Raw genomic sequence first — 67779 nt, 5'->3', positions numbered from 1 at the left:
TGCTCAGTGCACCAAAGCAACAAAAGCAGACATTCAAGGAGGTTCAAGGCTGCTGAGGAGGCTGCAGTGACCTTCCTTTGCCTTCCTAGGATGGCATCCCAACCCAGCCACTTACCAGCTGTGCAGCTTTGAGCAAGTGACCAAGCACTTCTGGGCCTCAGTTTCTCCATCTGTAAAATGGGAGTATTATTAGGGACTATGGTGCAGGGTGAGGATTAAGGAGTAGTTTACTGTAGCTTTTAAAAAAGAATTTATTTTTCAATTACAGTTGATAGTCAATATTTTGTATTAGTTTCAGATATACAGCATAGTGGTTAGATAATCATATACTTTACAAAGTGCTCCCTCAATAAGTCTAGTACCCCCCTGGCACCATGCCTATAATACTGGAGAGGTGAGTCCCTATTGGGGACTCCTGAGCCAAAAGGGCTCTTGGCTTCACGCAAGAAAGAATTCAAGACTGAGCCTTGGAGTGAAGTGGAAAAGCAGGTTTTATAGAGCAGAGAGGACAAGCAAGAAAAGCCACTCTATAATCAGTAAACAACTAAAGTGACACAACTATGAATTGATGTTTCTCCTCTCTCTCTCTCTCTCTCTCTCTCTCTCTCTCTCTCTCTCATACATGAAAAAAAGAAAGAACTGGAAAATATATGAAGTGATGGAGGAGTGGACTCTCCTAACAAGAGAAGGAGGAGAGATCTCAAACATCTCTAGAGGCTGAGCTTATATCTGTTTGTAGTTTCTATGGAAAATTACTGGTATGGGGAACTAGAAAGTGGGGGAAAATTGGAATTAACTTTAACCTTTACAAGGTATATTTTGTGGTCTGTTTTTCTTTCATGGTATGAGTAAACACTTGTGGTATGGGCAAGCTATTAATAGTAAGCTTATCTCATGACTGATTAGCCAAGTTTCCTACCTGGTGGGATATAGCCAGCTCTGAGTCTAGCATGGCTTCAGTTTGGTCTATTTGTTTCATTCTCGTGCTCCTTTCCTATATTACATAATTATTACAATATAGTAATCAGAGGTGGAATAAGGTCGGTTGAGGCCCCAGGCACATAAGAAAATATTGGGCCCCTTAAAGAAAAGAGAGAAAATAAAAATACATATTAACTATATTTTTAAATAAATAAAAATATTATATACTATTAATGTTAAAATTGCACATATGAAAACAAACGGTGTCATTAGAAAAAAGTATAAAGTTGGGGTTTTGCAGGGCCCTTCAGAAGTTGGGGCCCAGGGCACATGCCTGGCGTGCCTGCTCTTAAATCCACCTCTGACTATAACTGACTATATTCCCCATGCTGTCCTTTACATCCCTGTGACTATTCTGTAATTACCAATCCATACTGCTTAATCCTTTCACCTTTTTTGACCCAGCCCTCCAAAACCCCCTCCCCTCTGGCAATCATAGGTCTGTTCTCCGTATCTAAGAGTCGGTTTCCACTTTGTTCATTTGTTTATTTTGTTCTTTAGATTCTCCATATAAGTAAAATCATATGATATTTATCTTTCACTCAGTATAGCATAATACATACCCTCTAGGTCCATTCATGTTGTCATGAATGGTAAGATTTCATTCTGTCTAATGGCTGATTTCCCAGCTTTGTTGAAATAGAACTGACATTTAACATCATGTAGGTTTAAGCTGTACAATGTGATGATGTGGTACACTTATATATTGTGAAAGGATTACCACGTAAGTTTAGTTAACACATTCATCACCTCACATATTTACCAGTTCTTTCTTTTTTCTTGTGTGAGAGAGAGAGATCAAGAGCATCAACTCACAGTTGCATCACTTTAGTTAACTGTTCATTGATTGCTCTTATATGTGCCTTGACCAGGGGGACTCTCTCTCTAGATACCAATAAGTAAATAAAATAGTTTTAAGTTGCTAACAGTAGATTTTAAAAGTTCTCACTACACATTTGGGCCCTAGCCGGTTGCTCAATGGTAGAGCATCAACCTGGTGTGCAGGAGTCCCGGTTCGATTCCCGGCCAGGGCACACAGGAGAAGCGCCCATCTGCTTCTCCACTCTTCCCCCTCTCCTTCCTCTCTGTCTCTCTCTTCCCCTCCTGCAGCCAAGGCTCCATTGGAGCAAAGTTGGCCCGGGCGCTGAGGATGGCTCTGTGGCCTCTGCCTCAGGCACTAGAATGACTCTGGCTGCAGCAGAGCAACGGCCCAGATGGGCAAAGCATCGCCCCCTGGTGGGCATGCCAGGTGGATCCCAGTTGGGCGCATGCGGGAGTTTGTCTGCCTCCCTGTTTCCAACTTCAGAAAAATACCAAAAGAAAAAAAAAATCAGGAAAAAAAAAGGTAACTAAGAGGTGGCAAGATGACGATGGAGTATGTGGACGTACCAACTTCCACTTCCCAGAACCAAAGTGGATTACAATTTAATTTTAAGAACCATCATCTGGAATAAGTGCTGGCGAGGATGTGGAGAAAAGGGGACCCTCCTGCACTGCTGGTGGGAATGCAGACTGGTGCAGCCACTGTGGAAAACAGTATGGAGATTCCTCAAAAAACTGAAAATCGAACCGCCTTTTGACCCAGCTATCCCACTTTTAGGAATATACCCCAAGGACACCATAGAACGGCTCGAAAAGGAGAAATGCACCCGCATGTTTGTGGCAGCATTGTTCACAATAGCGAAGATCTGGAAACAGCCCAAGTGTCCGTCAGAGGACGAGTGGATTAAAAAACTTTGGTACATATATACCATGGAATACTACTCAGCCATAAGAAATGATGACATCGGATCATTTACAATAACATGGATGGACCTTGATAACATTATACGGAGTGAAATAAGTAAATCAGAAAAAAAACTGAGATGAATCCATACATAGAAGGGACATAAAAAAGAGACTCAGAGACATGAACAAGAATGTGATGGCAACAGGGGCGGGGGGGGGTTGGGGGAGGGGGGAGGGGGTGAAGAAGGAGAGAGGGGTTAGGGGAGGGGTGGGGCACAAAGAAAACCAGATAGAAGGTTACAGAAGACAATTTAACTTTGTGGGAGGGGTATACAGCACAATCAAATGTCAAAATAATCTAGAGATATTTTCTCTCAACATATGTACCCTGATTTATCAATGTCACTGCATTAAATTTAATAAAAAAATATTAATATTAAAAAAAGAAAGAACCATCATCTGGAAAAACCAATTTGAGACTGGTAGAAAAAGCAGAAACGCGGAGAGGGCTGCCCAGCTCCCTGGAGTGAACTGCAGCCCATCACAACCACTTACCCAGGGCTCCGAGGGACAGGGAGAGAGGAGAGTACCGGAGTGGCAAGAGAGTGTAATCTAGGAGGCACAGGGAGAAACACTTTGAGGGACAGCCACCCTAACCCCTGGGACGAGTCACTCCCCAAATCTGAAGTGAATATTTCCCCTGGAAACAGCAATACCAACAAAGGAAAATAGGACACCAGCCAAATAAGCTCTCCTGCAGCACTCAGAGCAGAGCGGCTTAGAAAGAGGAAGCTTTTGGAACTACAGTACCGAGTGTTAGGGTCTGAACAGCAGCGTCCTCAACCACACAGCTGAGGGCTTGCTGGAGGGCGGAAGGCGGTGGGACAAGGAAGTGCAGTTCCATCAGCAGAGGGCGGAAGCCCACTAGCCATGACTGAAGCCCCAGTGTGAGCTCAGTCTTACCCGGCAGGGATGGAGAAGACCCACGAAAGTGGTCAGACCCAGTTGCGGGTCAGCCTGCAACCCCGCCTGCGGAGGAAGGGTGGGAGCCTGGGAAGAGACAGAGACCTGCCTCTGAGCAAGGGCGTTCAGGTGCACAGCCTCCCCCAGCCCGCAGAACCCAGGCTTGCAGCAGGATATGCGAGCCAGCTCCTCCTGCAGGGATGGGGAGAAAGCCGAGAACAAACAGAGTCCCAAGACTGAGCACAAGCAGACCTGCCCTGGCCCACAGAGCTGAGGCTTGGCCTACCCCAGCAGGCTCCTCCAATTGGGGGCAGGGCGAAAGCCCAGAACAGGCAGAGAACCATGATTGATCGCGGGTGCGCAGCACCACCTGGCCTGCAAACAGAGGCTTGCAGCCAACCCACCAGCAGGCTCCTCCTGGGGGGGAGCCGGAAACAGGCTGAGACCCACATCTAAGCAGAGGTCTCACTCCTGCTTGCTGTGCCAAGGGTTGGGGCAGGGGCATGGCACATAACCCCACCCGCTGGAGCAAGGGGGGGGAGAAGGCCGAGGCCACTGAGGCTTGTAGACCTGGGCACATGATCACAACCCCTCCTGTAGAGGAGAGGCAGAAGCCTCAGCGACAAACCCAGCAGGATAGCACCATATCGGAGCACCCTAGGCAGAGGGGATGGTGGGCCTGCACACAGACCATGCCTAGGGAACACAGAGGCCACACCCATTGGACTCCAGTGGCCAAAACCTTCTTATACACAGACAAAATGTGAAGGCAGAGAAATGTAACACAAATGAATGAAGATAAATCTGCAGAAAAGGACCTGAATGAGTCAGATATAACCAAATTACCAGATGCAGAGTCTAAAATAACGATTTTTAGGATGTTCAAAGATCTTAGAACAACAATAGATGGTCATTAGGAACACCTAAATAAAGACATAGCAAATATAAAAAGGGACATTGAAATAATAAAAAAGAATAAGTGAGAAATGACAAATACAATATCAGAAATGAAGGCCACAATGGAAGGAATTAAAAGCAGCATGGATGAAGCTGAGGATCGAATCAGCAAGTTAGAGAACAAGATAAATGAAGGCACGAAAGTAGAGCAGAAAAAAGAAAAGCGACTGGGAAAGTCTGAGGAAACAGACACAGAGAGCTCTGTGACAACATGAAGAGAAATAACATCTGCATCGTAGGGGTTCCTGAAGAAGAGAAAGAACATGGGATAGAGACTCTGTTCAATTATATCATAGCTGAAAACTTCCCTAAATTAATGCAGGAAAAAGACTCACAAGTTCAAGAAGCAGAGAGAACTCCATTAAAGAGAAACCCAAAGAAATCTATACCTTGCCTGACCTGTGGTGGCGCAGTGGATAAAGCGTCAACCTGGAAACGCTGAGGTCGCCGGTTCAAAAACCCTGGGTTTGCCTGGTCAAGGCACATATGGGAGTTGATGCTTCCTGCTCCTCCCCCTTCTCTCTCTCTCTCTCTCTCTCTCTCTCCTCTCTATAATGAATAAATAAAATCTTTAAGAAAAAAAATATTTAAAAAAAATAAAATAAAATAAAATAAAGAAATCTATACCAAGACACACATAATTAAAATGCCAAAGTTAAGTGATAAAGAGAAAATATGAAAAGCTGCTAGAGAAAAAAAGGCTATCGTCTACAAAGGATGCCCCCATAAGGATGACATCTGACTTCTCAACAGAAACACTTGAGGCCAGAAGGGAATGGCAAGAAATACTCAAAGTAATGCAGAACAAGAGCCTACACCAAGAATACTTTATCCAGCAAGGCTATCATTTAAAATTGATAGAGAAATAAAAAGCTTCCAGACAAAAAACAAACAAAGAAAAAAAACCTCAAGGAATTCACTACCACCAAACCAATGCTGTAAGAAATGCTAAGGGGCTTGCTGTAAACTGATTAAAAGGGAAAAAGAGGAATACAGCTTTAAAGAATAAAATGGCAATAAACAACTACATATCAATAATAACCTTAAATGTAAATGGATTAAATGATCCGATCAAAAGACATAGGGTAGCTGCATGGATAAGAAAACAGGACCCATACATATGCTGTCTACAACAGGCACACCTTAAAACAAAAGGTGCACATAGACTGAAGGTAAAAGGATGAAAAAAACATTTTATGCAAATGGAAATGCAAAAAAAAGCTGGGGTAGCAATACTTATATCAGACAAAATGGACTTTAAAACAAAGGCTATGGTGGCCCTGGCCAGTTGGCTCAGTGGTAGAGTGTCGGTGTGATGTGCGGGGGACCCGGGTTCGATTCCTGGCCAGGGCACATAGGAGAGGCGCCCAATTGCTTCTCCACCCCCCCTCCTTCCTCTCTGTCTCTCTCTTCCCCTCCCGCAGCCAAGGCTCCATTGGAGCAAAGATGGCCTGGGCGCTGGGGATGGCTCCTTGGCCTCTGCCCCAGGCACTAGAGTGGCTCTGGTCACGGTAGAGCGATGCCCCGGAGGGGCAGAGCATCGCCCTCTGGTGAGCAGAGCGTCACCCCTGCTGGGCGTGCCGGGTGGATCCCGGTCGGGCGCATGCGGGAGTCTGTCTGACTGTCTCTCCACATTTCCAGCTTCAGAAAAATACAAAAAACAAAAACAAAAAACAAAACAAAAAAAAAACAAAGGCTATGGTAAGAGATAAAAAAGGTCACTGGGTAATATAAAGCAGACTTTGATGGATATAAAGGACGAGATCAACAGCAATACTATAATAGTAGGGGATTTCATACCCCACTAACATCAATAGATAGATCCTCAAGAAAGAAAATTATCAAAGAAACAACAGACCTAAAGGACACACTAGATCAACTGGATTTAATAGATATCTTCATAACCTTTTATGGTAAAACAGCAGAATATACATTCTTTTCAAGTGTTCATGGTACATTCTCTAGGATAGACCACATGTTACAGCATAAAAGCAGTCTCAACAAATTTAAGAAGATTGAAATCATATCAAGCATTTTCTCTGATCACAATGGCATGACACTAGAAATCAACCACAACAGAAAAACTGAAAACTACTCAAACACTTGGAAACTAAATAGCTTGTTATTAAATAACAAATGGGTTAACAATGAGATCAAAGAAGAAATAAAAAAAATTCCTAGAAACGAATGATAATGACCATACATCAACTTAAAATTTATGGGACACAGCAAAAGCAGTCCTGAGAGGGAAGTTCATAGCATTGCAGGCATACCTTAAAAAGCTAGAAAAAGCTCAAATAAACAACTTGACCCTGCATCTAAAAGAACTAGAAAAAGAACAGCAAGTAAAGCCCAGAGCTAGTAGAAGGAAGGAAATAATAAAGATCAGAGTGGAAATAAATGACAGAGGGGCTAAAGAAACAATACAGAGGATCAATGAAACCAGGAGCTGGTTCTTTGAAAAGGTAAACAAGATCAATGAACCTTTAACTAGACTCACCAAGAAAAAAAGAGAGAGGACTCAAATAAATAAAATTAGAAGAAGTGAGAGTGGAGAAATAACAACTGACACAACAGAAATACAAAATATTGTAAGAAAATACTATGAAGAACTGTATGCTAAAAAACTAGACAACCTAGATGAAATGGACAAGTTCCTTGAAACATACATTCTTCCAAAGATCAACATGGAAGTATCAGAAAACCTAAACAGACTGATTACAACAAATGAGATTGAAACAGTTAACAAAAAACTCCCAACAAAGAAAAGTCCTGGGCCTAAAGGCTTCACAAGTGAATTCTACCAAATATTCAAAGAACTAACTCCTATCCTTCTCAAGCTATTTCAAAAATTTCAAGAGGAAGGAAGACTTCCAAGCTCCCTTTATGAGGTGAGCAAAATTCTGATTCCAAAACCAGGCAAAGACAACACAAGAAAAGAAAATTATAGGCCAATATCCCTGATGAATATAAATGCTAAAATTCTCAACAAAATATTAGCAAACCAGATCCAGCAATATATGAAAAAAATCATATACCATGATCAAGTGGGATTTATTCTGGGGAAGCAAGGCTGGTACAATATTCGCAAATCAATCAATGTGATTCATCACATAAACAAAAGGAAGGAGAAAAACCACATGATAATTTCAATAGATGCAGAAAAAGCATTTGATAATATCCAGCACCCACTCATGATCAAAACTCTCAGCAAAGTGGGAATACAGAGAACATACCTCAACATGATAAAGGCCATCTATGACAAACCCACAGCCAACATCATACTCAATGGGCATAAATTAAAAGCAATCCGCTTAAGATCAGGAACAAGGCAGGGGTGCCTCCTTTCACCACTCTTATTCAACATAGTTCTGGAAGTCCTAGCCACAGCAATCAGACAAGAGGAAGAATAAAAGGCATCCAAATTGGAAAAGAAGTAAAACTATCATTATTTGCAGATGATATGATATTGTATATAGAAAACCCTAAAGTCGCAGTAAAAAACTACTGGACCTGATAAATGAATTCAGAAAAGTGGCAGGATATAAAATTAATACTCAGAAATCAGAGGCATTTTTATACACCAACAATGAACTGTCAGAAAGAGAAACTAAGGAAACAATCCCCTTCACTATTGCAACCAAAAAAAATAAAGTACCTAGGAATAAATTTAACCAAGAAGATTAAACACTTGTACTCGTAAAATTATAAAACATGGATAAAAGAAATCAAGGAAGATACAAACAAGTGGAAGCATATACCGTGCTCATGATTAGGAAGAATAAACATCATTCAAATGTCTATATTACCCAAAGCAATTTATAAATTCAATGCAATACCAATTAAAATACCAATGACATACTTCAAAGATATAAAGCACATATTCCAAAAATTTATATGGAACCGAAAAAGAACACGAATAGCCCCAGAAATCTTGAAAAGGAAGAATAAAGTGGGAGGTATCACACTTCCTGATATCAAGTTATACTACAAGACCATTCTACTCAAAACAGCCTAGTATTGACATAAGAACAGGTATATATCAATAGATCAATGGAACAGAACAGAGAACCCAGCAATAAACCCACAGCTTTGTGGAAAAATGATATTTGACAAAGGAGGTAAGGGCATACAATGGAATAAAGACAGACTCTTTAACAAATGGTGTTGGGAATATTGGACATCTATCTACCTGCAAAAAAAAAAAAAATGAAACTAGACCACCAACTTACACCATTCACAAAAATAAACTCAAAATGGATAAAAGACTTAAATGTAAGCCGTAAAACCATAAGCATCTTAGAAGAAAACATAGGCAGTAAGCTCTCCAACATTTCTCGCAGCAATATATTTGCCAATTTATCTCCACGAGCAAGTGAAATAAAAGACAAGATAAACAAATGAGACTATATCAAACTAAAAAGCTTTTGCACAGCTAAATATTGATACAATAAGAACAGAATAAAAAGACAAACTACACAATGGGAGAACATATTTGACAATACATCTGATAAGGGGTGAATAATCAAAATTTATAAAGAACTTGTAAAACTCAACACCAGGAAGACAAACAATCCAATCAAAAAATGGACAGGCCCTGGCCGGTTGGCTCAGTGGTAGAGCGTCGGCCTGGTGTGCAGAAATCCCGGGTTCAATTCCTGGCCAAGGCACACAGGAGAAGCGCCCATCTGCTTCTCCACCCCTCCCCCTCTCCTTCCTCTCTGTCTCTCTCTTCCCCTCCTGCAGCCAAGGCTCCATGAGAGCAAGGATGGCCCGGGCACTGGGGAAGGCTTCATGGCCTCTGCCTCAGGCGGTAGAGTGGCTCTGGTCGCAACAGAAGCGACGCCCCGGATGGGCAGAGCATCGCCCCCTGGTGGGCTTGCCAGGTGGATCCAGTCGGGTGCATGCGGGAGTCTGTCTGACTGCCTCCCTGTTTCCAGCTTCAGAAAAATACAAAAAAAAAAATGGACAAAAGTAATGTCCTCTTCTCCAAAGAGGACATACAGATGGCCAATATGCATATGAAAAAATGATCAACATCACTAATCATTAGAGAAATGCAAAATAAAACCACAATAAGATATCACCTCACACCAGTCAGAATGGTGTTCATCAACAAAACAACACAGGCCCTGGCTGGTTGGCTCAGTGGTAGAGCATTGGCCTGGCGTGCAGGAGTCCCAGGTTTGATTCCTGGCCAGGGCACACAGGAGAAGCACCCATCTGCTTCTCCACTCCTTCCTCTCTGTCTCTCTCTTCCCCTCCCGCAGCTAAGGCTCCATTGGAGCAAAGTTGGCCTAGACGCTGAGCATGGCTCTGTGGCCTCTGCCTCAGGCACTAGAATGGCTCTGGTTGCAACAGAGCAACGCCCCAGATGGGCAGAGCATCGCCCCCTGGTGGGCGTGCTGGGTGGATCCCAGTCAGGCGCATGCGGGAGTGTCTGACTGCCTCCCCGTTTCCAACTTCAGAAAAATACAAAAAAAAAAAAAAAAAGAACAACACAGAATAAGTGCTGGCAAAGATGTGGAGAAAAGGGAACATATGTATCTTGATTTATCAATGTCACTTCATTAAAATTAATAATAAAAAAAGAAAATAGGATTAGAAAAAACTCTACTTCCTCTCCCCTCATTTAAAAATTTTTCCTGCATGTATATCCATCAGGTCTCCATTTCTTTTGCCAAAATTGTTTTCTTGTTTAAAGTGAATACCTTTATTTGTGTTAAAGCTTCTATTTCCCTCTCTTTCCTCTGTAAAAACTGTGTTGTTATTAATATTCCTTCTTTCTCCTGTATTAGAAATATCTTAATCTTTAGTTTCTTCCATTTAGCTATTAAACATGCTTCTGTCTCATTATCTCAATTTTTTTATTTCCTCCCTCAACCCAATGCATTCATGTTTGCTCCTCCACTTCCTAGCCAAAGTTCTTAAAAGCATTTCCTATAAACTTAGTATTTTGGGCTCTGACCTGTTGCTCAGTGGATAGAGCATCAGCCCAGCATATGGACATCCCAGGATCAATTGCCAGTCAGGATACACAGGAGAAGCAACCATCTGCTTCTCCCACCCCTCCTCCTTCTCTCTCCTCGTCCCCTCTCACAGCCAATGGATCCATTGGTTCATAGGTCAGCCCAGGGCACTGAGGATAGCTCAGTTGGTCCCAACCAAGCACATCAGCCTCAAGTGCTAAAAATAGCTCAGTACTTAAGTATCAGCCGTAGACGGGGTTGCCAGGTGGATCCTAGTCGGGGCGCATGCAAAAGTATGTTTCTCTATCTCCCTTTCTCTCACTTAAAAACCAAACAAACAAAAAGAGTATTTCTACATTTTTATCTCCCATTCACACCACAAACTCTTATGTAGTCTCCTACCCACATTTCACTGAAACTATTATTGCTAAGATCACTAATAAACTTGTTGTTAAAATAGACAAGGTTCAGTATTTATCTCATGTGAAGTCTTGCCTGCTTTGGAGCTATGACTCTGTGCTTTCCAAAGGTCTTCTTTTTTGCCTCCTGTCTCTTATTGTTTTTCACAGGACCTTCTCCATCCACTTATCCTTTAAAATGCCATGTGTGTCAGGATTAATCTCATCTACTCCAAGTCTTCAGTTAGCATCTGTCTACTGATAACTCCCAAATATATATTTCCACCTCAGACATTTTTGTTGTTGTTGTTGTTGTTGTTCTGCACCAGGATACTTAGTTCTATTATATGTCTCCTCTTTTACAGCTTGGAGGCACCTTACAACACTTCAAATCCTGAATATTTCCCCCCAAATCTGTCCTGTCACATCCTCTGTTTCTGTAATGACACTAATTCCATTTAGTTGTTCAAGCAAGAAATTTGACCCATTTGATTTATCCCTCAAATTTTGTCAACCATATAGATTTCTGAGTTTCATTCATCTCCACTAGCATAATACACCTTTGGATTCAGCCATCAAATTCTAGTTTCTACTTACAAGTGAATTACTTTTCTAACAGATGTCACTGCTTATAGGCCTGTCCTTTTTCAATCTTTCCATATCAACTAGAATTATACTCCTAATATGAAATTCTGATTGTATCAATCACCCTCTTAAACTTTTTAGTATTTGGTATATTTTCCAAATGCCTCATCATGGCTTTGAAACCCTTCCTGATCTTGACTCTCTTATCACCCTCATCAAATCTCACTCCATATTCTATTCTGCAGCCATACTAAAGTACTGGCTGTTCTCTAAATTGCATGCTTATTTTTACTTCAAAGATCCTGTACTACCATGTCCTGTGGCTAGAATGTATTTCCCTTACCTTGACTTTTAGTTCCAGGTTGAATGTCAACACCTCCATAAAGCATTTTTGATTCATCTACCACCTTCTTCATAAAATCTAGGTGCTTCACTTAAGAATCACTATGATAATGTAACTATAATGTATTTTAATTGTATGTTAACTTACCTGTCACTCAAATAAAACTGCATGTTCTTTAAGGGAGAACAAAAATGTAACTATATGAGGAGATGGACATGTTATCTAACCTTATTGTGATCATTTTGCAATACATATACATCAAATCACTATGGAGTAGGGCCCTCGCTGGGTAGCTCAGTCAGGTAGAGTGTCATCCTGAAACAATACCATTGTGGCTTTTACCCCTGGTCAAGGCACATATGGGAAGTAACCAATGAACGCACAACTAAGTGGAACATCAAATGAATGCTTCCCTCTCTCCCTCTATCTCCCTGTCTCTCTCTTCCCTTTCCTTTCATTATCTCTCTAAAAGCAATAAATTTAAAAAAGGAATCAACCAATGAATAAATAAGTGGAACAACAAATTGATGTTTCTCTCTCTCTTTTCCTTCCTCTCTCTCTCTCTCTCTAAAAGTAAATGAAAAATAAATAAATAGACCTGGGTGGATAGATGGCTTGGTTGGTTAGACAGTATCATCCAGAAATGCAGAGGTTGCCAGTTCAATCCTCAGCCAGGACACATACAGGAATGATCAATGTTCCTGACTCTCTCTTCCTTCCTCTAAAATCAATAAATAAAAATTAAAATAAATAAATCATTATGGCGTACACCTTCAATTTACATGCTATATGTTGATTGTATTTAAATAAAGCTGGAGGGGGAAAATAAAGTCCACATATACGTGAGATTGTACAGGATTTTCCTTTCTCTGTCTTATTTCTTTAAGCAAGTACTTAATGTGAATCTACATAGACTATACAGATGGGCACATAGTAAACGTTTCATATGTTGCCTTCTTAAATCATTATTTTCCTCAATCACCAACAGAAATTAAGACTCTCAGTGGTCTCAACTGTGGTCACCTAAGCTGAAGGGACTCCCAGCCATGATGTCCCTTTCTTGTCCTGTGTCCCCAGTGCTCTAGCCTCAGGGAACCCCATCTCGGGCCCCACTGGAGCGGAACCTTCCCACTCACAGCAGAATTTCCTCACCACAGACTACTTTACACAATGTCCTCACAGTAGATGTTGGTTAACTAAAGATTTTGAGCAACTTTACAAAAAAAAAAGAAAGAAAGAAGAAAGAAAATAAAGAGAAAGAAAGAAAGGGAAAGAGAGAGGGAGGGAGGGAGGGAGGGAAGGAAGGAAGAGGGAAGGGGGGAGGGAGGGAAGAAGGAAGGAAAGAAGGGAGGGAGGGAGGGAGGAAGAAATAAAAAAAGAGTTTGCTCCGCTTTCTGAATGTCTGGGTTTTCCTGGGATGCTGGCCTCCCCACCTTTTCACTTTTCACACTTCCATGAGCTTTCTTTGTCTTATTAAGTCACAGTCACTTCCTTTTCCTGCCCTGGGGCCAAAAAAGCCCCTTCTCCTGCATAGTGATAGGGGAACCCCAAAATTAGAAATTTGGATTCAGTAATAGTAGCTTCTTAGTTGTAATGAATAGATTATGTAAGGGGTTAAATTACAATAATTTCTTGTAAGAACTCAGTTACAGAATTTCCTATAAGGGGTTAAGGCACTACAGATAACTAGAAGCTTACTTAGTTCACAAAACTTAATTTTTACTTTGTTGGCCCTGGCTAGTTTGCTCAGTGCATAGAGCATCGGCCCAGCATGTGGGCATCCCGGGTTTGATTCCCGGTCAGGGCACATGAGAAGCAACCATCTGCTTCTCTTCCCCTCCCTCTTCCCCTCTTGCAACCAGTGGCTCGACTGGTTTGAGTGTTGGCCCTGGGCACTGAGGCTTGTTCAGTTGGTCCAAGCATCAGCCTCAGTCACTGAGGATAACTCAGTTGATCAAGCATCAACCCCAGACAAGGGCTGCTGGATGGATCCCAATCGGGGTGCATGCGGGAGTCTGTCTCACTATCTCCCCTCCTTTCACTTAATAAAAAAGAATTTTATACTTTGTTGCCTAGGAAATACAGGGAGTTCCCTTGCAGCTAGTTCCCAGCACCAGACGCTGGCCATTTTGGAGCAAGCAACATCAAGGACACCAGATAGACCTGTGCCAGTTTCAGGACATTCTGGGAGATATCCCTGCAAACCGCACTCCCACCTCCTGCACATTGTTACATGACTAACTGCATGGACTTTCTTTATATCATCACTAACTGACCCTGAACCCTATTTAAAAAACAAATGCACCAGGAAAGTGTTAAGGCAGTTCTTTTGGACAGGAGTCCCCTGCCTTCTCAAGTTGCTGCAATTTGAATTAAAAAGGCTCTTACAGTCTGACCCATGGTGGCACGGTGGATAAAGCGTCAACCTGGAAACACTGAGGTTGCCGGTTCAAAACCTTGGGCTTGCCTGGTCAAGGCACATATGGGAGTTGATGCTTCCTGCTCCTCCCCCCTTCTCTCTCTCTCTCTCTCTCTCTCTCTCTCTCTCTCTCTCTCTCCCCTCTTTATAATGAATAAATAAAATCTTAAAAAAATAAAAAATAAAATAAAAAGGCTCTTACACCTACTTGGTCGCTGTCTCTCATGAAATTGGCAAAAGAAGGGTGATAGACAACACGAATACCAGCTTGTTCTGGTAACACTAGAGCATGTCTTATTCCACTACCATCCCCCAAGGCCCCTCCAGGTTTCCCCACCCCAACTGGCCCAGCTGGCAGCACCATCAGACCCAGGACCCTCACATTTTTCAAGTTGAACAAGTTTAAAACCACAGACTTTTCCCTCTTGTTATTTGAATGAGATATTATTCTAGAAGTCCCTGCATATACAGCACAGGTGGCAAACTCCCACCCTGTAATGTGTTACCAACCTCAAGAACATGGGTGCTCACTTTATCCCAGAAGCCCTTCCAACTGCCCAAAACACAGAGGTTAGTCTGAGTAAACCTTTCTTCTCACTTGTGGGGCCTCCTTCTTAGCACACTGGGAACAATTGCCCAGTCCAGGGCTACTCCCATTAGAATTAAATAATCATAACATTATTATGTCAAGAATATCTTGTTATAATCTATATTATTATATTATTATTATTATGGCAGCTAGTGGTTCCTGGGTGCTTCCTATATGCTTATAATGTGACCACTGAAAAGCCTGAGGTCTGTCCCACTCCAGGCCTCCCTGATGATCTCATGTGTCCAGTTGACTCCTGGGAATCTTGAATAGAGAGAAAATATATCAGTCAACCAATGAATGCATAAATAAGTGGAACAAATCGATGTTTATTCCTCTCCTTTCCTCTCTAAAAATAAAAAAATCAACAAATAAAAGAAATAAAATATATCAAGCTGTTACTTTCCATACAAACCCACTAGTTGCTGAGGGGCAGTTCTTTCCAGAAGGACCTGTTAATTCCCGTGGAAGGAATGTAAGGTTAGAAAATCATCTTCAAGAGAAAATGAGTCCAGGTGGTAAGGACTGATGGCTTTTAACATCTTTATGTGGAGAGTTGGTGGGGACTAGAGGACACCCCTTCATCAGTTAGGCTCAGGGGATACTAAGGAACAAGCTATATGAAGTTACAAGGAATCAACCAGTCAAATCCAGAATGGGGACCATTCCCCGGGATGGGAAGAGAACCCCAAAGAAAACAAGCCAAGTTGTGATAAATGCCCCTGAAGAAGCATAGGCTTCTCGAAGGTGGTGGCATTAGAGCTAAGACAGGAAGGAGGGAGAGTTGGAAAATTTGGAGGAATGGCCTTGCAGGCAAAGAACAGGGTCCTGTGGCAGAACAGTCGTGTTGCTAGAGCAGCTGTGGCTGAACAATTGAGTGGGGAATGGAGCTGGGGAGGAGACGCAGACACAGGGAGGCTGGATTTTATTTTCATAGGAGGGTTTTGAGGAGGTTATGTGTGAGGAGGGCTTGGCATGACGCCTGGGACACTGTCAGAGCCTGATACTGCTGTTGCCCATAGGAACCCAAGAATATTTGTGGACTCAAAATATCCTTAGGTTGGAGACATATCATCATCTGAGTATAAAGGGCAAAGGTTGAGGCGGTTTAAGCAATAGTTTTGTTGCGGCTTGAACTGAATAACCTCTGACCTTACTGGATGTTCCTCATTTGAGACATTCACACTCAGTTACAGAGAAGAAAGGGCAAAGAAACCGGTGCTCACAGTGCTTACCTACACAAGCGGGTCCTATAGGAAAACAGCCCCTTCCGGTGAGCCGTGCATCCAAGGCTAGCGATCTTAGGGACTTGCTCCCACTTTCTCATAGCCCCCACCAGGTGACAACTTTGTACACCCCTTTCTGCGCTGGTGGGAGAAGTCCTAGCATTGCTCAGTTTTGTGCCTCTCTAAGGCCCCACCTGCTGTGTGTGCCATTCTTCTAGAAAGGGTATCCTTAGATTTCCCTGAATTCTTGACCTCAAAATCAGGGCCAAATCCTCAGCTAGCAGGGAAGGAGGGTCCTGAGTGTCCTGTTCCAGCCCATGCCCTCCTGATTCCAGCCTTGTATGGACTACATTCCCAGAGTTGACCAAATGGAAATAAGCAGCTCTCCACCCAACGGTGGCATGGGCAGGAGGGGTGTGTGGGGGTGTTAAACTAGCTTACCCACCCACCCAGGGTCCCCTCCCCAAGCACTAAAGCTCTCACCACCACCCTACCAGGCCCTGTGTGACTCTCAGACCTTGTGGTCCCTCAATACCTCTGGCTTCACTCCCGTCCTACTTCTGCCTCCACTGTGCCCTCTTCCCTCCCCGACTCTTCATTCTCTGCTCAAATTTCACTTCCTTGAGGAAGCCTTCCCTGACTGCCTTCAGACTGGGCTGATTAGGGTGTCCTCTGGCCTCCCACAGACCCCTCTGCTGCAATTGTCTGCCTGGCTGTGCATTTGTGCCCCACACAAAGATCCGCATCATTTTAACTGGGTGTTCTGGACTGAATTGTTCCCCCCCGCAAAAAAAAATTCATATGCTGAGGCCCTTACCTCCAGTACCTCAGAATGTGACTGTATTTAAAGAAAGGGCCCTCAAAGAGACAATTAAGTTAAAATGGGATCATTAATGTGGAACCTAATCTGATATGGCTGCTTTCATTTTAAGAGATTAGGTGGCCCTGGCCAGTTGCTCAGTGGATAGAACACTGATCAGGGCATACATGAGAAGTGGCCATCTGCTTCTCTTCTCTTCCCTCTCTCCCTTCTCTTTTCCCCTCCTGCAGCCAGTGGCCTCGATTGGTTCAAGCATCAGCCCTGAACACTAAGGACAGATCAGTTAGTTAAAGCATCATCCCCAGACCGGGGTTGCCAGGTGGATCCCAGTCAAGGCACATGCAGTAGTCTCTATCTACTCTCCTCTAACTTAAAAAAAAAAAAAAAAAAAAAAAAAAGGCAAGTAAGGAAAGGAGGCAAGGGAAGAAGGAAGGGAGGGAAAACAAATATACCCAGTAAAAGCTCTGATAAATCCTGCAGTTAGGAGACCCTGGGAACACCTTAGAGGTGAAGAGGAGGGTGAGCAGTGAGAGTGCTAACTTGCTGTTGTGGGGGTATCAGGCATAATCGTCTCTGTGCTCGTCCTCACATAAATGCAGTCTGATCCAGGGAGCTGTAGAAGCCCAGCCTGTGGGGCTGCAGGCCCTGTCAGGACAGTTCCTGGGGGTTTGGGAGGGAGCATACAGGGCACATTCTGCTTGTCAAAGATACTACCAACATTCTCATTGGACTAGCCAAGGTAACTCTAGTGACAGCCACTGTCACCCATCAGCTTTCTGCCACCATCAGTTATTTCCTCTACAAAGCAATGGCCATTACAGGTCACATTTTGGGGGAAAGGGAAACCCAGCAATTTGGCCAAATTCAAACAGCTAGTCAATCTTGGAGTCAATATTCAAATTCTTAATCTTCACTTGGGTTTCAGATGCCTTCTGGCAGGACAACAGGATGTGATGGGGTTTGAGGCTCAGGCAAGGAAACGGGACCCATGGGAGACGGGCCCACTACAGCTCCCTGGGAAAGAAAGCAAATGGGGTGCTGGCCCCAGAGAGAAGAGAGGCATTTATTTTTCTGGAAAGGGAAGGGTACAGGTCAGAGTTGGGATGGGAGGGTCAAGGCAAAGAAATGTCCTCTAACTTCTGGTCCAGCATCTTGAGGTCATCCAGGAAGCGAGTTGGAGTGAGGATGTGTGAGGAGCCTGGGCAAGAGGAGAGGGTTGGGAAGGTGGGATTGCTGCCTTGGCCCCTGACACCCTCCCCCACCAGGGCCCTTGGGAGACTAGGTCTTGACTCTGAGCACTCCTTAGAAACATAGATATCCAGGCTCCAGATGACCCCTTCCCTGGGAACCCAAGCTCTAGCCCCGGTGAAACCCAGGTGGTGTCCAGTCACCTCCCCTCATCCAGGCTCTCAGATGCTAGCCCTGCAGAGGTCCCAGGCTATAAAGTACTAGGAATACAGCTGTCAGCCCACCATTCAAAGCACCTAAGAGCCCAGCCCTAGGTTCTCAGGGACCCAAGCACAGAGAAGTCTGGGTCCTGGCCCCACCCCAGCTCAGGGACCCCAATCCTGGCTACTCACCAATGAGTACCTCCCACTTGCCATCAGTGGCCCTGGTCACCTCATAGGCTGCCCTCATCTCTGACATGGCCACACCACCCACAATGTAGATGATGAGCCGGGGCCCCGCCCGTGCCTCCACACCAGCTTTGTTCTTGTGCCAGTGGCCAAAGCGGGCACTGTATGGGTAGAAGATGGGGAAGGCAGATAGAGGTCAGTCTGAACAGGAGATTCCCCCTCCGTGCCCCTCATCTAACATGGCCTAGGCACCAACCAGTAGGGGACATCCCTGGGGCCTTCACCTGACTGCAGCCTGAGAGCTCGGCATGGGGGCAGGGTCAGACACAAAGGGCCATAGCTTGCGGTCCAGCCGGTCCTCTACAGCATCCTGAGGGCCAGAGAGGGACACTCAGAAGAGAAGCTCTGGGTGATGGGGCCCAGGCTCTGGAATACCTTCACTGGGTGTTTCAGGAGCCAAGATCTTAGCAGACAGGAGCCACCATCTACATCTTCATCCCCAGGAGTCTGGACTCTGAACCCCTGGGGGATGCAGGAGTGTGGGCCCCAGCCCCTCTGAGACCCAGGAACCCAGGCATCCAGAGTCCATGGCAATGAAGGAGCCAAGGTCACTGCCCCCCTTAGCAGGTAGAGGTTCCAGGACTCCAAGGGGACAGCAGGCAGGAAGCCAGAAAGCCAGGCCCCTACCTAGTCCTTTTTGTTTTGCTGCCTTGGGGGCCTAGCATGTGCAGGGGTTGGTGGGAGAAGGCAAAGAGGGAAAAGGGGAGCTTTCCCAGGGAGAGGTAAAGACATTAGGGGATAAAGGGGGACAGAAGAGGGGACTAGTGGGTGGAGAGAAAATGGGACAATTCCTGCAAGGGGCCCCTGTACTGCCCCAATTCCTTGGGTGGGGGTTTGGGATGCCCCCCTGACAGAGCAGATTGGATGCTGGGGGATGCCTGTAATAAGGGATTTTCCATTAAGCCCCAAGGCTTAGCCCTGTGAGCATGAAGGAGGCTGAGCTGATGCCTAGATCAGGGCAGGACTTGGTGGGGTAGGAGAGGTCAGGCCCCAGACCCTACCCTCCCAGTGCCCATCCCTACCAATGGTACCTCCATCACATCCTTGATGACTGGGTTCCAGCGGGACAGCTGATAGGTGGTCTCGAAGCGCTCCCTCCGCTCCAACTGGCTGGAGGTCCCAGAGCCCTACAGGTGGAGTGTGGCAGGTTTGTGGGGGAACTGGGGAGCAGGTGGCTCATAGATGAGGTTGGGGACTCCTATTGCTTGGGGGAGGCTTTGCAGAAAAAGAGAAGAGAGAACAAGATAAGGAGGTAGGGAGGAAGAAATACAGAGGCAATGAGATAAAGGGGCAAAGAGAGAAAAATAGGGAAGGAGATGGGAGGATGTAGAGAAACAGAATGGAGAGGTGGGAGAGAGATATGGACAGGGGACCAGGAGAGAGATGAGACACAGGACAGGCGCCACCCAGGGCTGAAGCCCTGCAGAGAAGGCCAGGGCGGGGGAGGTAGGATGTGTAATGCCAGAGACAGAAGAGGTTAAGCAGAAGAGTGAACAAAGGAAACTGTGTGTGTGTGTGTGTGTGTGTTGTATAGGAGAGTCCTTTGATAAGCAGAAAGCAGAAAGTTGAGGTGCATGTGTGTGTGCGGGGGTGTGTGTTGCATAGGAGAGTCCTTTGATAAGCAGAAAGCTGAGGGTGTGTGTGTGTGTGTGTTGCATAGGTGAGTCCTTTGAGATGTCCAGGAGTCCAGGTCAATTGTGTGCCCTCACCCAACACTGACAACACTGATATCCACCCCTAGCAACTCAGACCACATACCCCACACTTCACCACCACCAAGACCTGGGCTCTGACTACACCTCACCCCCTACTTATCATGTGACCCAGAGTTGGGGATAGCCCTGGTGCTCCCTGGTCCCCAAACCAATCAATGAACAGCATTCCGTTCCCCCCAACCCGCACCATACTGTGTGGACCCCAGCCCTATGGTGTGCCCTTCACCCTCCAGGGCCCAGGTGGACTCAATGCCCTCTTTTCAGGCACTACTTCCCCTGCCCACATTTGCCTTCCACCCAGGCTCTGCCCCCAGCATACCCCGGGGTTGGTGACAGTGGCCCCCAGCTGTTCCAGATTCCGTATGAGACTGCTGTGTGCCTGTACATTGGCATGCTGAATCAGCTTGGCCAGGTTCTCCTCACTCACACCTGGTGAAGGGGGATGGGCGGGCTTACATGGGTAAGATTCTCATGAGGAGGTGAGCTCTGGGAGGGCAAGGGACAAAAGGTGACCATGTGTCTTCCTGGGTTAGGGGTGCTGTGAGGTGGTCCCAGGACCTAAAGTGGGGAGATGCTCAGGACCGAGAAAGCCACCAGGGCTGGTGCAAGGGGCAGTTCTGATGTTAGAATTCTGGGTGGGGATGGAGTCTAGAAGGGGAAGATTAGGGGGTACTCTGGAATTAGTTGAGGGACCAAGATTGAAGGAGTCATAGATTTTGATGGTTTATATGTTAATGGAAATCTCATGTTAATGAGGGGTTCTCCAGGTCAGTGGAGGGAGACCCAGGATGGAACAGGGTATCTGTGAGGTTTAGCATGCCTGGTGAGTGGGGGCATCTCAAGGACAGGGGAGCTGTGGGGTTAAGAGATTCCCAGGACTCTGGTGAATCAGGGTCTCCCAAAGTCCTCCCATTCCCCCCACCCACCCACCATTCCGAAGAAGAATGTAGAGCAACAAGACCCGGATCTTGTCATAAGCAGGCACTGAAGCATCCAACAGCACTGGCACAATCAGCTTCATGGCATCCTTGATCTTCTCACCCTCTGCGTTGGAGCCCATAGCCAAGTCCTGGAGGATTTCGAGGTCAGTTGTCCTGTCAGCCACTGGGGGTCGGGGCATGGCAGGTACATCCCCAGGGTCCTTGGTAAGAACTTTAGGGCCACTTCATCCTAGTACTAGATCTCTGAAGGTTCTACCCCTATCTACCAACAAGCCCCTCCCCTCACATGGGCCACATCCTGTCCTGCCAGGTTCCCTCCAGGGGCCCCACCTGCTCTACACTGCACAGCTTCTCCACAGAATCCTTGAACCGCTTCATGCAGTCGTCAGCTAAATGCAGGTGTGTAGAATACTGTGCGGTTGGGGTAGGAGCAGGGGTAACAGAGACTGAGTCAAGGTAAGACAGGGTGGTAGGTGGGGGGGTGGGGAGCAAGTTCCTGGCCCATGCTTACCTTGTTCAGCTCCTTCTGGTATTGCGGCATCTTTTTCAGGATGTGGGACAGATCTTTGATATTGGCCTAGGGACAGTGCATGGATGAAGTCCTCATTCCAGATTTGGGAACCAGACTGAGGTCCCACTCCTGCTCTGTGGGGAGGGGTCTTTCCTCCCAAGCTGCTCATTCTGATGCAGGCTGGCCCCTACCTTGTCAGTGGTCAGTCTCTTGCTCTCACAGAATGTCTTCAGAAGCTCTGTGACCTTCCTGACAGTGAGGGGGGACAGGGATGAGGCTGGGGGCTGGTGCCAAGACTGTAGTTTGAGGGCACTGTAGGGGTTGTATGGCTGGGGGTCACAGGATCCAGGGTATGCACATTCCTGCACCATGCCATGTGCAAGCCCACATTGGGGACACAGTAGGGAGCTGGCTGAGGGGCTAGGCTTGAAGAGGGGATTCACCCACTGAAGGTGGAAGGCCCTATACCAGACCCACAATGGGAGAGGGGTGGTGATGTTAGTAGTGGGGATCCAGGTGAGGACCATGTTGCAGAAAGACCCATACCCCAGTGTCGCCCCCCCCCCCATGCACAAACTTGGACACGTCCGCAATGTGCATGTGCCGCAGCTCGACCCACAGATCATCATCCTCATCCAGCAGAACAGCCTTCTCACAGGCCTCGCTCAGCCCAGTGGTCTCATACCTGCAGGAGGGCAGACATGAAGGTCAGGAGAACTAGCTGAGGACCAGGGTCCCAGGTTGGTTGTGATGGCAGAAGGGATTTCCAGGGTCCAGTTACCTGTATGTGTCCTGCTCAATGTCCAGCAGGTCATAGGCCATGGCCTGGAACGTGAGCTCATGCAGCAGTGGGGACACAGGGTCAGCTGCCCGGTCCATGATCAGCAGCTGTGAGCGGGTTTTCTCTGGGCCCTAGGGGTAGTGAGGGAAGGGCAGGGATGAGGCCATTAACCAAGACCTTGGCTGGGGCCTTGCCCCTCCTCTGCAGCATACTCCCTTACCTCACCCAGACTGGGAGTATCTGCCTTGAAGGCGTTCAGCTTGGCCAGGACTGCATGGGCCAGCTGGGCCGTGTCTTCTGGGCCCCTGGGGGTAGGATGAGAAGACATTGGGCCTCAGGGCATAGAATTGGGAAGGACTAAGCACAGACTGGGGGTCAAGGATGGGGTTAGGGATAGAAGTAAGGTAGTAGGGTGAGGGCTGGGGTCAAAAGAGAGTGTGAAAAGGTGGGATGCAGGATGGGGTCAAGGTCAGGGGACAGTATCAGGGTGGAGTCCCCACTTGTGGTAGCGGATAGCTGGGTACTCCTGCAGCGTGGCGCAAAGTGTGGCGATCTGCTGGGCCAGCACCTCAAGCTGCCGCGACCGTTCATTGGCCCGGAAGGGACAGTAGAGGTTGTAGGTGCTGTGAGGGGCATCCAAGGAGAACACCTGCAAGAACACTAGTGCTGGAGTCTCCACTGTAGGTGTGCATTTGCCCAACACCAGGCACCAGCACTCCCTGGGGCCTCCCTGGAGCCTGCTTTGCCATTCAGGAGGCAGGCTGGGGCACCACAACCCATGCCTGGAGGAGGAGGTAGGGAAATACCCCAGTGCCTCCCCCTTGGGCAGGACAACTCAGAGGCCACTCTACATTGCCACTTGTGGTTGCCCAATGGGACCCAGCACCAGGTGTCCACAGTGGTAAGAGCTCATTTGGTCCATATTGGCGCCTTTCCTTTCTGAATCGCTGTCCCCTTTATTTGTCTCAGGGTCCATTTCTGATGGAAACTGGGTCATTTGGTCACAGACCCCCACACCCTGCCCAGGACTAGGCTGGGCTGTACCTGGGCCTCGTAGGGAAGGAAGGCAAGGTGGATCTCTTTCAGCGTCTTCACCACCTTTGCCAGCCGGGAGCGGCCCAGCTCACTGAACAAAGGCTCAGGGCAGGCTGGAGTGAGCAAGAGTAGATATTAGACCAGAGCTGCCCCCACACTCCTAGCCCAACCCCTACTCCTCCGCTCTCCTCAGGTTATCCTCACTCACTGTCTGTAAAGAAGATGTGTGCTGCTTTGTAGGTGAAGGTTGGGGTGCCCCGGAAGTCAGCGATCAAGGCCTGCACAGACTGGGGAATGCGCATCACTCTCCAGTCCTGGCCCTGCACCCCCTGACCCATCCATCCTCTGCCGCAGGCCCCCAGATGCTGCCCCCATACACGTGAACACATGCAGAGGCAAGGACCCATGCACACTCCCACACACTCGCTCACATAGGCACCTTCTCCGTGGGGCTCAACAAATAAATTGCCTCCAGGCTGGGGATAGGTTCTCGCCGCTTGTTGATGTCCTCAACAACTAGTAAGAACAAAAGAAAGGACACGTGAAGGTGACATTGGGACTGGAACACATGGCAAGTACCAGACATTGACAGTGTTCTGTACACTGCATATAAAGCTATGCATTTTGGGTGCCCCACACTGAGTTCACCCTGAGGGTTCTACACAGGGCTGCATACACAGGGCCTGTACAGTTGGGGAGGCTGTCTCCTCAGAGACCACAGCCTGGAGTCCTGTGTGGCAATCTGCACATCATGCGCTCCTACACTCAGGTCCCATCTGGGGAGCACAAGATGGTAGTGTCCACTCACTGGTGATGCCCTCATCCAGGATGTCTGACATCTTGCAGCAGGATGACAAAATGCGCATGCTTGGGTGGTCCATGACAAGCACCTGTCCAGATGGATGGACAGACAGACAGAGAGACAAGTGGGCAGGAGAGGTTGAAGCTGCTCTAGAGGTGGTGCTGGTGTTGTGCGCAGGACCATCAGCTTCAAGAGCTGGCTGAACAGGGGGATCCAGGACCCCACCCCCATCCCATCCCATCCCAGACCCGCCCAGCCTCCTCAGGGAGTTTGCAGGGGGTTTCCACATTCAGGGCCCCTCACATGGGTTTGGACAAAGCATTCTGCCTCACCCCTACCTTCCACTCCCCGTCCTTTTTGACACTCCGAATGACTCCGCTCATAATTTCTGTAGGGAAGGGGGGGCTCAGGATGCTAGGTCCTCTGGCCCTGCCACACCCCCAAAACTTCTGGATCCTGGGCTGGACTTCCATCCTAATTCCTGTTTACTCCTTCCCCTTTTTCTGTGAGGTAGCTCCTGGTATCACCCCCAACTTTTAGACAGGGAAACTGAGGTTCAAAGAGAGCAGTGACTAGACTAAGCACCCTGAGTGCCTAAGTGGCCCAAAGCCTGGTATATAAGAAGCCCTGGATAAATATACTTTAAATGAACAATAACTGGAAAGTCAGGGCTTCCATATATGTCTTCATGCCTCCAGGGCGGTACTCAGGTTCTCCATGGGCTACCTCAAATTCTCCTGGTGTGGAGGTTTTGATCAAAGCCCCTACCTACTCCACCTCCATCAGCTTCCACAGGACTATCATGCAGGACCCTCTGGTTCCTGGATTTGAAAAGTACCTAGCTATGGTCATTCCTTCACCCAACCTCCAGCCTCAGTTTCCTATTCTATAAAATGGAACCAATGACTTTCCAGTCTCTCTGTTAATCAGTATGTAGGAAGCTCATTTTTCAGCTGGGGTGCTTCGGGTTTGAGCCACACTCTGCCCTGCCCAGCGAGGTGGGGAGTAGAGAAGAGATGCCCCGCCCTGCCAGAGTGTCATCACTGTTATCAGGACCGCCAGGGCAGAAGGGACAGCTGAGGCCGGAACCACCCAAAATTAAGAAAGGGGGGCGATCTTCACCCATTCCCCCAAGAACCCAGCCCGCACGGCCTGGACGCCTGGGTCCTCACGTTACATGGGGCTCAAAGAGGAAGGACTCCCGCAGCCTTGGTCCTGAACAGGGGCCTGGACATACCCCCTGAGCGAGCATTCACACCATCTGGGATCGCTGATCCAGCCCGGCCTCAGTACCCAAGATTTGGGCCCCAAGAATCCAACCCCCAGGACTTCGCCCAGCTCAGAGACCCGGGAGTCTGGGCGTCCAGCTATGCCCTTCCCCCGCCGGCCTTAAGGGGTTCAGGAACCGGGCCCCGGCACCTGTCTGCACCACCCCTTGAGTCCCTGGAGTCCAGTCCCCCAATTTTGTTCAGCTCGGGCACCCGAGAACCAGGGCGTCCAGCTGGAACCAAGTTCCCACCCGCCCTATCGAGGGTCAGGTGCTCAACGCCAAGCCCAGCCCCAACTCCTCGTCGCTTAGGGTCCTTGTCCGTGCGCCCCTAGCCCCCGCCCCCAAGGGGACTCAAGAGCCCGGCCCCGGGCGACACTCACTTTCCCCCACTACCGCCTTCAGCCCCGAGGGCGCCATCTTCCCCAACGGGCGCCGCCGCCGCTTCCGGGTCTGTCCAAGGTAGGGCGTGGCCCTGCACCTCACCCACGCGGCCCCGCCCCCCGGACCTGGCCCCGCCCCTGCCGGACCTAGGTTCTCAGGAAGGAAGGTGGGCGCCTTTCAGAGTGGACAAGTGGATGTACCAAAAGAGACCCGCACCAAGTCGCTGGAGGGCCCACCCCGACGACACACGTCCCCTGCTTGTGTGCAGTGAGAAAGTGGGATTGTAAAGCAATAATAACCCCTTAATCTTCCCCAGGCACACCCGCAAGTTTATGTACCCACACAAGGCCGCAGGTTTACAAACTTATGACCCACTTACCTTCTGTACCCCACAGTTTAGCGGCAGTAGCAGCAGCAAGCTCTGGCGACATTTGATAAACTCGGGAATTGGTCTGAAGAGGGTTGGAGATAAGCCAGCACCCACTGTGTACCAGAGACCCTTGCCACATTATCACTCCATCCTCCCAGAGAGCCTGGCGGGGAGTAGGCAATGAAACCGTGGCTCAGTAGGACCTGTGTCCAAGGCTGCATAATGAGTAGGCTTATTGGGATTTGAATCAAGAGTCTGTCCCAGGAGGAATGCTCCTCACAGCCTTGTGCTCACTGGCTGCACACATAAGCTCACAGGTGACAATCCCATTGGTAGGCTTAATACACGCGAGGGTTGAATGGCATGCTCAACCGCTAACACACTCAGATAACTTCAACTCACACTTGACTCAAAATTTCAGGGCACAGTCCAGCAGCAGTTATATGAATGAGGTCTCAGATTTAAAGTGTGATGCACACATGTGAAGGTAGAGTCCTGAACTGGTTCCTTCATTTAATGTTTATTAAGAGTCAATCAGCCTGACCAGGCAGTGGCACAGTGGATAGAGCATCGGACTGGGATGTGGAGGACCAAGGTTTGAGACCCCAAGGTCGCCAGCTTGAGTACGGGCTCACCAGCTGGAGCACAGGGGTGCTGGCTTGAGCGTGGGATCATACACATGACCCCATGGTCACTGGCTTTAGCCCAAGGTCACTGGCTTGAGCAAGGGGTCACTCACTGGCTCAGCAGGAGCACCTCAGTCAAGGCATGTATGGGAAAGCAATCAGTGAACAACTAAGGTGCCGCAACTAAGATGATGCTTCTCATCTTGCTCCCTTCCTGTCTATCTGTCTGTCTCCCTCCAGGTGCCAGGCCCTTTGCCATTTACAAGGGACAGATAATAAAGATCTGCCATATGGGACTTTATAGTTGAGTTAGGGGGGGAGGGGATAGAAAATAATTCTGCCCTAAAGAAAGTAAATAGTGATATGGTAGCAAGTATAGGGGGTGGTACCAGAGGAACTCTCTGAGGGGTTGGCCTTTAGACAACCCAGAATAACATCGAGCAGCAGCCATGCAGTGGTCTAGGCAGAGAAGAGCAGGTGGTGGGGAAAAGGATGATAGGGAAAGGGGTGCTGGGCAGCAGGTGAGGTTGAGGAGCTATAGGGTCAGACTTCTGTGAGACAAGGTAGGACTGACCCATCCTGATCTGCTGGGATTGCGAGATTCCTGGGATGTAGGACCCTGCTAAAATGAGAACATTCCCAGACAAACCAAGAGGGCTGGCCACCCCAAACAGGTATTTGGGTACCTTTTTCATCTTTCTTTTCATTCCTTTATTTCCCCTTCCTTTCTTCATTCTTCTCTTTCTGTTCCTTTTTTTCTTTCCATCCTTTCTTCCCCTCCCTCTCTCTTCTTTCCTTCTTTTCTTTAAAGGTTTTATTGATATCTATTTTGCATTTGTACAATTCACTGACTGAAAGTGTTCAGTTAATGGCTTTTAGTATAGAGTTGTGCAGCCATCATCATCTATTCTAGAACATTCCCATTACCCCAAGGTGTTTGGGTTTTCTTCTGAGGACAGTGAGGGCCAAAGGGAAGTTCTGAGCAGGGAAAGAAGGGGACCTCTGCAGTGGCTGGCAGTGGGGGAGGATAGATTGTCAGGACCAAGGGGGGAGCTAGGATATCACCTCTACCTTAGTCTGCCTCCTGGGGGTGAGAGTCTCTAGGGCCTGCCACCCCACACTATAGTTGATACTGGTGACCAGACTTTTCAGCTGGTATGGGTTGAATGGGCTCCTGTCCCCCACTCCCCAAATTATGTATGTTGAAATCCCAATCCCCAGGATGTGAGAATGTGACCTTATTTGGAAATAGGATCAATGTAGACGAGTTAAGATGAGGTCATACTGCATTAAGGTGGGTCCCTAATGCAGACGAGACGAGATCAGGCGCATTCAGGGTGGTATGCCCCCCCTCATAGACCGGGTCCCTAATACAATATGACTGGTGTCCCTGTCTTTATGATAGCCATGTGAAGATAAAGACACATGTGATGACAGAAGCTGAGATTAGAGTACTGTAGCTACAAGCCAAGGAACACCAACATCAACTGGCAAGCATTAGAAGCTGAGAGATGCAAGGAAGGATCTTTCCCAACAAATATCAGGAGCGCAGTCCTGCCAATGTGATTTCAAACTTCTGGCCTCCAGCCTATATGACGATAAATGTCTGTTGTTCTAAGCTACCCAGTTTGTGGCACATTAAGGCAGCCCCAGGAGATGAATACATCCGTGGCAGAGCAGGGCATTGCAATGGCATCAAGGATTTGGGGCTATGAAGGTGTGACCATGGATCCTGGGTAAGGAAGGACTGCTCAGGGAGGAAGACCAATCTTTGCACTCAGGCCGGGGTGGTGACAACGTAGCCCATTTATTCCAGGAAAAAAACTTTAACTGGTTCCCAGAAAAACATCTTGAGAAAGGACAGGGTATGAGTGGGATCCTTCCAGAGTCATCATCTCCTATAGCTGCTAGGGGTTGGGGATAGGGGTAGGTCTCTTCTACTTGCCTTCCTCCCCAAGAATATAGCTTCTTGTCCCCAGGCGGGGTACAAATCAGAGAGCTGAACTTTGCATTGGTGTTGGGGAGACAAGAGATCCCAGACCTTGCCTTGGGGCCTATGGGAGGCCCAGGGACAGTGAGTAAGGGTAGAGGTTGTCAGAAGACAGAGATGGAGCTAGGCCAACTGGTGATGCCTCAGTAGTCTTCAAGTCCAACTTCCCCTACCACCTGCAGATGGCAACTGCCAGGGTGAGACCACCTACACTGCTTCCCACCGCTGGGCTGCAGACCCCACCCAAGCTGCCCTGTTGGCCTGTCCTTTCCCAGTGAGGCCCAGCCAGCCCCCACTCCCCACTATTGGGGACACTGCTCTGGCCTGCTGCTGCACCTCACCTAAGAATTCTTGGGACACAGTGAGTCCTGCTAGGTCAGAAAGGTCCCAACCCAGGTCACTTGGTTTCCTACCCCCACTGCAGCATCAGCATTGCACAACAAAAACAATTATCTGGATCATCTTTATGGAGCTTAAGCTTGGGTGGGAGCAGATGGGGTGTGAGCTGGGGATTTGGGGCTGGGTATCCACGTCAGTCTTTTAAAAAGCCTTCTCTGGCACAGAGCTGGGCCAGAGGCCAACAGAGAAGTGGACGGGTCCCAGGGAGCAGGAACAAAGATGGACCATGAAGAGGTGGATGGGGGTTCAGCTCCCTGTGTCAAGGTAAGCAGATCTCACCCCCACACAACCCCAACTCAAGAGCAGTGAATGACAAGACTAGTTTGTAGGGCACCTAATTAGTGATTGAGTCTCCTGGGACCCTGACCCAGTTTGCTGCCCAAGGAAGTGCTAGTGGGCATGAGGGTCCAGTGCCTAACCCAGGCACAGGGCAAAGGCCAATGCTCTCAGGGATGGCCCCAGTGAGCAAGCAGGATGCTGGGATTTTGGGGTAGTCCTTGGTATGTTTCCCTGGCTGGTGTCTTATAGTCAGGCCCCAATCTAGGACAATTCGCTGCCAGCAGCATCTCCCTCGAGGCAGCACCACGTGCAGTAGTACTGCTGGCCGGACCTTGGGGGCTGGGATTGGGAAGGAGACTTGTGTCTCATTCACAGCAGCTCTGCAGAGCAGCGCATCAGCGGGGACCATGGTGAGAGCTGAGGAGGGGATGGCAGACCCTGGAGTCATGGTGGGCGCTAGTGAGGGGTCCCCCTACTGTGGGGCCAGCTGGACCAGGTGTTTGTCTCCCAGGCGGGCTCCCCAGACCAAGAGGGCTTCTTCAACCTGCTGAGCCATGTGCAGGGCGACCGAATGGAAGAGCAGCGCTGCTCACTGCAGGCAGGACCAGGCACCACCTCCAAGAACCGTGAGAGTGGGCAGTGGGGTGTGCTGGGTGGGTATGCTGTCTGGGAGCATGAATGGGGCAGGGCATACAGGTATAGGATGCGTGACCATCTGGTGGAGTCTGTATGTAAGAAGCTGCCTGAGAGTGAGCAGGCAACTGGGGACAAAAATGCTGTGGATCTAGTGGCAAGGGATGGAGGGGGGAGATGAATGTGCTTTCTGGAGAACTTGAGTAGGGAGGAAGGTGTGGGCTGGGGGCCCCAGCTGGGCTGTGTCCCCTGGCATCGGTGTATGTTTGTCCCCGTTTCTGCTTCATGCAGAGAGTGGCCCTGTGCTAGAGATGGACAGTTTTATGGACATGCTGGCCAGCACCCAAGGTCGCCGCATGGATGACCAGCGTGTGACAGTCAGTGCCCTGCCTGGCTTCCAGCCTGTAGGCCCCAAGGTAGGTGATGTTCTGCTGGGGTTGAGGAAGACCAGCCATGCTGATTCCCCTAGCCCTGCCTACCATCCCCAGCCAGAAGTGAATGAGGCCCCAGCCCCACCTCTATCCATCATGTGCACCCTGGGGATGAGTGCCTGATAGGAGTATCTGCCCTGTTATAAGGCCCTAGCCAACCCAATACCTGACTTCAGAAAGGAGAATAAAAGCTCAGATAAGGCCAAGGGGGCCACAAAGTCATACAGAGGATATGTTAATGTCAGAGCCATGGTTGGAACTCATGGCTCTTGCCCCCCATGACTGAGGACTTCAGGGAGGGTTGAGAGAATAAACCCTCCTCCTAGTAAGACACCCACGGGGAGGAGGGAACACAAGTTCATACACTCATGTGTGTCTATTTCACAAGTAATGTCTCCTAGCTTGGGTTCTGATCAAGACCTCAGTGGGATTCCCAAGACACCCCCCCCACCTCACACCCAAATACCACCCTAAGTGTTGAGTAAGGTATATAGAAGATAGTGGGGGCAGATGGTGGAAGGTGGGACAACAGTTCCCACCTGTACCCTCCCTCCTTCCATTGTTTGTCACCTTGGGCCGGTGCTGCCCTTGGTCTCTCCCTTTGGCTGATCCCTCTTCATCCACAGGATGGAGTGCAGAAACGAGCTGGGACCCTCAGCTCCCAACCCCTTCTGACCCCTCAGGACCCATCTGCTCTCACCTTCCGTCGGAACAGCAGCCCCCAGCCCCAGACACAAGCCCCCTGAGGGCCTAAGCCATCGTGTGCTCCACTTGTGACCCCCAAAAGCAGACAATAAAATACTCCCATGAGAAACAAAGAACTGGGTGTGTGTTGTTTCAGGCACTTGGGGATCTCAGGAGCTCTGCTGGGCAGCACGAAGAAGCTTTTCCTCCCGCTGTTTCCGTATCCTCTCTTTGAATTCTTCTAGCTCTTGGCGCTGATGGTGGGAAGGGGTGGGACATACCTCAGAGCCTGTGCCTCTCTCCCACCACCCTGACTCCTATGCCCCCAGATAACGGGTTCAGAATTCAGTGTCTACACTGGAAGCCCTATGTCAATTACAGCAGGGTCCAAGTGGGATCAGCTTCTTTGTTCAGAAAGAGGACAATAAAAAAAACCACATACCCCTCTTCTCTCAGTTCCCTGCTCACAAACAAGGGTAACATTTTTGCTCAAAACCATTGCCCTGGCCAGTTGGCTTAGTGGTAGAGTGTCGGCCTGGCACGTGGATGTCCTGGGTTCAATTCCTGGACAGAGCACACAGGAGAAGTGACCATCTGCTTCTCCACCCGCCCTCTCCTCCTGCAGCCATGGATCCATTGGTTTCATCTAAGGTGCTAAAAATAGCTCGGTTGCAGCATGGACCCAGATGGGCAGAGCACTGGCCCCAGTTGGGGTTGCCAGTGGATCCTGTTCAGGGCACACGTGGGAGTCTGTCCCCCTATCTCCCCTCCTCTCACTTGGAAAAAGAATGGGAAAAAAAGCCATCATGGATCCAGGAACCTATGCCCCTCTCCCCCTCTGGTGGGAGGAAGAGTATGTCACTTACCTGGTCCTCCTTCTCAGGTGGCCACAGCTCCCTCTGTGGGGATAAAGCCACAGATAAACCAGAAGCCTCCAGAGCCCTAGACCTAAGGCAGGTCAGCTCAGAGAAGGCATACATTGGTGCCCCATGCCCTCCCCCAACCCCTGCAATGAACCCATGAACAGTCTCCCTGTGCCCACCTTGCGCTGTATGACAGAGTCCTCAAACCACTCGGCCTGATTGGCAATCCAGAACATGGCCACAGGGAAGGTGAGGTAGAGTGTCATCTGGAAGGGGGGGAGGGGAAGGGGATGAGCAGAGCTCGCTCAGAACCTGGAAGACCATCCCCTAGCACAGCTAAGGAGCGCTGCCTCAGGGCTCCCTAAGAATCCCATGATTATGGCAGTCTGGCCTCCATAATCCAGGAGACCTTATTGCTGAAAGCTCCCTGAGTCTGGGAGACTCCCTCTCAAAGAAGGACACAAATACATACACGCTGACCCCAAGAGCACAAGAACTACTACCACAATTATAGGCACCTTTTTGAGACCTCATTGCCCTCGCTCCCAAAGTCAGATCCCAGGAGCACTCTAAACCCCTCAGTCCTCAGAGTCTACTCGTCTAGGAGTCTCCCTATCAGAGACACACTCACCCACCCTGAGCCAAGAGCTCCCCCCAGAGTCTGGAGCCTTCTTCCTTAGGTCACCCCTCTTAGAGGCCGTTTCTCTACTAGAGCCCCTCTAACCTGGCGTCCCCCCTTCTGGGTTTCCAACCCTAAGGGGCCTTCCCAAATCTCAGGATCTTTCTCCCCAGAACGAGTGGAATTCCCCCTATTCAGAGCCTCCTCCTCAGATCAAGAATGACGGCCCCGCCGCCCTGTTCTGAGCCCACTGACCCGAAACACCTCCAACTTCACTCCCATTTCGCTTCTCCGAGGCTACAAAGCTGATTCCGTCCAAAGCCAAGCCTCCAAAAAGACTTGAGCTCATTGGGACTTCACGGGCTCGACCACTGAAGCTGATTAGCCTAGGAGCTCCTGGATGACATCATCTTCGGGCTCCCACTCTCGGCTTCCGGTCGCTGGCGGAGTCTAAGTGAAAGTCAAACCCGGACTGCACTTTAGGGAAGTCGTCAGCCAATAGGCAATGAGTCTGGCTCGAGGAGCGGGGGGTGGTGGTGGGGGACACACGACACGGGGACGATCTTCAAATTGAGACGTCATTATAACGCGACTCTTGCGTGCTGGAGAGCTAGGAAGATGGTGATCATGGCGCGACTTTCGCGGCAGGACCGGCCGGACCTTGTCTTTGTGAGTCCGCTGCGGAGCTGGGGGTGGCCCGCGTGAAGACATAGGGCCTGGATTCCCAGGGGATCAGGCATGGTGGGTGACAAGGCTAGGGCTCTGGTTTCTGCGGTAAAGGCTTGGGTTCTGGGTAACGGTCCTGAGCATTACAGTTTATGGGATAAAGTCTTGGTGTCTGGCTTTGGAGAAGCCTGGCGATGGCCAGTGGGATCCTGAAGAATCAAAGACTTGACAAAATTGGTCCAGGACAGTTACCAGTCAGATGTTAGTGGTCTCTAGAAGATGAGTACTAGCAGCAGGAGGTCTGGTCATGTCAGGTGGTCTGGATACTAAGTAGTAAGAGGGTTGGTTATCTGTGTGTCCAGATATTGATACTCAAGAAACTGATGTTTTATCGCTTCATATTCATTTTTAAATATCCTCTAATTTTTGTGAGCGCTACATATCCAGGTAATGACACAGCACTGAAAAGTTCAAAAGGTCAAGTTCCCAGAATAGTTAAAAGAATAGTTTTCTTCTGTCTTAACCTACTTGATTTTATTAATTTAGCAGCTTGACTATAGTGACTCCATTTTATTTACTTTTTCCCCCCTTGTTTTGGGGATATTTTTTCTTCTTTTTGACCCATCTTTTTGAACCATCAATGTGTTCTCTGTATCTATGGTTTTTTTTCTGTTTTGTTTATTCATTTATTTTGTTTTTTAGATTCCACACATAAATGAGATCATACAGTATTTGTCTTTCTCTGTCTGACTTATTGCACTTAACATAATACCCTCTTCATCCATGTTGTCACAAATGGTAAGATTTCATTCTCTTTTATTGATGAATGATATTCAACTGTATATGTACCGTATTTCCCCATGTATAAGATGCACTTTTTTGGGGAAAATTTGGGGTCTAAAAACTGGGTGCATCTTATACAGTAGTTGTAGATTTTTTTTACTTGCATTTCCCACTTTTTCGTGCTTGTATGAATTTTATGATGAATAAAACTTGAGCTCAGTAACTTTAGGTAATACATTTTTTTTCAAATTTTGGGCCCCAAAATTAAGGTGCGTCTTTTATATGGGAGTGTCTTATACATGGGGAAATACGGTATGTACCACATCTTCTTTATTCATTCATCTATCAATTAACACCTAAGTTGTTTTCATATCTTGGGTGTTGTAAATAATGCTGCAGTGAATGTACAGGTGCATATGTCTTTTTCAGATTTTTGTGTTTGTTTTTAATTTTTCCATGGATGGAGAGAAAGAGAGCAAAGCATCAACTTGTTCCACGTAGTTGTTCCATTTAGTTATGCGCTTATTGATCGCTTCTCATAGGTGCCCTGGCTGGGGATCAAACCCATGACCTCTGTACCAGGAGGAGGCTTTCCCTACTAGACCACCCAGCCAGGGCCTCAAATTTGTTTTCTTCAAATAAATACCCAGATGTGGTCATAAGGTAGTTTTATTTTTAATTTCTTGAAGAACCTCCATACTGTTTTCCACATTGGCTGTACCAATTTACAATCCCACCAGCAGTGAGAGAGGCTTCCCTTTTCTCCACATACTTACCAGCACTTGTTATTTGTTGATATTTTGATGATAGTCATTCTGACAGAGTGAGTTGATGTCTCATTGTGGTTTTGATTTTCATTTCCCTGATAGTAATATTGAGCATCTTTTCATGTTTGTTAGCCATCTGTATGTCCTCTTTGAAGAAATATCTACTCAGCCTGGTCAGGTGGTGGCACAGTGGATAGAGCATTGACCTGGGATGCTGAGTTCCCAGGTTCGGAACCAGAGATCACAGCTTGAGCATGGGATCAGCTGGAGCCCCCCTAGTCAAGGCATATATGAGAAAGCAATCAATGAACAACTAAGGTGCTGCAACTATGAGTTGATGCTTCTTATCTCTCTCCCTTCTATCTGTCTCTCTCAAAAAATAAAAATAAAAAAAGAAAGAAAGCAATGTCTATTCTGCACATTTTTAATTGGATTTTTTAAAGGTGAAAGGAAGGAGATAGCAGACTCCCACATGCGCCCCAACCGGGATTCACCTGGCAACCTCATCTGGGGCTGATGCTCAAGTATTGAGCTATTTTTAGTGCCTGAGGCTGATGGCTCAGACCAACCTAACTGTCCTCAGAGTCTGGGGTCATGCTGTCAATGGAGCCATTGCCTGTGGAGGAAAAGAAGGGGTAGAGGGATGTTGAGAGAAACAGCTGCTTGCTTCTCCTGTGTACCCTGACCAGGAATCAAACCCAGGACATCCATAAGCTGGGCCAATGCTCTATCCACTGAGCCCCCAGCCAGGGGCTGTTTTTTTTTTTGTTGTTTTTTTGTTCTTTTGGTATTAAGTTGTCTGTGTTCCTTATATATATTGGATGTTAATGCATTATTAAATGTATCATCTGCAAATATCTTCTCCCATTTAGTAGGTTGTCTTTTTGTTTTGTTGTTGGTTTTCTTCACTGTGCAAAAGCTTTGCAATTGGATGTAGTTCCATTTATTTTTGTTGTTGTATCCTTACCTGAAGAGATATATCCAAAAAGGTATTGTTAAGACTGATGTCAAACAGTTTACTGCCTATGTGTTCTTCTAGGAGTCTTATGGTTTCATGTCTTACATTTAAGGGTTTAATCCATCTTGAGTTTATTTTTGATTATGGTGTGAGAAAGTCATCTAGCTTCACTTTTTTGCATGTATCTGTCCAGTTTTCCCGGCACCAGTTTTTTTTGTGTTTTGTTTTTTTATTTTTTTTAACATAGGCAGAGATAGACAGGGACAGACAGACGGGAACGGAGAGAGAGATGAGAAGCATCAATCATTAGTTTTTCTGTTGCGCGTTACGACTTCTTAGTTGTTCATTGATTGCTTTCTCATATGTGCCTTGACCGCGGGCCTTCAGCAGACCGAGTAACCCCTTGCTGGAGCCAGCGACCTTGGGTCCAAGCTGGTGAGCTTTTTGCTCAAGCCAGATGAGCCCGTGCTCAAGCTGGCGACCTCGGGGTCTCGAACCTGGGTCCTTCCGTATCCCAGTCCGATGCTCTGTCCACTGCGCCACCACCTGGTCAGGCTCCAGCACCAGTTTTTGAAGGGACTGTCTGCCCCATTGTACATCTGTGCCTATTTCCCCATAGATCGGGGTAGTCAACCTTTTTATACCTACCGCCCACTTTTGTATCTCTGATAATAGTAAAATTTCCTAACTGCCCACTGGTTCCATAGTAATGGTGATTTATAAAGTAGGGAAGTAACTACTTTATAAAATTTATAAAGCAGAGTTACAGCAAGTTAAAGCATATAATAATAATTACTTACCAAGTACTTTATGTCATATTTTTGCTAAGTTTGTCAGAATAAATCTTTATAAAACAACTTACTATGTTAAATCTATCTTTTTATTTATACTTTGGTTGCTCTGCTACTGCCCACCATGAAAGCTGGAACGCCCACTAGTAGGCGGTAGGGACCAGGTTGACTACCACTGCCATAGATGAATTGACCATATAAGTGAGGACTTACTTCTGGGCTCTCTATTTTATTCCATTGATCTGTATATCTGCTTTTATATCAGTACCATACTGTTTTTGATTATTGTAGCTTTGTTTCAAATCAGGGAGTGTGACACTTCCCACTTTGTTCTCTTTCAGGGTTTCTTTGGCTATTTGGGGTCTTTTGTTGTTCCATATAAATTTTAGGATTGATTGTTCTAGTTTTGAGAAGAATACCATTGGTATTTTAACAGGTATTTCTCTGAATCTGTATATTGCTTTAAGTAGTTAGGACATTTTAACAATATTAACCCTTCCAAATCATGAGCATCCTATATCCTTCCATATATTTGTATTTTCTTCAGTGTCCTAAAGTTTTCAGAGTACAAGTCTTTCACCTTCTTGGTTAAATTTTTAAAAATATTTTTTATTGACTTTTTTAAAGAGAGAAAGAGAGTGAGAAAGAAAGAGGCAGGAACATTAATCTGTTCCTGTATGGGCCCTGACTGGAGATCAAACTGGCAACCTCTGTGCTTCAGGTTGATGCTCCAACCAACTGAGCTATCCAGCCATGGCTCATTGGTTAAATTTATTCCTAGGTATTTTATTCTTTTTGATGCAGTTGTAACTGGGATTTGTGTGTGTGTGTGTGTGTGTGTGTGTGCACCCGCGCGCGCAAGCTCAAGAGACAGAAGGGAAGGGAGAGAGTTGAGAAGCATCAACTTGTAGTTGTGGCACTTTAGTTGTTCATTGATTGCTTCTCATATGTGTCTTGACCCGGGAGGGGCTCCACCCGAGCCATAACCCCTCAGTGAACTTGAGCTTAAGCCAGCAACTATGGGATCATGTTGATGATCCCACGCTCAAGCCAGATGAGCCTGTGCAAAGCCAGAGACCTTGGGGTTTCAAGCCTGGGTCCTCAGCGTCCCAGGACGATGCTCTATCCATTGCACTACCACCTGGTCAGGTAGAATTGTTTTCTTAATTTCTCCTTACGATCATTTGTTATTGGTGTATAAAAACACAATATATTTTCTGTATATTGATTTTGCCTCCTGCAAGTTTTCTGAATTCATTTATTCATTCTAATAGTTCTTTGGTGGAGTCTTTTCTATGTATAGTATTATATCAACTGTAAACATTGAGAGTTTTACTTCTTTCCTATTTGGATGCCTTTTATTTATTCTTATTTGTCTGATTGCTATGGCTAGGACTTCCAATATTATGTTAAATAGAAGGGTGGTAGTGGACATCCTTGTCTTGTTCCTGACTCAAGAGGAAAAGCTTTCAAGTTTTCACCATTAAGTATGGTATTAGCTGTGGGTTTGTCATATTTGGCCTTTATGTGTTGATGTATGTTCCTTTTATACCCACTTGTTGAGAGTTTTTATCATAAAGGGATGTTGAATTTTGTCAAATGCTTTTTCTGCATTTTTTGAGATTATCATGTGATTTTTATCTTTTATTTTGTTAATGTGATGTATCACATTGCTTTATGGATGTTGAACCATCTTTGCGTCCCTGGGATGAATCTTACTTAGTAATGGTGTATATTCCTTTTAATGTATTGTTGAAACTGGTTTGCCAATATTTTGTTGAGTATTTTGCATCTGTGTTCATCAAGGTTATTGGTCTGCAACTTTTTCTTACTGCACTTTGTCTGGTTTTGGTATCAGAGTAATGCTGGCTTTGTAGAATGGGTTTGCAACTGCTCCTTTCTCTTTAATTTTTTTAGAATAGATATCAATTCTTCTTTAAAATATTTTGTAGAATTCACCTGTAAAGTCATTCCACTGGGCACTTTATTTGTTGGGAGTATTTTTTTTTAATTTTAATTTAATTTTATTTTTTTACAGAGACAGAGAGAAAGTCAGAGTTAGGGATAGACAGGGACAGACAGACAGGAACGGAGAGATGAGAAGCCTCAATCATTAGTTTTTCGTTGATTGCTTTCTTATATGTGCCTTGACCATGGGCCTTCAGCAGACCAAGTAACCCCTTGCTTGAGCCAGCGACCTTGGGTCCAAGCTGGTGAATTTTTGCTCAAACCAGATGAGCCTATGCTCAAGCTGGCGACCTCGGGGTCTTGAACCTGGGTCTTCTGCATCCCAGTCCGACGCTCTCTCCACTGCACCACCACCTGGTCAGGTTGTTGGGAGTATTTTGATTACTGCTTCAATTTCATTATTAGTAATTGATCTGTTTAGATTTTCTATCTCTTTCTGGATCAGTATTGGTACGTTATATGCTTTTATTTATTTATTTATTTATTTTTAATTTTTTTGTATTTTTCTGAAGCTGGAAACGGGGAGAGACAGTCAGACAGACTCCCGCATGCGCCCGACCGGGATCCACTCAGCACGCCCACCAGGGGGCGACGCTCTGCCCACCAGGGGGCGATGCTCTGCCCCTCCGGGGCGTCGCTCTTTTGCGACCAGAGCCACTCCAGTGCCTGGGGCAGAGGCCAAGGAGCCATCCCCAGCGCCCGGGCCATCTTTGCTCCAATGGAGCCTTGGCTGCGGGAGGGGAAGAGAGAGACAGAGAGGAAGGAGAGGGGGAGGGATGGAGAAGCAGATGGGCGCTTCTCCTGTGTGCCCTGGCCGGGAATCGAACCCGGGACTTCTGCACGCCAGGCCGACGCTCTACCACTGAGCCAACCGGCCAGGGCCACATTATATGCTTTTAGAAGTTTATCTATTTCTGCCTGATTAGGTGGTGGTGCAGTGGATAGAGCATCGGACTGGGATGCAGAGGACCCAGGTTCGAAACCCAAGCTGGCTTGAGCATGGGATCATAGACATGACCCCATGGTCACTGGCTTGAGCCCAAAGGTTGCTGGCTTGAACCCAAGGTCACTGGCTTGAGCCCAGAAGTGGCTGGTTTGAGCAAGGGTTCACTCAGTCTGCTGTAGCCCCGGGTCAAGGCACATATGAGAGAGCAATCAATGAACAACTAAGGAGCTGCAATGAAGAACTGATGCTTCTCATCTCTCCCTTTCCGTCTGTCCCTATCTGTCCCCCTCTCTGTCTCTCTGTCTCTGTTGCAAAAAAAAAAAAAAAAAAAAAAGAAATCTATTTCTCATAGATTGTCTAGTTTGTTTAATCTCTATTTATTTTTGCTCTGATCTTATTTCCTAATGCTTACTTTGGGGTTTGTTCTTTTTCTAGTTTTTTTTAGGTGTAAAGTTAGAAATTGTTTATTTGGGACTTTTCTTATTTTGTGATATAGGCCTGTATAGCTATGAACTTCCCTGTTATAACTGTTTTTGCTGCATCCCATAAACTGAAAACTTATGTTTTTATTTTCATTTGTCTCAAACTTGTTGATTTCCTCTTTGATCCATTTATTGTTTAGTAACACATTGTTTAGTCTCCACATATTTGTGTGTTTTCCTGTAGCTGATTTCTGTTGTAGAAATTATAGTCAGAAAAGATGCTAGATATGATTTCAGTCTTTTTGAAGTTATTGAGGCTGTTTTGTGGCCTAATATGTGATTTAGTTTACTTTATGTCTTCACTCAGTTCCTCATCGTTCAGAGCTAAAGTCTTCGTGTCTAATCCATACCTGTCTTTATGAGATAAAGATCTAGCTTCCAAGTTCTGGGGCACAGTTAAACTAGACCTGGTGTTTAGAAAAAGGCATGTTGTGAGGAGATAAGGGTTGTTGTCCAGGGCAGAGTGCTGGTGTTGGACCAGAGAGCCTAAGGAGTCTGGTGATCTGGGCCAGAGAGTGGGTAGCTTGATTTGGAAGACCAAATGAGTGATGTCTGAGTGACAGTCTTATGTCTGGCCTAGAACTCTATGACTAAGGAGTCTGATGATCTGGGTCAGATTGTGGGCAGTAGAATTCCGAGGTTTAAATCTGGACCAGAGTCCTGTTATCTGAGCACCTGGTGACCTGGCTCTGTGGGTGGGCCCTGGGATCTGGGTAAAGGTCTGGAGTTCGGAGTGGGTGGTGCTGTGCTCAGACTCTGAGGGTAGATTTTCCTTTTCCCTATTACCTGGCTCCACAGGATGAAGAAGACCTCCCCTATGAGGAGGAAATTATGCGGAACCAGTTCTCGGTCAAATGCTGGCTCCGCTACATTGAGTTCAAACAGGGGGCCCCGAAGCCCAGGCTCAATCAGCTGTATGAGCGAGCACTGAAGCTGCTGCCCTGCAGGTGGGAACACCTTCAGCTGCCCTACCTGTCCCAGCCCCAACCCCAGCTGCAACCTAGCTCCAGCCCCAGTCTCTGGCCCTAGCCCCAGTCACTGTCCCCAACCCCAACCCCAGCTCCAACCTAGCCCCAGCTCCAGTCTCTGGCCCCAGCCCCAGTCACTGTCCCCAACCCCAACCCCAGCTCCAACCTAGCCCCAGCCCCAGTCACTGTCCCCATCCCCAACCCCAGCTCCAACCTAGCCCCAGCTCCAACCCTAGTTTCCAGTCCCCAGCTCCAACCCCAATCCAACCACAACCACAACTGTCCAGGTCAGAATGGAACTGGTCAGTAGGTCCTAGGTGGTTATTCTATGTTCCATCACTGAGTATACATCCTCTGATGGGTCAGCACACCCTCCCTGATATCCCAGCCTATCCCCCCATTGCTGATCTTTGTCACCCCTCCCAGGCCCCTTCTTCCAGCAGTTGCCTCATGAGGTAATGCAAAGGATTGTGGGCTCCATAAAGCTGACCAATCAATGTCTGCCTCTTCCTCTAATTCTCCAGCTACAAACTGTGGTATCGCTACCTAAAGGCACGCCGGGCACAGGTGAAGCATCGCTGTGTGACCGATCCTGCCTATGAAGATGTCAACAACTGCCATGAGAGGGCCTTTGTGTTCATGCACAAGGTTGGGGGTGGGGAGATTTGGACCAAGGGACGAGTTGGAAGGTGGACGAAGCTGGAGGGTTGGAGTACTGTTGCCTCTATGCACTTGAGGTTGAGCTAGACTTAATCCCAGGGATAGAGGGATGGGGTGCTGGGTCCTGGTGCATTTTGGCTTGGCTGTAGGCCATCTGGTATCTTTGCTGCCATGCTGTGGTGCCAGCAACTCAGACCCTGCCTCTCTTCCTGCCTCCAGATGCCACGTCTGTGGCTAGATTATTGCCAGTTCTTGATGGACCAGGGCCGTGTCACTCACACCCGCCGAACATTCGACCGTGCCCTCCGGGCACTGCCCATCACACAGCACTCTCGTATTTGGCCTCTGTACTTGCGCTTCCTGCGCTCACACCCTTTGCCTGAGACAGCAGTGCGTGGCTACCGGCGCTTCCTCAAGGTAAGCCCATGGTGGGTGAGGGCGGTCAGGCTCAGGCAGGTGGTCCAGTCCCCCAAGTCAAGAGTTTCTACTGGCTCATTGGGACACTAGTGTCATGCAGGATGTTACCTAACAGGTGGGATATGGGAGAAAGACTCCTTGAGACAGGCAGGCTTTTGTTTGCATTTTATCTGTTTATTCTTTAAATAGTTTGGGGTAGTATAACTAAGACAGTCCCTGCCTGTAGGGAGCTTTTACTCTAACTGGGTAAACAGATGCATATGAGCTGACCATGTGGTAAAGCTGTGGAAGGCATACAGCTATGGGAATGTATAAGAGGTAGGGTGGAGAGTCAAGGTGCAAATAGGGTGGGGTTGTTACATAGTTTTCTCAAACTTAAAATTTCTGGTATACATTGTGAAACCCTTAGCACAGTGCTGTTTGGATAGGGGTTTGTGATGAAATCATGGCCTGGCCTCTGTAGGTTGGACCATTCATGTCTAAGTCAGGGCTGGTATTAGACCCCTGGTGCCTAGTCTGAAGCAGTCAGGACTGAGGCTAAACCAGTGAGACCCAGGGTAGACTGGTGGGTCCAAGGATGTATCCATGGAGCCCAGGCTGGGCCCATGGGGCTGAGGCTGGCTCAATTGGACCAAGGATGGGCCCATGGAGCCTAGGCTGGACTAGCAAGGACTAAGGCTAGACCGGTGTGGTTCAGACTGGATCAGTGGGACCAAGAATGGACCCATGAGGCTGAGGTTGGACCAGTAGGGCCTAAGCTAGACAGGTGTGGCTAAGGCTGGCTCTTGGCCAAGACAGTGGTGGTAGGCTGACAGGTGGCCCAGAGCTGCCAAGTGGGGTGAGGGGCAGAGCAGTGTGGCCCTGTGGCTCCACTGACTGCCGGAATGGTGGGCTGGTGCTCAGCTGAGCCCTGAGAGCGCAGAGGAGTACATCGAATACCTCAAGTCTAGCGACCGGCTGGATGAGGCTGCACAGCGCCTGGCAACTGTGGTAAATGATGAGCGCTTCGTGTCTAAGGCTGGCAAGTCCAACTATCAGGTGGGCCATGGGGAAACCGGCTGGTGGGGCAGGCTTATCTTCTTAGAGACTAGGGCTGAGATTCCTTCCTGGGCCTCGCAGCTGTGGCACGAGCTCTGTGACCTCATCTCCCAAAACCCAGACAAGGTGCAGTCACTCAACGTGGACGCCATCATCCGAGGGGGCCTTACCCGCTTCACCGACCAGCTGGGCAAGCTCTGGTGCTCACTGGCTGACTACTACATCCGCAGCGGCCACTTTGAGAAGGTGCGCAGGGACACTGGGTAAGGGGTAGGGTCTCCCACCAATGCACAGTACTTAGAACACATCTTGTTACATGTGTGAGCAGGAAACAGATGTGCCAGCATGTACACACGTGCGTTTACCTTGCTGAAGTCCTGCTGGCAAGTATCTCACCTTTGGGTCAGCCAGACCTGAGTTCTCCATGGCTGTGTTGCCCTGGACCCGCTAAGCCTGGGTGTCTTCATTTGAAAAATTGAGAGTGACAGTCATGCCCTTATCTGTAGCGAGTCAAGTGCCGAGCAGGCAGCAGCATATATTTGAGATCCAAAAGAATAGCTATTTGGGAAGCACTGAAGGAAAGTGGTACTTATGAGAAAAGGAAGAGAAACAACTATGTTACTAAAAGAAAGGAATATCTATAGGTGTAGATAAGCTAACATAGTGATGCTGATTCTAAAGAATGTTTTAAATTTTCAGTCTAGTAGTCATATCTGCTCTCTTATTTTTGCAAACAGTTGTTTAGGAAACAAGTTGCTTTAGGCTCAGTCCAGAGGTTATTTTTTCTTGTCTTAACTATCCCGGGGTTTGAAGAGTAAGATGTGCATGACAGTCCCTCTGGGTGGCAGCTCCAACTCCATTTTAAATTGGCTCTGTTTATGTTATTTTTAATATCCCCCTCCCCGCCCTTTTGATTGAGATCTTTCCTTGAAAGAATTGCTGATCACTTACTGGAAAGCAATACTGATCAGTTATTAAAAGCACCTTTGGTCGTCCATAACTGGCAAGGTTCATTTTCAGTATGTCTTACCATTGTCAGTCCCTCATCACTGGGAAGGCTTATTGCTGGTATGTCATATCCCACAGAGGCAGGAAATTATTTTTTTAAGACCCTTAGGCCACATTTGAACAAGAGTGTCAAAACAGAGTAAAGCTTTACCACCATATTCCTTTACAGGCAAACATCTTTTGTAGTTTGGGGGTTTTTTTTGGTTGTTTGTTTGTTTGTTTGTTTGTTTGAAAAAGGCAGGAAGAGAGAAACAGGAATATTGAACTTCCTGTATGGGCCCTGACTGGAGATCAAACTGGGAACCTCTGTGCTTCCAGATGATGCTCCAACCAACCGAGCTATCCAGCCAGGGCTTTTTTTTTTTTTTTACAGAGACAGTGAGTCAGAGAGAGGGATGGACAGGGACAGACAGACAGGAACGGAGAGAGATGAGAAGCATCAATCATTAGTTTTTCGTTGCACATTGCGACACATTAGTTGTTCACTGATTGCTTTCTCATATGTGCCCCGACTGCGGGCCTTCAGCAGACCGAGTAACCCCTTGCTGGAGCCAGTGACCTTGGGTCCAAGCTGGTGAGCTTTTGCTCAAGCCAGATGAGCCTGAGCTCAAGCTGGTGACCTCGGGGTCTCGAACCTGGGTCCTCTGCATCCCAGTCCGACACTCTATCCACTGCGCCACCACCTGGTCAGGCTTAATTTTTTTATTGATTTTTTTTTAAAGAGATACAGAGAAAGGGGGAGAGAAGAGGGATAAGGGAAACATTCATTTGTTGTTCTGCTCTGTTGTGCATTCATTGGTTGCTTCCCATGTGTGTCCTGACAAGGGATTGAACCTGTAACCTTGTTGTTTTGGGACGACGCTTTAACTGACTGAGCTAACTGGCAAGGTCCCTTTCATAGTTTCTTGAGGCTTCTTATATGAAGTTTCAAAGGCCTTCAACATTTCAGAATGTGGAGCCACCATTATCAGAGTAACATCTTTAAAAGATTGCGCTCTGCAGATCTAAGTTTATAACAACAAAAATTTCTATGATAGCCTGACCTGTGGTGGCGCAGTGGATAAAGCGTCGACCTGGAAATGCTGAGGTCACTGGTTCAAAACCCTGGGCTTGCCTGGTCAAGGCACATATGGGAGTTGATGCTTCCTGCTCCTCCCCCCTTCTCTCTCTCTCTCTCTCTCTCTCTCACTCTCTCTGTCTCTCTTCTCTAAAATGAGTAAATAAATACAAATAATTAAAAAAAAATTTCTATGATAAAAGGTTAAATTCAAATTGAAGAATAGATCTGAAGTAGGAGTTAATACCTGAGGGCAATCAACTAAGATATTAGAGAACCATGAGATATTAGTGGGCACTGTATTTAATCATTTGACTTGTGTCCAGATTTTATCTAATTCCGTCTCTGTTTTACCAGAGGTGTTTTATCCAAGTACAACAAGAGGTATTAAGACTACAAATCTCATCTTGCTCAGCTAGGATATAGTCAAGCACAATTCTATTTTCTAATATAACTCACGCAAGGGAATTTAAAGAGTTTTCCTGGTTGGCTGTTGCTTTGGCTGCAGCTCCAGCAATTTTCTCTAAGGTTTGTGATAAGTTTCTAATCCTGTATTCCACAGGCTCGGGACATGTACGAGGAGGCCATCCGGACCGTGATGACTGTGCGGGACTTCACCCAGGTCTTTGATAGCTATGCCCAGTTCGAGGAGAGCATGATTGCAGCTAAGATGGAGACCACTTCTGAGCTGGGGCGGGAAGAGGAGGGTGAGCTGCTGGGACAGTCCTGGCAGGTGGGGAGAGTGGGCTGGGAGATGGAAGTGGCTGTATACCGAGGCCCTCACCTCCACCCCTCTGGCCCTCCCCATGGGTCCCAGACGACGTGGACTTGGAGCTACGCCTGGCCCGCTTTGAGCAGCTCATCAGCCGGCGGCCTCTGCTCCTCAACAGCGTCTTGCTGCGCCAGAACCCGCACCATGTGCATGAGTGGCACAAGCGTGTGGCCCTGCACCAGGGCCGCCCCCGGGAGGTGTGTGGTGGCCCTGCCCCTCAGAGTCCCACCCCATGCTTACCTGACGTGGTCCTCATTGCCCAGCCTGTCCCCTGTCCATCCTGCACAGATCATCAACACGTACACAGAAGCCGTGCAGACAGTGGACCCCTTCAAGGCTACAGGCAAACCCCACACACTGTGGGTCGCATTTGCCAAGTTTTATGAGGATAATGGACAGCTGGATGATGTGAGTACATTTGTGTGTGTATGTGTACATACACATTCTTGTTCAGAGGACCTGGTGTGGGAGTGGTGGGCAGGGTCTCAGCCTCACCTCTGCCTACCCTGGCAGGCCCGTATCATCCTGGAGAAGGCCACCAGGGTGAGCTTCAAGCAGGTGGACGACCTGGCAAGCGTGTGGTGCGAGTGTGGTGAGCTGGAGCTGCGGCATGAGAATTACGACCAGGCCTTACGGCTGCTGCGGGTAAACACCACCAAGGTTGTAGGCAGTGGTTGTGGGGGTGTGACCCAGACTGGGACCCACTTCCTGCTCTCCCCTCCTCTGGCATGTTTCTGCAGAAGGCAACGGCACTGCCTGCCCGCCGCGCTGAATACTTTGATGGCTCAGAGCCCGTGCAGAACCGCGTGTATAAGTCACTGAAGGTGTGGTCCATGCTTGCTGACCTGGAGGAGAGCCTTGGCACCTTTCAGGTGAGTCACCAGGACCCAACGAGTTATGGGAGAGTGGTGGGGCCACCAACTCAGCCCCAGGGTGTGCTCTGACCTGCTCCCGCCCCCACAGTCCACCAAAGCTGTGTATGACCGCATTCTGGACCTGCGCATCGCTACCCCTCAGATCGTCATCAACTATGCCATGTTCCTGGAGGAGCACAAGTACTTTGAGGAGAGCTTCAAGGTGAGGAGGGCTGAGGAGGAGGTCCTAGGCAGTGCTGCCCTACCCTACTGTTTTGGGCACTATATTCGTCTGCTTGGGCCGCTATAACAAAGTACCATGGGCTCACACAACAGTAACTTACTGTCTCATGGTTCTGGAGGCTGGAAGTCTGAGATCAAGGTGTCAGCTGGAGTTGTTCCTTCTGAAGCCTCTCTCTGGCCTGAAGCTGGGGTTATGGCTTCAACATGAATTTCAGGGGACACAGTTTAGCCCATCCCAGGTGCTGAGTCCTGCTTCTGTGTATGCAAGAAGTAGAGGGAAGGTGTTGGTGTGGGTTGTGTGGGCTATCCCTGCTCTGCTGCTCGGGTGACAGGTCTGAGTGTGTAGGGTGTTACACGAGTGCATGTGTACATGGAGATACTGCACATACACGGATAGGAAGGTTGTCCACATACACGCGTGCTGCCCATGCCAGGATGACAGGCCCTGCCCATTGGCTTGGGCTTCAATGTCTTCAGAGCTGAGGATCCACCCCTTTTGCACCCATTATGTCACCTACTCATGGCTTTGTGAGTCCTAATCCAGCCCTGTCTTTGGGGTCTCTCCTCTGTTGAGGGAGACAGGCAGCATACAAACCCTTCTGACTGTGCCACTATTGTAGGCAGGGGTGGACAGGGAAGAGGCCATTCACCAAGCCTGAAGGAGACACGGGCGGTGTACTGGCAGACAGCACCCGGAGGTCTTGCCCTGCAGACTCACACATGACTTCTCCTCTTTGAGCAGGCATACGAGCGTGGCATCTCGCTATTCAAGTGGCCCAATGTGTCTGACATCTGGAGCACCTATCTGACCAAATTTATTGCCCGCTATGGGGGCCGCAAGCTAGAGCGAGCACGGGACCTCTTTGAGCAGGCGTTGGATGGCTGCCCTCCCAAATATGCAAAGAGTGAGGAGGGCCAGGTGGCTCGGTGGAGGGCAGTGGGGTGGAGGGCCAGGCCACCGTCCTCTGACCCCTTGTGTCCTGCCACAGCCCTGTACCTGCTGTACGCACAGCTGGAGGAAGAGTGGGGCCTGGCCCGGCACGCCATGGCTGTGTACGAGCGCGCCACCCAGGCCGTGGAGCCCGCACAGCAGTATGACATGTTCAACATCTACATCAAGCGGGCAGCGGAGATATATGGAGTCACCCACACCCGTGGCATCTACCAGAAAGCCATTGAGGTGCCCACCATGGTGGGGGGTAGAGCAGGGACTGCAGGTCCCTTAGAAAGTGGGAAGGGTCCTACAGGCTACAGATCTGAGCATGCCTGTGCTGGGGGCTGGCAGGGATCATTCTGGAAGCTCAGGGACCAGCCTAGTGTGTTTGGACCCCCTGCGGCAGCTCTCTTTCTATCTCACACTGTTTCTGGTGACCCTGCATCATCCAGGTGCTGTCAGATGAGCACGCCCGGGAGATGTGCCTTCGGTTTGCAGACATGGAGTGCAAACTGGGGGAGATTGACCGCGCCCGGGCCATCTACAGCTTCTGTTCCCAGATCTGTGACCCCCGGGTAGGCACAAGCCCAGGGAATGTGGGCAAGAGTGGGGAGGCTGCAGCTGAGCTGGCCAGCTCCTACACAGGCACCCCCATCCTCCACAGACAACTGGGGCCTTCTGGCAAACATGGAAGGACTTCGAGGTACGGCATGGCAATGAGGACACCATTCGGGAGATGCTGCGGATCCGCCGGAGTGTGCAGGCCACGTACAACACGCAGGTCAACTTCATGGCCTCCCAGATGCTCAAGGTGTCGGGCAGCGCCACAGGCACTGGTGAGCAGCTGCAGCCACCCTTCACCCTGGCCTGGTCTGCCCTCAGGCAACACAGTCCCATCTCAGGGCCTATCTTCCTGCCTCCACCCTCTGCCCACCCTTGACCTCCTGGGTCTGAAGCATCACGGTTCAACTCTGCTTCTCTGCCTGAGACTGGAAACTCCTAAGGGCTGGGGCCTTGGGGCAGATGGAGGTCATCCGGCACCTGGTGTGCTGTGGAGAGTGTCCATCCACTGTGTCTGCCCCCTTCTCCACCAGTGTCTGACCTGGCCCCCGGGCAGAGTGGCATGGATGACATGAAGCTGCTAGAGCAGCGGGCCGAGCAGCTGGCGGCCGAGGCGGAGCAAGACCAGCCCCCACGGGCCCAGAGCAAGATCCTGTTCATTAGGTGAGGGCTGGGGGTGGGAGCGAACCCATTCTCCCTCAGGAGGGAGCTTCCTGGGCCGGGCCAGCTGAATAGTTGATCTCCACCTGTTCCAGGAGCGACGCGTCCCGGGAGGAGCTGGCCCAGCTCGCACAGCAGGCCAACCCAGAGGAGATAGAGCTGGGCGAGGATGAGGATGAGGACGAGATGGACCTGGAGCCCAATGGTGAGGGGCTGGGAGCCCAGCTGGGTGCTGAGGGCAGGCAGGGGTGGGACCCCATTCTGGAAAGCTGCAGTGACCATGTCCTCTTCATCTCCCCCCAGAGGTGCGGCTGGAGCAGCAGAGCGTGCCGGCTTCTGTGTTTGGGTGCCTGAAAGAAGACTGACACCCTGCCCTCCCCCCTACAATGAAGGCTGTTTGTATGACATGGTCCAAGCCTCCTTCCTGCCTGGCTCTCCTGCCACCTAGGTGCCTCCAGGGACTGCCAACTCATTTTCCCTCTGGCCCTGGGCCCAACCCCCTCCACCCCCAGATTGGCTGGTATAGGAGGTGGTACAGCCAGGCTCTGGGCTCTCAGCCAGAGTGTACGCCCATCCTCACCCTGCAGAGCCAGTTCTGGACTTGTGGGCCCTGAGGCTTCTTTAATCCCTGAGCCTTGGGGCAGTGGGAGGCAGGTTGCCCCCAACTGTTCAGGTCTCACCACCCCTTGACCTGTAAGATATGTCTACCACCCCAATCAGCAGGTAGAGATTCCAAGCTTCCTGTTAGGAAGACTGGTCAGCAAGCTTGGGAGGTAGGCAGTCCCTGGGACTTAGCTAGCAAGGTGCCTCTGTCCTGGACAGAGGCCAGGAGCCAGACCTCAGCCAGGGGCAATACAGGGTGTGGCCCTTAGTCTTAAGCTCTGGAAAGCCATTAGTGGGTTCTAAGCTATTAAAGGATTTTAAGCATTCAGGGATGTAATCAGATTTGTGTCCTGAATAGGCCACGCAGGCTGCTATGGAGGATTGGCTTGGGCCAGGAGGCACTGGGAATGTGGAGGGGCTCAGGCTGTTGGCCAGGACTGAGGGTGGTCATGTGAACAGGGAGAAGCGGCAAAGAGAGAGGAGGGCTTCAGAAGGTGAAATGTGCAGTGAGAAAGCTGGTGGCACTGAGAAAGCTGGTCCCTCACCTAGCATGTCAGAGCTGCAGGGAGATGGAGCTCAGCCTGGCTCAAGCTCACTTATGTAGGGCCTACATCTGAGATGTCCACCAGTGGCTGTGCTAGGAGGCAGCTGGACCCTCAGATGTGGAGCTTAGAGGAGAGAATATGGGACTCCCCGGCTCGGGGGCAGTAACTGAACCTAGAAAGGTAGGCAGGCAGCTGGAGGAGAAAAATTGAGTTTAGTGGTTGGCCATGGACCAACTGCCAGGCGAGGCAAATGACAACCACACTGAGGAGGAAAGCGAAGTAAGCAAGGATGGGGAAGGCCCTGAGAGAGGAGGGCTGATCAGAAGCCTCCTGTATCTAAGAGGTCAGTAAAGGGGTTGAGAAACGGTTATGGGGATGGGGTAGGGGCATTGGCAAGGAAGTCATGACCTTGGCTAGAGCTGTGTTGGGGCCAGCCAGGGAGCTGAAGAGACGAGCAGGATCAAGAGCAAAGAGGAGGCCTGACCTGTGGTGGCGCAGTGGATAAAGCGTCGACCTGGAAATGCTGAGGTCACCGGTTCAGAACCCTGGGCTTGCCTGGTCAAGGCACATATGGGAGTTGATGCTTCCAGCTCCTCCCCCCCTTCTCTCTCTCTGTCTCTGTCTCTGTCTCTGTCTCTCTGTCTGTCTCTCCCTCTCCTCTCTAAAATGAATAAATAAAAATAAATAAAAAATTTAAAAAAAAAGAGCAAAGAGGAAACGGGAAAACCATCTCAGGCAGGTATCACCAAGTGTCCCAGCCAGCCTCAGGCAGATATTGGCACTCAAGGTCTCTTTAAATTATTTTATTCAAGAAGGTAGGGAGGACAGATGGGGGACTGAGCTGAGCCCTGAGTCCCTGAACCTCCCAGCTCAGCCTCCACAGCAGGACAAGACGAAAGTTAGAGGGTGGGGACTCCAGCCTCACCCAGACAAGGTTGGGGACAGATAGGACCCAGGAATACCACTGAATGTCCTCTAGGCTGTCTTCAGAGGGTGGTGGCCAAGCACCACCCGGGGCAGGGCTATTTGGGGGTACTGCTCCCCTTCTTGGGGGTAGTGGGCTTCTTGCTCTGCCAGAGATGTCCCTGGATGGTGAAGGCATCCACACTCATTGACATGGTCTTAGCAGGAATCTGGGTGAAGCGCTTGCGGTCTGAGTTGTACTTGTAGATGCCTTCCACCATGGCGGGTGTGACCGTGCGGGGGCCATAGCCCGCCAGCCGAGACAGCTCCTCTGTCTCCCCCGACAGGGTGTAGAGGGCCCGGAACTGGCAGCTTGAGTCCCGGAAGAGGATCAGGAAATGGTTGGCCTTGCTCTTCTCAATTTCCTGGTGGGTAGAGGAGGCAGTCAGCCAGCCTGCCAGCCCAGCAAAGCCTCAACCCTCCCACTGGCTCACCACCCCCTGGGCGCAGACTGACCTCAAGAATGCGGTTCTTCTGTGGCTCATTCACCTTGCCTGCCAGGCAGCAGTGTGACAGGGCATTGTGGATGATGAACTTGTTGGACTTGGCACTAGGCTCCTTGTATAGCCGGGGACCTAGAGGGTGGGATAGTCAGCCAGGGATGACCAGGGACAGGTAGCACCCAGCGCTTGCCACCTGAAGCCCCACTTACCTGTGTACTCAGGCACTGATGCAGGGGAAGAGGCGTTGCTGCCATTCTCCCAGTCACGGTCACGGCTTCCGGGCAGGCGGCTTGGGGACATGAGGCCTGATGGGGATGGAGCCCTGCAGGGGAAAAGGGATGGCACAGAGGTGCAGTCACTGGTGGGTGAGGCTGCCCCGTTAGTATGCCGTGGACCAGGGAAGGTAGAGCCTGGAATCCTGTGCAGAATGGAAGACAAATGTATGTGGTATCTACCCCCAGTCCATGCAGTGGCCCTGGTGTGCTCCCAGCCCCTTCCCTCAGGCACGCTGAACACTCGGCCGCAGTGGCACACACATAGGTCCCGTCCATCAGGTACACAGTTCCACTTGTGCACACACGTGTCCTTTCAGCCCTTTAATGGCAGATAAGCACACTCATGTCATATTGCTCAAAATCTCATACACGCACACACAGATTTTGAGACGCCACTTGCCTACGCCAAACTCACCGAGATGTGGACCTCTTCACACCAAGGTTACTGGGTGCCTCACTGGCCACGGTTGACAGTGACAGGGTGGACTGGGAGTAGACCTTGCTGAGCCGAGAGCCTGGGGACAGAGGACATTGGGTTAGATCCTAACTGAAGCCCCATTACCTCCAGAAGCGCCCAGTTGGGCCTTGCCTGGCTAGCTGTCTAGGGCGGAAATGTGAGGGCATCCCTGCCCAAGACCCTCACCCTGTGCAGCCCCCAGCAGAAATATCTCACCCCCAAACATACCCAAGGGCCTCATCCGTTAAGCCCTGGAGAGAACTCAGGGCCAGCTCCCCCAACAGCCCTCACCCTACAGCAGCCTCACATCCCTCTGGAAGTCCACCTGGCAGGCAGCAGGCTACTTCTACCTGAGACCCTTTTCACCCACATTTGGCCCTCTGCAGCCCTGCAACACATCCACCCCCTCCCCACAGGCCTCATTCTGCAAACTGTGGAAAGGGGCGTTGGGCAGGTCACACCCCACAGGGTCCTCACCCAGCAGGCCACGAGCTGGGCTTCGAGCCAGGGCCGAATCATCACAGCAACCAGAGCGTGGCCGGGAAGCCCTCCGCCCACCCCGGCCTGGCCCTCCGGTCCCCAAGGCCCGCGGCCGCAGCACCTTGTCCAGGTCGTCCATCAGCTTCAATTGGGCCCGGCGTTCATACTCAAGCCGTGTGAACTCCCCACGCCGGGGGCCCACCTCTTCTTCAGCTGTGGCCCTGGCAGTGGGGGCCGGGAGGCCTGGGGCCACCTCCTCGTGGGCTAGCCTACAGATGGAGGGAATGAAGCAGTCAGACAGGTCATGGAGTTCCTGGTGGCAGGGGTCCCTGGAACTAGGACCAGCCTCACCGTGCAGCCTCCTCTCTTCGCTGCTCTTTCTCAGCCTCCTGCCACTGTTTCCGCCGCTGCACCTCCTCCACCCGCCGCTGTTGCCGCTCTAGCAAGTTGGCCCGCTTTTGGGCCATCTCGTCCTCAGGCTTGTCTTCATCCTGGGGGCAGGCACTGAGTCCATCTGGCTGTCTGTCTGGTACAGCTAAAGTCTGATCAGTCAACCCAACCTGCCAGCCACTCACCTGTCCTTTTGATTTTGTAATTGTTCTAGACACTTACTTTATGCATAGCCCTGTGTTCTGGGTCCTGGTGTAAGAGGGACAGGGAGGACCTGGGTGCTGCTCCCAAAAGACACTTAACCCAGTAGGGAAGACGATCTATGAAAAGGCAGCTACCAGTCTACACTGCAGAGAGGCACCAAGTGAGGCTTCCTGGAGGAAGCAACCCAGATAATAAGGACTTAACTGGGGAGAGGTGAGGAGAGCAAGCCAAGCAAACAGAACAAAGGCCCCAAGGCCTCAACAAGCCTAGCAAGCATGTGAAACGGAGGCTAGTGTGGCTGGGACGCAAAGCTGGGGGGAGCTGGCACAGAGCAAGATCAGGGTGAGCAAAGCCTAAGGAATGGTTTTAACACTAAGAGCAAGGGGAGCTAGAGAAGGGTTTTAACAGGGCAGCAACAAAGACCAATCTGTTTCAAAAATCTCTCTGGCTGCTCCTGTGAAAATAGCCAGGGATTTGGGGGAGGGGGTCAGTATAGACCAGTCAGGATGTGATTGCAGGTATCCAGGTGAGAAATGGTAGCCCAGGCTGGGGGTCTCGTGAAGATGAAGAGTGAGTGGGTGTAAAATAGGGTCAGGAAGAGGGAGTCTGAAGGAGAAAGCGTGAGGGGAAGGAGATGCCATTGAAGACCCTTGCCCCATTTGTCCATTTTGTCTATCACCCACTCATCTATCCATCTGTACACCCCTGTCTACCCATCTACCTTCAGTGTGTCCACCCACCCCACTTATCTGTTCACACACACCCTGTTGGCCCACTCCCATGTGACTACCTAGCTACCCATCCACCCACCTTCTGTCCATCCATCAGCTCCATCTATTTGCCCATCCTTTGGAATGCCCTATTCACCTGACCATGTGTCCATCTGCCCATCAAGGCACCTGTCCACCCACCTCCTTACTCCCTGACCATCTATCCATCCCTTCCATCTTTCCCTCCCTCCCTCCCTCCCATCCATCCATCCATCCCCTCACCCACTAAGGTGGCTTACCTTATAGAAGAAGCCCAGCCCGGTGCGGGGAGCTCCCTCTGAAGATAGCTCTTCCTCTAAGGAATCATCAGCACCAGGGGGGCTCCCATCTCCCTCATTCTCAGCTGAGGGCTCTTCTAGGCTGCCTAGTGGAATTTCGATGAGGCCTGGCCTGGCAATGGGCTCCTCAGGTGGTGACCCCTCTGCCAGGAGGATGGAGGAGCGCGTCTGCACTGGCACCTGGCTCGGCGAGAACTTACGCAGGTGGGGGAGGTTGTCTACATCGTGGGGAGGTGTTAGCACCCTCGTCAGGGGCGCCAGTCGCAGCTCTGCTGGCCGTGCATGCTTCGGACTACGGGGCGTTGGGCTGGGACCTGGCCCTGGGCTGCGCCGGGCAGCTGGGGCACGCCGTGTAGGGCTGGCAGATGCAGCTTTGGAACCCGTCATGGGAACAGGGATGACCCACGCAGCTGGAGGTGGGGTAGGCCCAGGGGTTTCGGGTGGGGCTAGGAGCCGCTGTTGCTGGTCAGTGAGCCTTTGCATATCCCGCTGCAATGAGCTCAGTGCAGCACTCAGCTTGCTGACTGCCCGGTTATAGTCCCCAAGACCCTCAGGGGGCACTGGGCCAAGTTCTGGTGAGAAGGTCACGGCCTTGTGCCTTGGAGATGGCTCACCCTGGCCCTCGCCTGCAGGCCGTTCTCCACCAGGAACTGGACCTGGCTCTGGCTCCCCTCCAGCCTCCTGTGGTTGCACCTGCAGGAAAGCACTCTTGCCCAATCGCTGGCGGTGCTTGGCAAAGATGGCCTCTATCCGTCGCTTCTGAGCCTCAATGGCCCGCCGTTTCTCCTCTAGCCGGGCTCCAAGCTCGCTCATCTCTGAGCTCAGGGCCTCAGGTGCCACTGGGGTGGATACCGGAGATCCCGCACCAGCCTCAGCCTTCACCAGCTGCTTCTTGCGTTCAGCAAAGCTGGTCATCTTCACTTCAGAGTTGCTGGCAACTGGGGATGAAACCCCCACCATCAGGGAGCCCTCAGACAGGGCTGGAGGCTTCAGTACCTCCCCTGCCAGGCAGGGAGATAGTTTTGAGGGGCCTTCAAGATGAGGCAAGTAGGAAGGTGGTTTGTCGGGGGGGTAGGGGGAGGCCAGCGGGGGTTTGGAGGGCCCCTCAGGTGAGTGGAGATAGAAGCTGCCATCGGCAGCCCCATCTGGGAGTAGCCGGGGCTCAGCACTGTGGATGATCTGCAGGGCCTCCTCGATAGTAGGCAGGTCTCCAGGCTCTGGTGGTAGGTGGGCAGGCGTCACTGCCGGCACAGGGTGCAGGGGGCCCAGGCTGTCTGAGCTGACAGAGCGAAGTAGGACCGGGTCTCCCATGACGACATCCACATCGCTGTCCAGGCCAAAGGGGGTGCTGAACGACACAGCCTGGGAAAGGGGACGGCTGGGTGGCCAAAGGGAGGGGTCAGCCCCTAGGTCAAGCCCTGGCCCCGCCCTGGCCTGGCCCTCTCCACTGCCCAGACCCTTGAGATGCACTCACCTGAGCTGCCGATTCCAGGCCTTGCCAAGGGCCTCCATGTGGGACATGGACGGGGAGGACTTCAGTGAGCCTGAGGAGGGGTGGTGAGTGGTCTCTCAGTGGTCATTATAAGGGGGTCACTAAGGACCCCCAGTGGGGTTAGCCAGGGAGTGTCACTGATGGGTCATTATGTGGATGGCTAGCTGGGGGCCATTTTGTGTTACTAGGGACTCCTGTTGTGCCCCTGGGGAGGTCAGTGTGGGGCTCAGTGTCACCATGTGCCAGAAGGACCCAATGGAGGGGTCACAAGTTGACTACATGAAGTCAGCTGGGGCAGTCTTCGGGTGGTGGTTTCCAGACACAAAGCCATCTCCCTGCCCTCACCTGTGGATCCTCGGAGTGGCGACTGGGGACCTCCAGATGACAGGAGTGGATGGCGGAAATTGAAGACAGGAGAACTGCCAAGAGATGCATGTCAGCCACAGGGCCCCTCCCTCACCTCTCCCAGGATAGAGAGTAGAGCGTCCCTCAGCCCCATCCCATTGACCATCCAGGAGGAGAAGCCCATCATGGTGTGGACACTGACCCAACGGGAAAAACATACCTACTGCCGCTGCTGTTCTGAGGGGTGGAGGCCTCTGTGGCTTGGGGGGAGGCAACTGCAGCAGAGAGAGGAGGGTCAGGCAAGGTTTGGCCTCCCCTACCGCACCCAGACCCAGAGCTATGCCTCACCATGACGATCAGGCAGGTCCTTGGCCTGCACAAAGTCAGGTTTCAGCACCTCAAAGCACATGAACATCTCAGCCAACAGCACCACCAGGTTGATCTAGAGGCAGAAGGCAAGGTCATCCTATGGGACCCAGGGCCCTAGATGCTCACGTTGGCCCACCAGGTCCCAAGATGACCTTACCTTGAGGGGTGGTGGCACATAGAGTAGGTCCTCAAGGGACAGCGGGCAGCCACGAGGAAGGCGGGAGGCGCAGAAATCCTGCACCAGCTGGAGGTTGTACAGGCTGTCTGCCACAGACATGGGGTCCTTGAGGCATACCTCTGCAGAGACAGAATGCCCAGGTCTATGGGAAGGAGAATGGGGTCCCAGAAAAAGGAGGGCCTCCCATGGGTCTGGTGCCAGGCACCCTTCACGAGGCAGGTACTGTGACAAGCTGTTCCTCGGGTCTTTGCATCTGCTACTTCCAAAAGTTGGGCACTAATTCCCTCAAGAACTCAACTCAAAAAGCTTTTCTGGCCTGACCAGTGGTAGCACAGTGGATAGAGTGTCGTCAACCTGGGAAGCTGAGGTCCCAGGTTCAAAACTGCAAGGTTGCTGGCTTGAGCATGAAATCATCAACATGATCCCAAGGTCACTGGCTTGAGAAAAGGGACACGCTTGGCCCCAGTCAAGGCATGTATGAGAAGCAATCAATAAACAACTAAAGTGACTCAACTATGATATGAGTTGATGATCCTCATCTCTCTCCCTTCCTCTCTCTCAAAAAAAAAAAAAAAAAAAATACCAAGCACTTTTAAAGGCACCTAACATCTGGAATATTCTTTCTTCTGGATGAACTTACTGTCTTTCTCTCCAAACAAGAATGTGAACCACCTGAGGTCTGTACTGTTCTCACTGGGATCCCTGGCCTCTAAAATAGCACACAGTTAACTCTACAAATATTTGTTGCAGGAATGACTCATATGAAGCCATAAAGGTTTAGACACTTATGTGAAGTCACACAGCTAATTAGGAGAAGGGAGAGGTTTAAATCCAGGTCTGCCAATTCTGGAAGCTGCACTCATAACGACTGCACCACTCTGTGAACAGATACCTACATGCTGGGTTTTAGGCACTGGCTTCCAAGGGCGAGGTCTGGCTCAGGCCTGTCCACTCACCCTCAAGTCGTAATAGCTGGGGACAATAGCAGTGGATTGTGGCAGCCAGAGCAGCCCCACTGGCCAGGTCCTGGAGGCCAGTCACAGTGGGAAAGCAGGGGGCACATCGGGCTACTGTGCGGTCCTTGCGGTATCGAATCTGCAGGTGGGAGCCAGGTCAGGTCAGAGATCAGGCAAGCCCCCAGGTCAGTGGTCATGCAGGCTGGGCAGGGAAGCCTGGGGGTTTCTGCCCAGAGGGGGCATGAAGTTAGGGGTCCAAGAGCCAGAGTGAGGGCCAGCCTGGAGCAGGGGAAGGGCAGCAGCGAGGCAGAGGAAGAGTCTGCAAGCAGCCAGGCCAGCAGTAGGGGCTGGGGCAGGGGCTCCTGACACCCTGGGGTGGGGGATACATTACCATGGGGGGTTTGCTCCCCGACTCCTTCAAACAGAAGGCAATTGCGTGCTGGGGGGAGAGGAGTAGCCGTCAGCTGGGCGGGAAGGGTGCTGACTTGCTGGCCACCCAAGCACACGTCTGGGGGGGGGGGGAGGAAAGCCCTAAAATCTGTCCTGAGCCCTTGGCTGTCCGAGCTCCCTGACTATACTCTGGCTGGCTTTGGGGATCCCAGCTTCTCCCAGCCTGGAGGGACCCCATAGAACAGCCTTCATGTACAGAATCCTCCTCCCACAAAAGACCCAGGCCCTAGCTCAGGGAGGGGGTGCAAAGGAAGCAGGTAGGCAGGAGAGGAACCCCCAACCCAGACCCAGGGTGGGAAGAAAAAGGCCCTAGAGTGAGAAAAAGTGGGGACCCCATCCAGTGCAAAGCCTCTCCCCACATGCAGGGGTCACTTTCCCCTTGTGCTTCAGTGATGGCACCTCCCAAAGCTAGGGTCTCTCTTCAGGGAAGCTGAAGTCTCAGAAAGAATCTGCCACCTTCTGGGGTTGAGGGACTTCCTCTTGGCTAAAAGGGGTCTTCTCCATGTGCCTGGCCCATTAGGATCAGGATCATGTGTCTAATGGGCTGGAGTCCTCCCTTCAGAAATGCCAGATGACTCCCTACCTCGGCTCAGGTGGACAAGCTAAGAGAATTCTACCGTTGATTGATGAAAGGGGAGATTCATCCCTCCAGGTAACTGGGGAGGGGTCTGCCCTCTCAGTGAATAGCAGAGATTCCCCCCCCCTTTTCTTGGGTCACAGAGGAGTTCTCTCTGTCTCCCAGGACTGGGGGTGGGGGGGGTCACACCTCCTTTGCTCACAGCTGGGGGTAAGTAGGAGAAGGAATAGACAGGCAGGCAGACACAGAGCAACAAGCAAGGCAGGCAGAGGGGGCAGACAGCCCCACTTACAGGAACCAGCTTCCAGTACCAGCGTGTGGGACACTGACGCCAAAGAGGCAGAGAGGGGATGGGCACAAGGGAAGGGAAAGGGAAGGAATGGGAGGAGAGGGGAGGGGAGGGGAAGGGAGGGGAGAGGAGGGGAGGGGAGGGAAGGGAAGGGAAGGGGAGGGGAGGGGAGGTAAAGAGAGAGAGAGAGAGAGAGGGATAGTCACCTCCAACACCCTCAGTGCATGAATGGTACAGCCCTGCCCTGCCCACCCAGCCCTCTGACTGTCCTCCCATCTATCTATTGCCTGAGTCTTACCGAGGGCTGCACTGGTGCCACCCCATCTGCAGAGGCTGCAGGAGATGTTCTCTGAGCTGCTTCCTGCTCTGTCTTCTCCTGCAGCCGCCGGATTGTCTAGGGGGGCAGGAGAAGTCAGTGCTCTGGTCACTGGTCAATCCTGGATCCTAGCCCATCCTAGCCTAACCCCACCTACCGTGTCCACCCAGAAAATGAGCTTGTGCTCCAAGCTGGCAAGGACCAAAGGACCAGGCAGTGTCTTTGTCCACTCTAAGGCGAAGGCAACCATGAGAGCATCAATGACAGCTAAGTGGGCTCCCTGTGGGGACAGGAGTTGAAGGGTGAGACCAAAATAAGGGGGAAGAATATGGAAGTGGGAGGTGCTTTAGGGATAGGGTCAGGGTTAGTGGGGTGGGGGTGGGGGGGTTCAGGAAAGGAACCAAGACAGAGGGCCTGGAAGAGCCACTCCTGGTGGGCTGGGCTTTGAGATCTTAGGATCTAGTGGGCCACCCAGGCAAGTAGTATTTTTTGGAAGGAGCCATGACTGGAGGAAGGAGTACTGATGGGAGAAACCAGGCCTGTTGGAAGGAGGCAGACCTGGTGGGTGGAGTCCCAGAAAGTGGAAAAGCCCAGTGGGCGCGGCCTACCATAAGGATAGGCTGGTGTCTCAGGTCGGCCTCCTGCACTGGACGCTCTGGCAGTGAGGGCACCGTGCCTTTCCGTGCCAGCAGGGCCAGAAGTGCAGAGGGGCTGGGGGGTGTCTCGAGCTGCGGCAGCGCCTGGCGCCAGGCTCTGCAGTACAGCTCTGCCGAGAGCAGTAACCGGGTCACAGGAGGCTTCACGTGCTCCTGTGCATACTGGTCCGTGTAGAAGGGCTCCCACAGCTCCGAGGGCACGTGCTCTGTGCAGGCGAGGGAGGGCAAAGCTGGTTACTGCCACTGGGAATCTACCCCCACCACAAACACACAATCACATGGCTGCAATTAAGGGGTACCTGGACCAGGGAAGATGGCACTGGGAAGAGCCGGGGAGGACCTGGGCTGAGACAGGAGACACAAGTGTAAAGGAGTTTGCCAAAGGAAGAGGTGATGGTGTTCCAGGCTGAAGGGAGGGGCTATGCATGCAAAGGTCAGGAGGTGGGAGAGAGCACAAACAGCAGGGTTAGGGCAGGCTGGGAGAGGTCTTGTTGGGGGTGGTGGAGGTAGGGGTGAAGAGCAATAGCAATGACAATATCAGATCATCTCTTGCCCTGGGTGCTGCAACCCTAGGAAGCAGCAGCCAGGGAACAATCGGTAACTCCAAAATCCAAGCACAGAGAAAAAAAGTAACCTGCCTAAGGCCACAGAGCTGACCAATGATGGAACTGGAATTCAAATCCAGACTCAGCTTGGAGGCTGTGGTGGGATGAGCTGTGGACTTGGGGACTGGCTGGCAGGGCACCAAATGGGGGAGACGGACAGACTGCAGACACTTTGAGAAGGGGTGAGTAGTTTGAACTAGGTGACGAAAGGGAGGAGGTTGAGGAGGGTGAGGACAGTGCCCAGGGTTCCATCGGGTATGAGGGTAAAATGGGGAAAAGAGGTGGTGACTGAGATGGGGGTATAGGAGGCTGAGAATGAGGGGCTCGGGCTTAGGAGAATAGTGAGATCATGTCACAGAAGCAGCCACAAAAACCCTTGAATGAGACGGCAGCATAGGAAGAGGCTTAAGGAATCCCCACATGGAGTGGGGTGGTATAAGGGTGGGGAGGGAAAAGATCAGAATAACCTGCCAGAAAAATCCAAGAAGGCCGAGGAAGAGGTGACTGAGGCCAACATGGGGGGACCTGCTCTCATGCGGTTCTTCCAGGGAGGCCCAGCTCTCATTCCAGTCTGAAAAGCTGTTTTGTATACTGAGGTTCTGTGTGTGTTTGAAAGAATGAGGCCTGACCTGTGGTGGTGCAGTGGATGGAACTTCAACCTGGAACCCTGAGGTCACCGGTTCGAAACCCTGGGCTGCCCAGTCAAGGCTCATATACCAAGCAATCAATGAACAACTAAAGTGAAGCAACTATGAGTTGATACTTCTTGCTCCCCACTCCTTATCTCTGTAAAATCAATAAATAAAATCTAAAAAACAAAACAAAAAAACAGAAAAAAAAAAACAATGAAGAATGGGGGCATTTCTCTTATTGCTCAGAACACTTGGACATGACCAGACCTTCCTCAAGTGCCTCTCTTTCTCCTGTCCACAGGACTCAGTCATCCTGGCCTTCAGTTCCTCACTGGCTGGGCTCTTTCCCCACCCCCTACGATCACACTTGACCTTCCCACTTAACACACCACCCCTGTGGAGTAGTGTCTGCTCTCTGCCCCTCTCAGCTCAGCTCCTTGAAAGAAGAGTTCTCCAGGCTTCACTTCCTTCCAGCCTACCCTCACCCCAACCTCCCTGATCTGGTTCCTGCCCTTCCAGGTCCCAGCCTCCTCAAGGCCAGCAGTGGCCATCCAACACATAATTGTGGTCCATATCTTGCCCGGGCTCTCTGCCCAGGACCTCCCTCTTCTGGAAACCTTCCTCCCCCCCAGTGTCTCCCAGCTTCCTACCACTCAGTTAAGCCCCCTCCACACATGACCCTTTAAGGCAGAGATCCTGACAGCTGTCTTAGCAGCCTTGTAAATGGACATGCTCACCCCACACACAAATATACTATGATGGCATCCATTGCCATCTGAACATCTGCTAAAGTCATGGCATCTCCCATAATCCTTAGCATCTTGCTCCAAACATGCCTCTTCTTTCTGTTCCCACTGCAGTAAGAAATCAACATCTCTCCTTCACCCTCCTTTAACAATCAGTTTCAATCTCCTGGCATCCTTCAAAGACAAACCTTCCTTCCCTTCTCTCCAGCTCCTACTCATTTCCTGTTCCCATCAGCAAAAATTAAACAAGTTTCTTTTCTGCTGGACTTGTCAGGGCCTTCAAAATGAAAATGTGAGATGAGATTATTGCTACTGATAGCTAGTGTTTATTAAGCACTTCCTCTATACCAGTGTGTCTCCACCTCTGCTCTGTTGGCATTTAGGGCTGGATACTTCTTTGTGTTCCGCAGAGGGTGGAGTAAGCTGTCCTGAATTGTAAGATGGCTAGCAGAATCCCTGGTCTCTAATCACTAAATGCTAGTAGCACCTTCCTCCCAAGAAGTGACAACCAAAAATGTCTCCAGACAGTGCCAAATGTCTCCTGAGAGCCAAAAATTAACCCTCCACCTTATATCTGGTCGAGGCCCACCACACTATACTATAAAATGTTCACTAAGCATGTACTATAGGGCAGTGCTGTCCCATAGAAATACAGTGCAAGCCACATATGTAGTTTTAAATTTTCTAGTAGCCACATTTAAAAATTAGAAATAAGCAGCCTGACCAGGCAGTGGTGCAGTGGATAGAGCGTTTTGTTGGTCTGGGATGCGGAAGACCCAGGTTCGAGACCTCGAGGTCGCCAGCTTGAGTGAGGGTTCATCTGGTTTGAGCAAAAGCTCACCAGCTTGTGCCCAAGGTCTCTGGCTTGAGCAAGGGGTTACTCAGTCTGCTGAAGGCCCGTGGTCAAGGCACATATGAGAAAGCAATCAATGAACAATTAAGGTGTTGCAATGCGCAATGAGAAACTAATGATTGATGCTTCTCATCTCTCTGTTCCTGTCTGTCTGTCCCTGTCTATCCCTCTCTCTCTCTGTCTCTGTAAAAAAAAAAGTAGAAATAAGCAACATTAATATATATGCCGCCGTAGCAAGCGCAAACAACATTAATTTAGTAACATATGTAACCTGATATACAGTTGACCCTTGAACAACATGGGTTTGAACAGTATGGGTCCACTTATACATGGATTTTAAAAAAACCACATATATATCTTCTCTTCCTTATGATTTTCTTGATATTTTCTTTTCTCTAGTTTGCTTTATTGTAAGAATACAGCATATAATACATAGAACATATGAAATAAACAACTGTTTATGTTATTGGTAAGACTTCCAGTCAACAGTAATTAAGCTTTTTGGGGGTCAAAAGTTATACACAGATTTTCAACTGCTCATGGGGCGCAGTCAGTGTCCCTTGCCCCCGTGTTGTTCAAAGGTTCCCGTACATCCAAAACATTATCATTTCAACATGTAATCAACATTAAAAAATTATTAATGAGATAGTTTATGTTCCTTTTTTCTTTTTATACCAAGCCTTCAGGAGCCATTGTGTGTTGCATTTCCAGCACATTGCGATTCAGACCAGCTATGTGTGCCTCCTGATGGCCAGAGGGAACAGCAGCTGTAGGCACCACTAGCATTTACTTACATCTAACCACCTTCATACATTTGGTCATTTATTTCTTACAGCACTTATACTCCTGTTCCCATTGTGCCAATAAGAAAACCAAGGCTAGGACAGTTGACAGAACTTGCCAAAGTTCACACAGCTAGTTTCCCTATGCATTGCTATTCTGAAGACATTAGAGACTGACTGCGCTATTTCCCAAACTTGCTAAATTAGTAAGGGACCCTTTCTATCTTATCTCTGATCTAGAGCGCTGCTGAGCCCACCTGTCTGTATTGCTGCCCAGGCTCATCACTCCTGTGTCTTGGCTTCACCAGAACTACCCTTCCCCAGCCACAATCTCCCCTGGGCACTTCTTGTCAGTCCCCAAACACTTTCTACAACTCCCTAGTGCCCTCAGATCTTCACCTATAGGCTGAGAGGTCCTCCTCAGTCTCACCAGCCTCCCTCATCCCTAGCTTCCCTCGGTTACTGCCAGGGCCCCCTTGTTCTTCTCGGAGAACTCCTTCTTGGTCTAGATGCCATGCTTTGGTAAGTGATTTCCTCCCTCTGGCAAACTCCTATGCATAGGTTTTGTTAAAGTCCTCCTTCTAGGGAGCCTTCCCTTTTCCTCCCCTTCCTGGAAGACTTCTGAGATTCCCTCCCACTCGGGGGCTCTGTTGCACCCCTCTACTTATCACTCAAGGCAGCAGTGATCTGGTTTTATGTCTCATATCCCACTCTCCCACATCCAACCCCCAATTTATCCTGAGCACCCAGTACTGGCCAGACACCCAAAAGGGATCAGGTCAGAGTCCCAGAGTTCATGAACCAAGCAGAGTTCTGTTCCCTACTTCCCTCTCAGGGCCTGGTGTCCCATCTTCCTCAGCTCCCTCTGTTTAGAGAAGGTAGGTGGGGAAGAGATTGAACTTGACCCTCAGGAAGGGTGTCACACAGCACAGGGAGCTGGGTCAGTGCATCAGTGAATTTCTTCAGGGGACCTCACTTTCCTTTCTGTGAAATCGGAGAGTAATTGTTGCTGTCCCCTGGCCAAGGGAAGATGAATAACATTACTGTTATTAATAAAAACACCGATGCCAGCACCAGTCATAGCAAGCATCTATGCAGCATGTACTGTGTGCCAGAGAGTGTGAAGAATTCTGTAGTGGGGCTCTGTCCTCTGTCTTCCAGCCACCTTGTGAAGTAAGGTACTAACTGGGACTTCAACCACTCTTGTACTGTTCTGGCACGGCATGGTGGGTGTCCCATACACAGTTGTGAAATGGATACAGAAGTGAATGACTGCCTTCTGGAAAACTGGTAAAGTTAGTACACAGTCTGGTGGAGCTAGGGCTCAAACCCAACTCTGATTCCCAACCATGAGCCCTCTATGTCCCTATAACCTGTGATGTGAGGGGCTGGAGCCATCTGTGTCTCTCCCCACCAACTGCCCTTTTTCCTCAAGCAGATCCTTGGGGGCAACCAGGCCTCAGTGTGGGCCCTGCACGCAAGGGTGCAGAAAAAGAGACCGGAAGAAAGAGACAGGCTCGAGTGAACCAGGAGAGGGACAGCTATCATAAGACCCACACCCAGAACAGGTTGATCAGGGAAGGCTACTGAGGGAGGATGGGCTGTGCCCAGCTGGTGCCAAGACCAGTGGGCAGGACCAGTGGGTGGGCAGGGCGTCCCCCAAGGAAGGCCCAGTCCTTAATTAACCCATCTTCACCACGGCCAGACCCTGGCTCCCAGCTCCGGCATGTGTCCCTGACTGAGCCTGCCCAAGACCTCCAATCCTAGGCACCCACCCACACCGCCCACTCCTGTGGCCCGACTTCTTCACACAAGTGGGCCTGGGAGAGGGAGTGGGAGAAGGGCCTGCACCCGGGCCCCTGCCATTGGCGATCTTGGAAATGGAACAGTAAGTTCCAGCTGCCAGCCCTGGCCATGGCGGCGAAAGAAGGGGTTCCCGGAGCTCCCCGCCCCACCTGCAGCGCAGGCAGCGCCGACGCGGGGTGTGTGTCCGGGCCTCCAGGTGTGTGTCTGGGGTGTGAGTTAGGAGTCCTCGCGCGCATGATGCGAGTTTTTAAAGGGGAGGAGGGCGTGCAAGGCAAGGCCCGCAATGGAGACTCCAGGCACCCGCAGACACCGCCCCGCTCACCTAGGGCCCCGACGCCGGTTTCGACGCGGAGCTGGGCCGCCGGCCCCACCCCCACCGCGCTCCCGCAGCCGAACGACCAAAGTCCACAGCCCGAGCCGAAAAGCATGCCCGGAGGTCCGGGGACCCCAGCTGCCCGTGCTATTGTTCCAACGACCTCGACCTCCCAGTACCGCCCCCCGCACCTGCCGCCCCTCCAGCGGGTACCTGCACCCCCGAACGCGGCCCGCAGCACCCACGCCAGGCTGGCCGCTGCCTTGGCTCTCGAGAAATCGTACTGGTCCAGCGACTTGATCTCGGGTACCAGAAAGGTCCTCCGCAGCGGCCCGGGCCCGGGCCCGGGAGGCGCCGCCTCCTCCATGGCGCTGCCTGGGCTGCGGGTGCCTGCTCCGCGCTCGCTCCAGCTGGGCTGCGGTGCGCTCGCACCCGGGGCGGAGGGGTCCGCCGCCGCCGCCGCCGCCGCCGCCGAGCCAGGTGCGGCCGCTTGCGTTTGCGACGCAGCGTCAGCCCCGCCCCGGGGCGGAGTCCAGGTGCGCTCCGCCCCCGACCCGGTGCCCGCGCCTCTCTTCTGCCCTCGCCGCAGCGGGGAGGGGGGACGGAGGCTAAGGAGAAATGTGTGTGTGCGCGCTCGTGTGTGTGTGTGTGTGTGTGTGCGTGTGCGCGCGCGCGCGCGCGCGCAAGTGAGCGCACTGGAGGGGATGAGGGACTCTGAATGTGTGTGCTGGCCCAAGTGTGTATCCTCAGATGTGAGCGTGAGCATTTGTGTAGGCTTGTCTTCCGGGCCAGGAGACAGGTAGTGTGGGTGCACCTGTTTCTGATTGTGTATCGTGAACGTACGAGAATTTGTGTATTCATATCTGTGTGTGTGTCCCTGAATATATTTAGGTGCTGAACGAGTATATGTGGATGTCTGCGGATGCCCATACGTGTGTGGGGGTGTCCGTGGTTTTCATGTCTGTTGTGTGTATGAGGATCTGTATTGTGTAGGTCTCTGTTCTGAGGATATAGGAGTGGTGAGTGTGTGTGTATCTGTGTTTTGTCAGTGGCTTTGTGAGTGTGTGTATTTGTGAACACCTAAATGTACTTGTGTTTTGTACAAGGGTGTAATAGGGTCAATGAGGGAGTGAGAGGCACTGAGAGTGCATACCTGTGGACTACTTGTATCTAGAGTGTTAAATTGCAAATTCATGTGTATTTGTGGTATCAACAGAATTTGTTGGGGGATGTATTTGTGTCCAAGTGTTTTTGTATATGACTATTTGAGTGTGGTGTGTACACATGTGTATGTTTGTGGTGGGCTGTTTTGGAATGTATTTTTGTGCATTATGTGTATTTCTGGTGTAAACTGGCTATAATTGTGAAAGAATGTCCATTTCTGGATGTGTCTGTGAGATTGCAAGTGTGTATATTTATTTAGGAACTACATGTTTGTGTGAGTAAATATATTTGTATGTGGTTTGAGTTTGTGTATGTCAGTATGGAGGTGTGCGTGAATATAGTTGTATCTAGTACAATTACGTGC

General features: G+C 50.0%; 5 protein-coding genes across 22 annotated transcripts; 2 read left to right on the top strand and 3 right to left on the bottom strand.

Annotated features, from left to right (window-relative positions):
- Nucleotides 1-18021: 18021 nt before the first annotated feature.
- Nucleotides 18022-26121, bottom strand: STXBP2 (syntaxin binding protein 2). Of its 7 annotated transcripts, none has more exons than XM_066278499.1 (19): nt 26051-26120; nt 24739-24788; nt 24407-24488; nt 24038-24114; nt 23807-23885; nt 23608-23711; nt 23064-23212; nt 22784-22868; nt 22564-22694; nt 22360-22467; nt 21974-22031; nt 21783-21848; nt 21602-21682; nt 21261-21399; nt 20650-20759; nt 19638-19742; nt 18840-18925; nt 18559-18716; nt 18022-18176 (listed from the first exon to the last, which is right to left on the bottom strand). In XM_066278499.1, exons 1-19 carry the CDS (start codon nt 26085-26087, stop codon nt 18091-18093), a joined length of 1791 nt encoding a protein of 596 aa, XP_066134596.1. In that variant the 5' UTR covers nt 26088-26120; the 3' UTR covers nt 18022-18090. The 7 variants fall into 7 exon arrangements, with proteins under 7 accessions (XP_066134596.1, XP_066134597.1, XP_066134599.1 ...); XM_066278500.1 differs by having other exon boundaries at nt 19647-19742; XM_066278502.1 differs by lacking the exon at nt 24739-24788 and having other exon boundaries at nt 26051-26121.
- On the top strand, nt 21350-31684 carry PCP2 (Purkinje cell protein 2). 3 transcript variants are annotated; one of them, XM_066278508.1, is made up of 5 exons: nt 21350-21414; nt 29601-29700; nt 30227-30341; nt 30640-30764; nt 31406-31525. In XM_066278508.1, exons 1-5 carry the CDS (start codon nt 21350-21352, stop codon nt 31523-31525), a joined length of 525 nt encoding a protein of 174 aa, XP_066134605.1. The 3 variants fall into 3 exon arrangements, 2 of the variants coding, with proteins under 2 accessions (XP_066134605.1, XP_066134604.1); XR_010731480.1 differs by lacking the exon at nt 31406-31525 and adding an exon at nt 31621-31684 and having other exon boundaries at nt 30227-30764; XM_066278507.1 differs by having other exon boundaries at nt 30640-31543.
- On the bottom strand, nt 31587-33413 carry PET100 (PET100 cytochrome c oxidase chaperone). Its single transcript, XM_066278510.1, has 4 exons — nt 33201-33413; nt 32506-32592; nt 32330-32362; nt 31587-31717 (listed from the first exon to the last, which is right to left on the bottom strand). Exons 1-4 carry the CDS (start codon nt 33225-33227, stop codon nt 31634-31636), a joined length of 231 nt encoding a protein of 76 aa, XP_066134607.1. The 5' UTR covers nt 33228-33413; the 3' UTR covers nt 31587-31633.
- A 58-nt stretch (nt 33414-33471) lies between these two features.
- Nucleotides 33472-50409, top strand: XAB2 (XPA binding protein 2). Of its 2 annotated transcripts, XM_066278497.1 has the most exons (20): nt 33565-33614; nt 34314-34409; nt 41105-41253; nt 41799-41922; nt 42154-42351; nt 43255-43389; nt 43471-43635; nt 46017-46161; nt 46272-46423; nt 46515-46634; nt 46740-46871; nt 46967-47098; nt 47190-47303; nt 48066-48228; nt 48313-48503; nt 48710-48832; nt 48922-49093; nt 49352-49481; nt 49574-49683; nt 49782-50409. In XM_066278497.1, the coding sequence occupies exons 2-20, from the start codon at nt 34395-34397 to the stop codon at nt 49841-49843; spliced, it is 2532 nt and encodes an 843-aa protein (XP_066134594.1). In that variant the 5' UTR covers nt 33565-33614; nt 34314-34394; the 3' UTR covers nt 49844-50409. The 2 variants fall into 2 exon arrangements, with proteins under 2 accessions (XP_066134595.1, XP_066134594.1); XM_066278498.1 differs by lacking the exon at nt 34314-34409 and having other exon boundaries at nt 33472-33614.
- A 1005-nt stretch (nt 50410-51414) lies between these two features.
- Nucleotides 51415-66745, bottom strand: CAMSAP3 (calmodulin regulated spectrin associated protein family member 3). 9 transcript variants are annotated; one of them, XM_066278487.1, is made up of 19 exons: nt 66465-66745; nt 60467-60720; nt 60016-60138; nt 59841-59936; nt 59546-59578; nt 58618-58665; nt 58227-58365; nt 57250-57389; nt 57072-57165; nt 56944-56998; nt 56724-56797; nt 56361-56430; nt 54848-56264; nt 53596-53735; nt 53242-53513; nt 52723-52822; nt 52242-52450; nt 52046-52164; nt 51415-51954 (listed from the first exon to the last, which is right to left on the bottom strand). In XM_066278487.1, the coding sequence occupies exons 1-19, from the start codon at nt 66616-66618 to the stop codon at nt 51649-51651; spliced, it is 3843 nt and encodes a 1280-aa protein (XP_066134584.1). In that variant the 5' UTR covers nt 66619-66745; the 3' UTR covers nt 51415-51648. The 9 variants fall into 9 exon arrangements, with proteins under 9 accessions (XP_066134584.1, XP_066134589.1, XP_066134587.1 ...); XM_066278492.1 differs by having other exon boundaries at nt 52242-52354; XM_066278490.1 differs by having other exon boundaries at nt 54848-56213.
- Between the last annotated feature and the right edge of the window lie 1034 nt (nt 66746-67779).

This window comes from Saccopteryx bilineata, chromosome 4 (assembly GCF_036850765.1).
Source record: "Saccopteryx bilineata isolate mSacBil1 chromosome 4, mSacBil1_pri_phased_curated, whole genome shotgun sequence".
Lineage (NCBI taxonomy): Eukaryota > Metazoa > Chordata > Mammalia > Chiroptera > Emballonuridae > Saccopteryx > Saccopteryx bilineata.
Note: the sequence above shows the minus strand (reverse complement) of the source record. Positions and strands in the feature narration are given on the sequence as shown.

Bases quoted from the DNA above. Each gene is read 5' to 3' on its own strand.
- PCP2 (XM_066278507.1), top strand. From the start codon at position 21,350: ATGGCATCCTTGATCTTCTCACCCTCTGCGTTGGAGCCCATAGCCAAG. The intron at 21,415-29,600 runs GTCAGTTGTCCT...TCTCTGGCACAG, and splicing joins AAGTCCTGGAGGATTTCGAG to AGCTGGGCCAGAGGCCAACA. The intron at 30,342-30,639 runs GTGAGAGTGGGC...TGCTTCATGCAG, and splicing joins AGGCACCACCTCCAAGAACC to AGAGTGGCCCTGTGCTAGAG.
- STXBP2 (XM_066278499.1), bottom strand. From the start codon at position 26,087: ATGGCGCCCTCGGGGCTGAAGGCGGTAGTGGGGGAAA. The intron at 23,886-24,037 runs GTGCCTATGTGA...CGCATTCCCCAG, and splicing joins TGTTGAGCCCCACGGAGAAG to TCTGTGCAGGCCTTGATCGC. The intron at 22,032-22,359 runs GTTTGTGCATGG...CCTCACTGTCAG, and splicing joins CACATTGCGGACGTGTCCAA to GAAGGTCACAGAGCTTCTGA.
- PET100 (XM_066278510.1), bottom strand. From the start codon at position 33,227: ATGGGAGTGAAGTTGGAGGTGTTTCGG. The intron at 32,593-33,200 runs GTCAGTGGGCTC...CCCCCCTTCCAG, and splicing joins TGAAGTTGGAGGTGTTTCGG to ATGACACTCTACCTCACCTT. The intron at 32,363-32,505 runs GTGGGCACAGGG...TTATCCCCACAG, and splicing joins ACTCTGTCATACAGCGCAAG to AGGGAGCTGTGGCCACCTGA.
- XAB2 (XM_066278498.1), top strand. From the start codon at position 33,564: ATGGTGATCATGGCGCGACTTTCGCGGCAGGACCGGCCGGACCTTGTC. The intron at 33,615-41,104 runs GTGAGTCCGCTG...CTGGCTCCACAG, and splicing joins ACCGGCCGGACCTTGTCTTT to GATGAAGAAGACCTCCCCTA. The intron at 49,094-49,351 runs GTGAGCAGCTGC...CTTCTCCACCAG, and splicing joins GGGCAGCGCCACAGGCACTG to TGTCTGACCTGGCCCCCGGG.
- CAMSAP3 (XM_066278487.1), bottom strand. From the start codon at position 66,618: ATGGAGGAGGCGGCGCCTCCCGGGCCCGGGCCCGGGCCGCTGCGGAGG. The intron at 59,579-59,840 runs GTAAGACTCAGG...CTTTGGCGTCAG, and splicing joins TGGCACCAGTGCAGCCCTCG to TGTCCCACACGCTGGTACTG. The intron at 57,166-57,249 runs GTAAGGTCATCT...TTCTGCCTCTAG, and splicing joins ATGTGCCACCACCCCTCAAG to ATCAACCTGGTGGTGCTGTT.